Source organism: Lactuca serriola, chromosome 2 (genome assembly GCF_051521515.1).
Source record: "Lactuca serriola cultivar US96UC23 chromosome 2, Lser_US96UC23_V15, whole genome shotgun sequence".
Taxonomy (NCBI): domain Eukaryota; kingdom Viridiplantae; phylum Streptophyta; class Magnoliopsida; order Asterales; family Asteraceae; genus Lactuca; species Lactuca serriola.
Window position 1 is genome coordinate 31,583,470 of NC_136409.1, and position 72,089 is coordinate 31,655,558.

A 72,089-nucleotide genomic window follows, 5' to 3' on the forward strand; every position below is an offset into this window, starting at 1 on the left:
TTTGTATGGGGTGAAATTCATTGTGTATACCGATCATAAGAGCCTGAAGTATTTGATGGACCTGCAGAACCTGAATATGCGACAAAGGAGATGGTTGGACGTGCTAAAGGACTATGACTGCGAGATCCTATACCATCCAGGGAAGGCCAATGTGGTGGCCGATGCATTGAGTCGCAAGGCGACGGGGTCGCCGATCAGGGGTATTTGTATGAGGGTGACGGTAAGTCCACCCTTGATAGACATGATTCGAGAGGCTCAGGTCGAGGGGGTGAAGAAAGAGAACTGGAAATTGGAAAGAATTCGGGGGCAGTATCCTTTGTTTGTTAAGGATAGTCGTGGCTTGTTAACGAAGTGTGGCCGAGTATGGGTGCCGATGTCCGGGGGAGTGAGGCAGAGATTGTTAGAGGAGGCGCATAAGTCCAAATTTTCTATACACCCAGGTGCAACAAAAATGTATATGGATTTGAGGCTGAGCTATTGGTGGCCCTGCATGAAGCGGGAGATCGTCGGGTATGTGGAGCGATGCTTGAACTGCAGGAAGGTCAAGGCCGAGCACCAGCGACCTCATGGTAAGGTTCAGCCATTACCCATCCCCATGTGGAAGTGGGAAGAGATCACTATGGACTTCATCACGAAGCTACCACGGACAGCGAGGGGAGTAGATGCCATATGGGTGATCGTAGATAGATTGACGAAGAGTGCTCACTTCATTCCGATCCCCGAGAGTATATCTGCAGAGAAGTTGGAGGAAATTTATGTTCGAGAGGTGGTGGCTAGGCACGGAGTGCCAGTATCAGTGGTTTCAGATAGGGATGTTCGGTTTACATCCAGGTTTTGGAAGAAGTTCCACGAGGAACTGGGTACCCAGCTGCATTTTAGTACGGCATATCACCCCCAGACCGACAGACAAAGTGAGAGGACGACCTAGACACTGGAAGACATGTTTGCAAGCATGTGTGCTGGATTTCGGGGGGAGTTGGGATACGTACCTCCCACTGGCAGAGTTTTCGTACAATAACAGTTATCATGCCAGTATTGACCGAGCACCATTTGAGATGTTATATGGACGGAGGTGAAGGACCCAGTGTGCTGGGATGAGGTTGGGCATCGGGTTTTGGGGAGCACGGAGGTGGTACTCGAGACCACCAGACTGATTCAGCAGGTGCGTGACCGATTGCGAGTCGCGCAGAGTCGTCAAGAGAGTTATGCGGACCGACGGCGATCAAACCTCGAATTTCAGGAAGGAGACTTTGTCTTACTAAAGGTGTCACCCTGGAAAGGGATTATCCTGTTCCGCAAGAGGGGAAAATTGGGGCCTCGGTTCATAGGTCCGTTTAGGATCATAGCCCGGGTGGGCAAGGTGGCATATCATTTAGAGCTCCCGGAGGAGCTTAGTCGGATTCACAATACCTTCCATGTGTCTCAGCTCCGGAAGTGTGTTGCCAACGAGTCTTCAGTCATATCCTTGGACGACATTCAGTTGGATGGGAGCCTGAATTATGTTGAGAAACCAGTTGCGATCCTAGATAGGAAGACGAAGAAGCTCCGTAATAAAGAAGTGAAGTTTGTAAAGGTGCAATGGCAGCACTGAAAGGGTTCCGAATGGACCTGGGAATCGGAAGATGAAATGCGAGATTTCTATCCGGAGTTGTTTGGACCAACACGCTTTGAGGACGAAGCCTAATTCAAGTGGGGGAGAGTTGTAACACCCTGATCCTCAGGTATTAATAATGATATTTTGGTTTGGATTTTTAAGAACCTACTCAGCGAGTTGGCCTCCCTACTCGTCGAGTAGTAGCGGGTTTGTCCGCGAAGTTTAATGACCTACTCGCCGAGTTCAATATGGGACTCGACTAGTAGATGCTGGCAGATGAAACCCTAGATTTCAAGGCCTTGCACCCTATTTAAAGGGTCATTAGCCTCCCCTAGCCTCCCATTTATAGCTCTTTACCTCCCAAAAACCTTGATTCGAGTGTGAGTGTGTTTCTTGGTGATTTTAAGCTTGAAGGAGGGATTTGGTGAAGGAAACACTTGCGGAAACAAGCTAGAGGAAGCAAAGGACTCGTGGGGATTCAAGATCTACTTCTGTGGAGCATTCCCTGAAGGTATTAAGCTATTCCTAGGCTCATTTCCCCCCAAAACCCTCTTGTGCATGGATTCTAAGAAAGGGCTTTTGTGTTTAAGCCAATATCTGAAGTTGCAACTTCAGATTTGGACTCCTTTTGGCCTTTAGATGCATAAAGTTATTAGTTGAGCCTAGCATGTGCCTCCCCTCAAGTGTATGACTCCATTCCAAGCTTAAATTTGCTATTTTAGGGCCTTAAATCCTTGCATGCACGTAAAGTTTGCAATTTTACGTGGAAAGCATGCCTTAGAAGCTTAGATCTGTAATTTGGAAGCATTGCATGGCTCAAAAGAGTCTGTATGGCCTGAGATCTGTAAGGACTCGGCGAGTCGCAGGGGTGACTCGGCGATTCATATGAAGGCAGGCATGAACTCGACGAGTTGGATGAACAACTCGGCGAGCCCGATGAATATTGCCATAAACTCGACGAGTTGGATGAACAACTCGGTGAGCCGGATGAAGATTACCTAGAACTCGACGAGTTGAAGGCACAACTCGGCGAGTCGAGTAAGATTCCCCCAACTGTTGGATGTTCGTAGATGTATCGAGTGGCAAGCAAGGAAAATCGACGAATGACCTTAGATTATCAATCAACACCGTATGAACTCGACAAGTCACCTCGATGACTCGGCGAGTAGACGTTATCCCGGGAAACTCGGCGAGTCACTAGTTATACTCGGCGAGTTAGGGTCAACATGGACTGTTGACTTGATCTTGGCTGTAGTTGACTAGGATGGACTTTGGGGAAATGACTGGATATTGTATGACACTTTTTAGGCAGTTGAGTGGGCAGCTCGTGGGGTATATTTGGTCGCAAAGTGTCAGTTCAGCATTCGTGACAGGTGAGTCTTCTCACCATACCTATGGGTCTAAGGCACCAAGGCCGGACCATTATGTGAATATGATATATGTGTTAGACATTCTGTGTTTTGTTATGTGATTGCATGTTTTGTATGAAGACCCCAGGGGAAGCCCGTAGCATTGGATGTAAGACCATATGGGGTAGCCCATGGCAGTCCTAGGTGAAGACCATGTGGGATAACCCATGGCATTGGATGTAAGGCCATGTGGGGGAGCACATGGCAGTCCAAGGTGAAGACCATGTGGGGTAGCCCATGGCATTCTCACAGGCTTCATGTATGCATGGCTTATGCAATATGTGTGTAGCTTTTATAGATAATAGGATATGTGATATGTGGATTGTGTGTGTGGTATGCTCTGGGAAACTCACTAAGCATTTTGCTTACAGGTTGTTGATTGTTTCAGGTACTTCAGAGCCTAAGGGCAAAGGCAAGACTTGATGACGTGGCATACACTCTACCTCCCTTTTTGTGTGTTTGGGACTCTATGATGTTTTCAAAAAGTACAACGAAATTGTAATAATTGTGAATTGGAAAACAAATGGTTTGGAAATCTATGGATTATGGGATTTGTTTGATTAATTAAAAATGAAAAATTTCTTGGTAAAATTGGGTCGTTACAGGTTAGACACAAGAACCAGGATGGAGGAAATGATGGGCGTGGGTGTATGTACAAGGATTTCATGGCATCCAAGCCACCATGTCTATCCGGAAGCCCGACGCCGGTGCAAGTTATGGACTGGATCTCCGAAATGGAGACATTGTTTGAGAGTTGCGAATGCTACAACAGACAGAAGACCGCTCTTGCGATCCCTCTGCTAAAATCTGGCGTGTTGAGTTGGTGGAAGCTGTGAGCTGACTCGATGCCCAAGGGAGAAGTGAGCAAAATGTGATGGGAAGACTTTGTGGTGCAACTCAAATTGCAATAATGCTCCGAGTAGGACCTTCTGGAAATCAATAATGAGTTTCAGAATTTGAAGAAGGGAAAATTGAGCGTTACTGAATACACTGCAAGTTTCACAGAAAAAATGAAGCTTATCCCATACCTAGTACCAACAGAACTCTCTAAAGTCAATAAGTTTACCCTCGGACTACCAGCGGACTATGGTCCAATGGTTAAGCAAGCAACCACATTGAAAGCCACCATCTGGGCTGCTAGAAATGTTGAGACCCAGATCAGGGAGAAAGGTCTGGAGAGGTCAGAGGTTGGAGAGAAGAGGAAGTTCGACGGACCCTCGGGGTCCAAAAAAAAGGGTAAATTCTCGAAGTCTAGTTCGAGAGGAGGTGGAGGAGGCGAAGCGAAATGGTGCGACAAATGCAAGAAGAAGCATCTTGGGAAATGTGGCGGGGAAGCCACATGCTTCAAATGTGGAAAGCCAGGGCATTATGCCAACGAATTCACCCTCACCAAGAAAATTTGCTATGGGTGTGGTGAGGAGGGGCACATCTCGAGAGATTGTTCGAAGAAGAAGGAGGCAGCAAAACCTGAAGAGAATTGTTATCGAGATTATGAAAGCAATTAAGATTGAATCAATGAAAAGTAAGAACATGAAGAGTAAATATTAATCAAATCTTATATTGATGAAGATTGATTACAAAACTTTTAAGCAGAAAGAATTCTCGAGAGAAAGTTATTTCTACTTCTATCCTCAGTCCCTATTTATAGGACATCCGAGTGTACAAAAAATATACTAAGTCTAATACAATACGCTTCACATAAAACCAACTTAGTAAAATAACTAAAAATACGAAACTAAACAAACATACATTTCGACATTTACAATTTAACCTCTACAATCTCCCCCTTTGTAAACATTCGAAGCTATTCAGTCCATAAGCTTTTGAACAGCTGAATGAATTGTCTTTCGCACTTCTCCATACCAGGAAATCACCTTCTTTAGCTCCTTCTTGTCTCCTTCATTATTCTTCTTGCAGTTGTTCATACGAACAATAAAGTGCGTATATTGCGAAGAAGTATATCTTTCAACCTCTAAGACCTTGAACAAAAATTTCTTTAGCTTTCCCTTCGTATCTCTTCCCGAAAACACCATGCCGAAAGGTTTTAGGCATATTTCCCCAACAACATACTTTGATAATGCTGACTGGGTCAAGGTTTCTTCCCAAAGTACGTTCACTTCCCTTCCCAAAGTAGTTGCCAATTCTTCATCAGTTAGAGCCAAACAATCGAAGTAATTGTCGATATACGTCTTGACATGTGCGAACCCAATCTTAAACACTTCAGTCTCAGATCCTTTGAGCTTATTCTCTTCCATATGTTTCAAAATGAGAGCCACTTGAATCAAATAATTGCAATTCATCAGAGGGAAGTCAGCTATTGTAAAGTCATACTGCTTGTTATCAGCTCGAAAAACAGTCAAATATGCGAAACTTTATCCCATTTGCGAAATCGGGCATAAAGCGTAAATTCGCACAAACTGCAGGGACCAGAACTGAAAATTCTGCAATTTCTCAGCTTATATTTCCCATTTGCGAAGTTGGGTAAAAAGTGTCATTTCGTGAAAAGATCAGGGGTGCAAACTGAAACTCTTTGTGTTCTTCCCCAAATCACCATATGCAGTAAAAGACTTCACACGTTCCTTACTTCGCATCTTTAACTCTTCGCACGTTTGTGAATCATGAATGCGAACGATGTATAAGAAAATTTCATGAATGCGAATCATGGATGAGATGACTTCGCATTTTGACTCCAAAATTGAACAAAACACCAAATGCGAACTCCATTCACACAAATGCGAACCTGATTTTGATTCACACAAATGCGAACTTAGTTTTGATTCACACAAATGCGAATCCGGTTTGGCCATCAACCATAACACTGTATCACCAAATGCGAAATCCAAGTGAACAACATAATCGATCCACAGATGCGAACTCATGGTTTGATTCATCATATGCGAACCCAAAAAAAATCCAGATGCGAACTCAACTGATTTCAAATGCGATCCCAAAAAAAAATCAGCACACATCAAACACAATCCATGGATGCGAACACTCGATTGTTATATTTTCGCAAAATCACAGCGTTCAAAATTACATCCATCAGCCATTCATTCGCTTTTCATTCAACACAATCATCATTAAACCCTTCATACATCAACAATCATTCAGTTTGTTCATCCAAATCCATCCAAACCATCGACAATCAAAATCGAAATTTCAAATCAAGTTCGATTCCCAAATCAAGTTCGATTCCCAAATCAATTTCTAAACCGATCCTTTGCACATCAACAATCATTCTACTGTTAACCAAAGCTTCAACCATCAATTTCCAAAATCAAGATCGACAACCAATCATCAAAGTTGCAAATCAAGCTTGAATCCAAACTGAAATCAAATCAACCTTCGCTATTGCTACAAGGATTCTTGACTAATATGAACAAGCGACATTCAATTCTTGACCATTCGACCATCCTTGTAGATATGAAATCAATCGAATACAATTTGACTTCAAAAAGTCAACTCAAAAATCGAAATCAATATGAACGGCAAGTAAGATCATTCGACTCCATGACTAGTTCCAATCACCACAACGAACTTCAGACTGCTATTATTAACTCCGATCAAAGCTAATTTCTTTTAATTTCAATCAATGCAAACTCGATACTGTTCAAGATGAATCAGGCTTTCAATATCGATACCTAATTTCATATAAGCAATCTCCAAATTTGACTATAAATCAATTCATAAGATCCAAATGAACATCGATATAAACTGAATCAAAATCGATGTTGATGCACATCAAGAAGCAGTTTGACTCAAGCAAATGAGAGTCAACATTTCAGTTCAATCAGAGAATAAGAATGAACGAACCTTTATTCTGGACTCAATCAATGATAATGGATCGATACAATTTTGGGTTAAAAGTTGGATGAATAGTAAACGAATTAAATGTTTGGGCTTCCAATAATATGCGATGAACAGTGTATTTCAAAAAAAATTGAGAATCAGATTTTGAAATTTTGGAATTTTGATCTAAAAAAAATTAATTATTGGATCATCAATGGGGTTGAAACGGATTTGATCCAACGAGGCAAATCGATCAAAAATGAAAAACGAAAAACACAAATCGAAATCATGGACGTTTTGGAATTCATTTGAGAATTTGAGTTACCTTTTTGACGAATCGAGATCCACTTTCAACGAACGAATCAAATTTGGATGATCTTGGTTCGTTTGTTGGAATGAGAAAATCTCCGATTTGAACATTGTACCACCCACTATGTGAGATGTACAACTCGTTCTTCGTGTTCTTCAACGATCCAAGAACATCTTCAAAAGAACCACCAACACTTTTGGGTTTTGACTTCAAATTCAATGAAACACTTGGAGATTGTTGCTTTGGAACCCAAATTTGCTTCACGGATTTCGACTTCACAACATTTGACGATTTTTGTGAGTAAACCCGCTTGTTTTTGCGATTGATCTTCTTCTTCTTTTTCTTTCTCATCTTTTTGCCTCTTGAAGACTTGACTTCATGAACAAACCCACTTTTCACAACATCAACATTTTGAGTTTGAATCAAATCTTTTGGAGTTTGTTACTTGTGATTTTCTTGGATCACTGGCTTCCGATACTGAATCATTCCTTCAAACGAATCACAAGAACACAAAATATCATTGGTTTGAACTCCAATCGAGCAAAAAACTTTTTCATCATGAAATCAACTTGAACTCCTTTTTCTTGAACATCATCATCATCAAGAACACCATCCCGAGCTTCACGATAATCTGCATAAAATTCAAGTTTATTGCTTCCATATTTGTATTCAGCACGAGAAATTCCTTTTATGACTTCTCCATCTCTTCTATTTCTTTGTCTCTTTTGATATGTTGTAACCAAACGATCAAACAAATGTTTGGTTCGAAAAATTGGACAACTAATTAATTCTCCAACTTCATTCTTTTCTCCATTTACAACAATATCATATTCACTTTTCAATCCAACAGATAAGCTATAAAGAAGATATTCAAATGAGCATTCACTTTGAACATCTTCACTACGTATCATCCATTTCTCCATGATTACAAGAACTTGAAATTTTCTAGAGAGAGAAAGTGATTTTGAATGGGTTTTCTAGAAAGAGAAAGTGATACAAACAAGTATTCTAGAGAGAGAAAGTCGAATTATGGATCAAATCAAAGAAAAATTCGACTTCAAGAACACGAAAACACTTTCAAAATGCGAAGATCCATGATCAAAAAATGAATCACCAAATCAAAATAGCCATCAAGGATCAATTCTTGATGAAAATCAAGAACACCCGCTCAGATACTAATTGTAGTGATGTTGATTATGATGGCATGTGCAGAATATGAAAGATCTAGTGAATCATCATGTAAAATCAAGAACAAAAGGAGTAAATAAATCTTTGTAAGCTCTTATTAGATCTAGAAAGATTATACAAATGGGTTTGTATACAATTTCTCTCTCTAGTCTAACACTCCATAATGGACTCTTACATAATGGGAGTTACTCACTTCCTATTTATAGGAAAGACTCAACCCATTTACACATACAAAGAGGAAAGCCTAAAACACTACATCCAAGCATGACTTTGCACCCTAAAAAAACCCAACATTCCTCCAAAGCCAAAGTCGAGAGCCTTCCAGATGACACTGGAAGCTGCCAAAGATGAAGCTGATGTCGCTTCAGGTACCTTTCTTGTTAACGAATTGCCTGCCCAATTTTTTTTTGATTCTGGAGCCAACTACTCCTCTATTTCGCATGAATTTAGTAGAAAACTAGCTTTGCCTGTTGATAGACTAGATAATGCTTTATTAGTAGAAGTTGCTAGTAGTAAGTTTGTACTTGTTAGCCATTATATGAAAAACATCTTAATCGACATGAATGGGAATAAGTTCCACGAGGAATTATTGCCTATCGAACTTAACAGTTTCGACATCATGTTGGGAATGGATTAGCTTAGCGCCAACGATGCCGAGATTTTATGCAAGAAGAAGATAGTAAAAGTAAACCCGCCAGGGAAAGAGTCATTTATGGTGTATGGGGACAAACGCATAGTAAGTTCTAGAATAATTTCTCTAATGAAAGCCAGAAAGTGTTTGACCAAAGGATGTACATCATATTTGGCATTCGTGATCGATGCTAAGAAGGAGAAAACGGAGATGCGGAGCATTCCTGTTGTGTGTGATTATCTGGAAGTATTTCTCGAAGAACTTCCCGGATTACCGCCTGATAGACAAGTGGAGTTCAGAATAGACTTGTTACTAGGGACGACGCCAATAGCAAAGGCACCTTATCGATTAGCACCGACGGAAATGAAGGAGTTGATGATGCAACTTCGGGAGTTATTGGACAAAGGTTTCATTAGACCTAGTTCATCACCCTGGGGAGCTCCGTTGTGATTCGTGAAGAAGAAAGATGGAAGTATGAGAATGTGCATCGATTACAGAAATCTGAACAAGGAAACAATAAAGAATAGGTATCCGTTGCCAAGGATTGATGACCTGTTCGATCAACTACAAGGTTCGAGCTATTTCTAGAAGATCGATCTTAGGTCAGGAAATCATCAACTAAAAGTAACAGAGCAGGATATAGAGAAGATTGCATTCAGAACACGATATAGACACTACGAGTTTTTGGTGATGTCGTTTGGGCTAACCAATGCTCCAGCAGCATTCATGGATTTAATGAATCAGGTTTGTAATCTGTTCCTTGATAAATTTGTGATAGTGTTCATAGATGACATTCTGATTTACTCGAAAAGTGAAGAGTAGCATGGCAGACACTTGCGAGAAGTGTTAGAAGTCTTGAAGAAGGAGAAGTTGCATGCTAAGTTCTCCAAATGTGAATTTTGGATTCGAGAAGTCCAATTCTTGGGTCACGTGGTCAACCAAGAAGGGATAATGGTTGATCCAACAAAGATTGAGGTTGTGATGAAGTAGGAATAACCGAAAAGTCCCACGGAGATCCGAAGCTTTTTAGGATTAGTCGGATATTACCGAAGGTTTATCCAAGGCTTTTCTTCGAGCGCTAGTCCATTAACAACTTTGACCCACAAAGGAGCTAATTATGCTTGGATTCATAAGCATAAAGAAGCATTCGAGAAGCTAAAGAAGACGCTATGCGAGGCACTGATACTTTCTCTACCCGATGGAGTTGAAGACTTCGCTGTTTTGTAGCAATGCGTCAGGTGTTGTGTTGGGTTGTGTTTTGACCCAAAGGGAAAAGGTGATCACATATGCATCTCGACAGTTGAAGGAGCATGAAAAGAACAACCCGACTCATGATTTGGAGTTGGCAGCGGTAGTTTTTGGTCTAAAAATATGGAGGCATTACCTCTATGGCACGAAGCGCAAACTTTTCACTGATCTTAAGAGTCTCCAATTGTCACACCCCCGAACCAGACGGCGGAAACGTCCGAGGGCTGTTGTGACTCAATTGAATACCATCACAATGAATATACATGAAACATAACATCATACAATACCAAGCATTGGAATATTACAACTGGTAGCGCTTACATTCAGTACATTGTTTCAAAATATTACATTCTCAAAAGTAGATTGTTCAATACTAGTTTAACAAACAATAAGACATCACTCAGTACATTTTTCCCTTCGGTTTACCTGTTACCTGAGAATACAAGTATTTTGAAAAAACGTCAACATATGAAATGTTGGTGAGTTCATAAGTAATGTTTGAAATATAGTGGTTTGTATTGTTTTGAAATTCAGTAGGAAATCCGATATTTTCTGAAAAGAACTTGGTATAAAAAGTGTGAAGATCCGTAAGTATGCTTGTTTGTTTTCTATAAATGTAAAGGAACAATTTGTAAAACTCAGTATGTAACTTGTAGGTGTATTAATTGAAAACCCTAGGAAAACCCGACGTTTTCCTAATACTTTGCATCAAAAAAAATTTATATCTTGTTATTCGTTACGACAGGTGTATTCGTTGAGTCCCGACGACGTTGGATTAATTATGGGTTGTGAATTGTTATAAACACGCATTAGTGAAAATGACTAGTTTACAACCATACAAACGATCCCTTAGGCGTCGCTCACACTATTCACTTAATCCAAACACCCGGACTTCATGTAGCCCCACAACCGAGGAGGAAAAGAGGGTGCGAAGTCCCGATATTTTCCGTAAGTCGTTCAAGGCTATCGTGAATGCGAAGGGCCCTTAGCCCGACTCGCATTTGGTGAATTCTCGACTTTACTAGCAGCACCAGAAGGCCCTTGGGGTCCAATAGCACAAAGCCTGTAAAAGTCCTTTTACACGAAATTAGGTCATATAAGACCCAACTACGTGTAAGCGAGTTTCCTTCGGGCCTAAAGATCATGCCATTGGGCTAGCTAGGCCCAACTAACATGATTTGAAACTTTTGGACCGAAAGACGGTGTATCGACGTCTGGTGTATTCTCACGTGTGTATTGACTTCCCGAATTTTCCGCGTGTGTATTGAAGTTTCGTCGTGTTAGTAATTTCGGATTCATTATTGATTTGAGACCGAATCAATTCGTTTGATAACAAATTTTTGGTATTGAAAGTGTATTATAATTTGCCGATAGTCGAGATGCTAGTATTTCATCATAACGGATTTATTATTTAAAACTTTAGGATGTTTCATTATTTCAGCCCCTTTTCTTTTGGATAAATTTACATATTTAACCCTTCGTATAAAATAATTTCTATTTTAGTCCTCAAACTATTTTTCTTGACATTTTAGTATCAAAACTTGTAGAAAAATTATTTTTCAGCCCAAAGTTATTTGAAAAACAGTTTTAGTCCATCAAATGGAATTTTTCTCGGCTAAAACCCTCAATTTTGCAGTTTTTACACTTTTGGCCCAAAATAGAAATTTTTTGCATTTTTGGTCCCTTTTAAATATGAAAAGCATTTTTAACCCTTGAAATGGACTTGGAGCACTAGTAGTCCCCTGTTTTACAGAAATTCACAGTTTCAGCCCTTCAAATTTGAAAATCTCGCATATTGGGCTTTATTGGGCCGAAAATTTCATTTTTGGCCCATTATGCTTAAAAATTTCACATTTAATCCTTCCAAGAGAATATTTCCAGAAAAATACCTTAATGAAACTGTTTTGACTCATTTCATCCATCAGAATTTGTATTTTGACACTTTGGGCCCTTTAACTTCATATTTTTAGCATTTTGAGCCCAAAAATGGGATTTTTGGCCCAAAGAGTTCAATTTAACAAACTTGGTTATTTCTCTAGAAATGATTTGTGTATAATAATATGTTTAACACTTGTTTCATACATCCTAATGCAAATCTCGATTTTAAGGACTTTTGGACTAGTTTCAACACCATAATCACATGTAAACATGTAAATAAGCATAGAAATCATACAAAGCATACATACACTCATAGATCTACACATTTTCTTGTATTCCCCCCCCCCCCCCACAAAACTTATAAAACCGAAAAATAGGGGGTATGAAGCTCACCTTTGGGTGTGGTTTCGGTTTTGGAGAAAAGATGGAAGAAAATGAGGTGATTTTCGGCCCCTAGCACACTTTGATGAAGATCTCGGCCTTGAGGTGATTCTAGGATGCAAGATCATAATTTTTGCATGGATTAGGAAGAGATTTTTGATAGATCAAGGAACTTAGATCATAGATTTAAGTATAACCTTACCTTGGATGGTGATTCTTGTGAAAAATCTCCTTGAAATGCCCTTGAATCTTCGAAAATTTAGTGAAGAGAGGTGAACGTGTTTTTGAGAGTGTTTTATGTGTGAAAAGTGATGAAGTGTGTGTGTGTGTGTGGGTGCTTTCGGCCGAGATCAAGAAGAAGAGAAGAGAGAGAGTTGATTTGACAATCCTAGATGCATGTTGGTCCATGCATGGAGATATGTGGGATATAAGTGAGGTGGCAAGGATTAGGTCAACTCCTTTCTTCTTGGATTTGGGCTTTGGGCCAAGAATTTGGAAGGGAAGGAGATCATTGGGCTTTAATGCCCCTAAGCCCATATTATAGTTAGTTTGGATGATTTTTGGCCCAAACAAAAATATAATATGATTTTTACACTTTGTTGGGCTAGTTTAGGTTAATTATGATTCATAATAATTAATTTATTTCATTCTAGGCCCAATATGGCCCAAAATGTTGAAATAAATGAATGTGAATCCAATTGGAGCCCATTTAAAGGTTCTAATCCCATGATAGTCAAATTGGAAGCTTATTGGTCCATTGAGTCCAATAAGGAAGTCCTAGTCCAAAATGGACCTAAACAAGAACTTCTAGGGTTTCCAATTGCTTGTTGACTATTTGTAGTACTTGTACGGTGTATTGGATTGAAATTTTGTTGTCATAGAGTAAGCATCATACATGCTCTTAAGTTTTTGATTCTACATTTTACTTGAGTGTAGTGATTACAAGACACAGAACTTCTAGTTGTGACACCAATTTCTCTTTAATCAGAAAGAATTGAATATGAGGCAACGACGCTGGCTAGAGTTACTTAAGGACTACGACTGTGAGATACTTTACCATCTCGGTAAAGCAAATGTTATCGTTGATGTTCTTAGTCGGAAAGTCAATCTTGAGAGAGAGAGGCCAAGAGCATTGAGAATAGAAGTTGTCTCGACCATTGTGGAAAGTATAAAGAACGCTCAAGAGGAAGCTTCTGAAAAGAATAACCGAAAAGAGGAACGTTTGGGCAAAATGTTGGTGTTCGGTATAAACAGTCAAGGACTGAAGGTGTTCCAAGATCGTATTTGGATACCTAAAACAGGAGGAGTCAGAGATCTTCTGATGGAAGAAGCTCACAAGACCATGTACTTGATTCATCCTGGTAGCACTAAAATGTATAGGGGCCTGAAACCCTATTAATGGTGGCCGACGATGAAGCTTGATGTTGCAAGGTATGTGGCCGAGTGTGTGACTTGTGCGAGATTCAAGACACAACATCAGAAACCATACGGGAGTTTAGAACCTTTACCTGTGCCTATGGGTAAATGGGAAGACATTTCTATAGATTTTGTCACTAAACTACCCAGAACAAAGAATGGTCACGACATGATTTGGGTGATCGTTGATCGATTCACTAAGAGTGCGCATTTCATAGCAGCCAAGGAGAAATGGTCTATGGATAAGCTTGCGAATTCTTATGTGAAGGAAATTGTGAGGCTTCACGGTGTTCCATTAACAATTGTGTCAGATCGTGACAGCCGTTTCACCACACGATTTTGGAAAAGTCTACAAGAGGAATTGGGTACCAAGTTGTGTTTAAGTATAGCTTGCCATCCACAGACTAATGGTCAGAGCGAATGAACGATACAAACACTTGAAGATATGCTGAGAGCATGTACCATGGAATTCCAAGGTAATTGGGATGAACATTTACCTTTTGTAGAATTCTCCTACAATAATAGTTTCCACTCGAGCATTAAGATGGCACCTTATCAAGCTTTGTACGGACAGAAGTGTCGTACGCCGTCTTGTTGGCTTGAGGCTGGGGAAAATCAGTTTATGGGACCGGAGATAGTCCATCAAACTGCTGAAAAGTTGAAAATAATTAAGGAGAGAATGTTAGCAGCTCAGGATCGTCAAAAGAGCTATGCTGACAACAAACGAAGACCGATGACTTTTGAAGTTGGAGATTCGGTTTTGCTTAAAGTCTCGTCGTGGAAGGGACTTATAAGATTTGGTAAAAGGGGAAAATTAAGTCCAAGGTTTATTGGACTGTTTAAACTTCTTCAAAGGGTTGGGAACCAAGCTTACAAGCTTGAATTACCCAAAGAACTGAATGGAATTCATAACACTTTCCATGTGTGTTATTTGACGAAGTTCACGGGAGAAGTTCCCGACATAATTCCACTTTCGAAGTTGAGAATTGATGACAACAAAAGGTTAATTGAAGAACCAGAGACAATCGTTGACCGAAAGACTAAGAAGTTGCGACGCAAGATGGTCAAGTTAGTGCTTGTCTGATGGAAACACACGAATGGGCCAAATCTCACCTAGGAGACGGAGAGTGACATGATGAGTTGCTACTCGCATTTGTTTGTTGATGTGTGATTCCGGGGACAGAATCATTCTAAGGTGGAGAGAATTGTAACGCCTGTGTTTCTGGGCTTGTCATTAATGTTGATGTAATAGTCTAGGTTAACCTTTGTAACCCGTTTTGAAATAATATAAGTGTATTATTTGAGTATTATGTGTTTTGTGCTTAATTGTGTGTCTTAATTGAATTAAGAATGAAAATAAGCATCAAAATAAAATATTAGATAAAGCCAATATATGGATAATGTTGTAGTAGTTGAAACAAGGTTTCTGAATATATAAATAATGCCGAAATCCGAGTTAAAACGAAGGGGTTATGATCTGTCGAAGTTTCGCAACAGAACCGACACGATGCTGAATGATGTAAAAAGGGAATTTACGTTAGAGTGATATTTAGACCTAGTGATCTAAACAAATGTTGTAAAGTTCATTAAACCGAGAGCGTGCATAAAAAGAATGCCCAAATCTGACTTCATATGAGGAAGTTATGATTTTTCTAAGTTTTAGCTTAGCAGTATGCAGCCCGAAACTCGAATTCGAGATTGAGTGATTGTTGGTCGAAACAATATAAATGAGAATCGAAGATCTCGTCAATGGTAGTGCAACGGTAAAAAGACAGACGAAAACGGACGTCGGACGAAGAAGTTATGAATTTATAACGGAGTTTTCTTGTCTCGGCCTACTAAAAATAAATTCAAAATTAGTCGACAAAGTCTAAATGAAAGTTGTAGAGCGTAGTCTCACCTACGCGTGGATATAAAGAACGTCGAAAACGGAGTTCGTATGAAGAAGATATGAATTTCCGAATTTTTAAATGATTGATATTTATTAATTAATCTTTAATTCTGATGTATATCCGAAGGAGTCACCGATCTGATCCACACGACGCCCAGTGTAGTTGAGTATGCCCAGCATACACCAAAGCATGACCCGCCTCGCACTCAAGTGCTCCGATAACGTAAGCGATGATGAATCTGAAGCGTACGCCCTGCATACTGAGCATTACGCCCAACGTAATGCGAGACTTCAACCTCTATAAAAGGCATGCGAGGGCAGTCGATTCTTTTGCTCATTTTCTCTTCTCTTTCTCCTGTTTTGCATCATTTTTCATGCAAGAAATATCCTGAAGCCCCGATATTAATCCCGAGCCCCGAAGCAAGTCCCGAAGCCCCGAAGATCCCGAGAAGTGAAATTCCCGAGCCGAAGCTCTGCCCGCAAGAAGGCAATTTTTTATGAAGATCCTCCAGATCTACCGAAGGATACTACTTCTACAAGTCGTAGTGCTGTCCAATCATCTTCTGATCAAGTGAGTGTGTAGTTACTTTCTTCTAACGCATAATTATGAAGTATTTTATATGAAATACGTGTTATGTGTATATTTTGTTGTTATATGTGTGAATGTATATTCACTTTCTTCTATCTCATAGATATGATTTATTCTCTATGAAATACGTGTTATGTGTATGTGTCTCATCTGTTGTTTGGAATATGTATCGAATGAGAATGCTATATAGGTTTTAAACTATGTATAAAAATATATATTTTTATCTACTAATATGTTGGGTATAACATGGGTAGATAGTTGATGTGTGATAAACAGATGAGAGGTCTCGATGTTGTTGTTGTTGATCTAGTTATTCAGCGGAGTATGGATAATGACCACATTGTAACACCCATAAAATTCAAGCCAAATAAAATTTTTTTAATACATTTTAAAACCATAAAGTTATTATAGTTTTTTTTCAAAATAGTTTAGACATCAGAGTATCCCCAGAATCAATTCATAAAACCATAAAATATGAGGAGTTGTACGAGCACGCCTTTGCCTTCCTGCGATCATCTGATGTACCTGAAACAATAAACTGAAACTGTAAGCCCAAGAGCTTAGTGAGTTACCCCAAAATACCAACACCATACCAACATAACCATATCATATATCCAATACATAACTGCATGCAGCATGAGCCTTTAACATGACTATACCGCCTCGCAGGGCCTACAACCTATCTGGACCACTTTTGAACCTTAGGTATGACTGGACTGCCTCGTAGGGCCTACAGTCTATCCGGACCACTCGCCAGGTATGTTGGCCTACAGCACAAACCATGACCGCCTCAACTCAACCCCCAATCCGAAAAACATGTGAACATAAATAACATACACTAGCATACATATAACAATCAAACTAATCTAATAGATCATATAGCACATCAACACCCTATAACCAGGACACCAACCTAACCAGGTCACTAAGCATAAACATAACCTCATCCTAACTACCAGGATACAGATCTAACAGATCAACAATCATAGTGTCATCCTATCTACCAGGAGGCAGAACTAACATATCGCTATTCCTATCAAACAGTATGCATAATGAGCCTTCAGCCTGACTGGACTGCCTCGCAAGCCTTCAGCCTATCTGGACTGCCTTGGGTACATTGGCCTTCAGCATAAAGTAGGACCGCCTCAACCCAAATATACACATACACATGCCAACATACTCATAACACAATCAATCAATAACAAGCGCATATCATACAGATCATAACAACGTACTATAACCAGGATGTAATCAATAAACGTATCATGCCATAACCAAATACAATCCATAAGGGCCGGCCTTGGTGCGTTAGACCCTATTGATATAGTGAGGATGACTCACCTGGCACTGCTGAACTCCCGCGGATGAAACTCCAACTGCCGGTTGACAGATTCCCAAACTGCCAACATCAAACAACACCCAATTAATAATTGGGTTCCAAGCCCAAAGTCCAACTCACACTACAAAACCCAATAGTCAAGTAATGGGCCAAAGCCCAACACATGGCCTAATTTTCCAAATTGGGCCCAGACCTCTACATGGTCTTTCTTTAAGGCCCATCCCATTATTCCAATCCAATTCCCATGATCCAATATCACATAATCATGAAGGCCCAATTATGGCCCATCTATAGCCCAACTTTCCAAGTTGGGCCTAAGTCCTCACATGGGCCTTACCCTAAAGCCCATCTAATTACTTTGGTCCATTAACTTGCTCTTGGATGGCCCACCAAATGTCCAATCGTGAAAGCCTAACGGGAAGGACCAACTCAAAGCCCGAGTAAGATTAGGGCTTTCACATGAAATGATAATTAGGGTTAAGTGTTTCTTACTTAACCCATTAAGGACTTAATTTACTAAGGACTTAGTCCATTAAGTCCAATATTGCTTTTAGGTTAATTTTGTCAATGCTTATTATTTAATATTTCAGGTTATTAAATAATCTCGCGTGTGTCTCAATAAATTCTCAAAATTAGGGTCTTATGCCATTAGGGTTTTCCAAACCCTAATTAAGGTTTTCCAACCTCATACTAGCCCATTAGTCCATTGGTTGGGCTTTTAGGTCATATTGGGCCCATTAGGGTTTCATTGGTCACACATTGTCCAAACATCCCCCAAACGGGGTCCAAACGCAATCAAAGCACACCGCCACCCGACACGGCGGCCGGTGGTGGTTTGAGTTTTCTTTTCAGTATTCTTGTCTTTAATTACATGTTACAATGCTTTAATCAAGAAAATAACACACACACACAACCACCCTTGTGGTGGCCGGTGGTGGTATATAGTGGCAGCCACCACCTCACGGTGGTGGTGACATTTTCGGCCAAACAACACCCAAAGATTACATTAAACTGAAATACATACACTTAAACCCCATTTCACACACACACACAAAGCCACCTCACGGTGACTGGTGGTGACATAACTATGGCAGCAAGCGACTGATGGCGGTGGCGGGATGAAGACGGCCACAACAATGCTTTCTACGACAGCCACCATGGCCAGCAGCCATGGTGGTTTTTCTCGAGTCTTTTCTGGCCAAGCGGACCTACATCCGCCTCCCTTCTAACAACATTGGCTTCTTAACGGAAGAAGCATCCGATTCCAGCCACCCCTGCAGTGGCGTGAGGCAGTCGATTGGAGAGGAGAGCAGAGAAAAGAGGACACAGAAAAAGAACTTGCATCAGCAGCGGCGGCAGTGAAGAGCCAACAATTTGTTGTCCCCGTCGGCAGCTTCGTTAGCAACAATGATGACACAGCAGCGTCTGGTGGTTTCGACCTCCACAACGGGTTTGGCGACCCCGGTCATCTCTCTCTTGATCGTCCACGATGTCCGACAGCAAGATGGACACGATAAGGTCATCATCACCGACGAAATGGCAGTAGCGGAGATTTCTTGGGTTCCCGATCAAGCAGCCACGGTAGGAAATAGCGACAACGACACATCCCGATGGTCTTCTAGCCACACTCAACGTCCAACGATGTAGTGATGGCGGTGTCTCGATGCCAGAGTCAGCTGGTGACAAGGTGGCGACGAATGAGGCGTGTGATGGCGGCTGGAAGGAGGGAAGAAGAAGAGGGTGACGGCCGGGAATAGTGAAAATAGGGTTAGGGTTTACGGGTGCTAACGCTTTATACCAGCTCCCTTGAAACATTGAACCATAATGACAGAATTAGACCTTCCTTCTTTATTTTCTTTCAAACTTAATTGAAATATTACCATTTCTACCCTGGCTCCAAGAATCTTTTTCAAATCTAATCTGTAATTTACACAACAGCCCCAAACTCCATAAAATCCTTTCAATATAAGTCCAGAATTTACTCTTTAAACCCCTGTCATTCAAGATCCTTTCAAATTAAGTCCAACATCATTCTTTAACCCTCGAAACTGACATTCCAATAATATTAATTGATTTTGGACTATAAAAATATACAACAATAATAAAATTACTTCCTGGGACTCCTGCTTTATTTATTAATTACTCCATTAAAAATTAGGATGTTACACACATACTCTTTCTAGAGAGTCCTGTGGAACGCTAGCAGGCTCATAACCTGTAGGTGTTGTGAACGATGTGTTCACCGGTGTACTCTATCCCCCTCTTGGTTGCCTTTAGGACATCTACTGTTGAGGAAACCCCTTTGCAGTAATGTCCGCCCCGATGAAAATCCTAGATTAGGTCCCTTGAGATAGATGTTGTTTTAGGGACGTAAAGTGAGGATAACGGGAATGGGTAATCGGGTTATTGTTGGTTGGTGAAATTAAATATAATTATTTATTGTGGGTTGAAAGCCCTATATGCTCACCAGGCTCCAAAGCCTGACCCACTCAGTTTATTTGTATTACAGGTAGTGGCGCGAGGGCATAAGATGGATGAATCATCAAGTTATTTTGTTTATTAGACCAGTTGTTATATGTAACTGTTGTATGGTCTATCTTTTGTTGTTTATGCTTTTGTGTTTGTATCGGAACATGACATCCCGAGTTTTGATTATATAATGAAAATACATTTCTTTATGAAATGCTTTGGTAAATATTATTTTATCATATTTTGTTTATGGGAACAAATTCCGCAACTCTTTTAAATCAAAAGGATTTACTCTGAAATTATTTTCAAAAAAGTATAAATGAAACCGGTCTTTTCTAGCCGTGATTTTGGGGATGTCACAACTTAAGACCTTTTGTCTAGAGCTCTGATCTGGTCTCAAAACATCGACTTAAGTCATAAAGTTTCCACTTTTATGACTTTCCTTTGCTAGAAAATGTCCAATAGCCAAAACCCTAACTTATTAATCCATTAATACATCATAAATCTTGCATGGAAGGGATAGAAGGACCAAGATCATATTTTTTGTTCCTAATAGCTTCATAATGGAGAAGGTTTCCAACTTTATTTATTGGGATGGTGCCAAAAAAACAAGATCTAGTCTTTAAGTCTTAAATTAACCAAAAGTGCATCTTTTACAACTTAATCCATTAAGTCCAAATCTTAAACAAGATCTGAATCAACATGTTGTTTAGATGGATAAAGTTTCCAACTTTGTCCATAAAAAGGTCACAAACTTTCAAGATCTAAACTTTGTGTACTTAAAGTGACCGAAAGCTCATAACACCCAAAACTAGCTAGATCTAACAAATGTATTATCAAGATTCAAACTTTATACCTCTTGAAGAAAGATCAAGGTGAACAAGGTCTGCATCTAGGAGATCCAATGCAACCAACGCTTCTCTGGTGAGCTCCTTCTTCTCCAAGATGCACCAAGAAAACTCCAAACCACTTAAAAACACCTTCTTTTGCTCATAAGGCTCAAACTAGGGTTAGGGTTTCAAGGGAGGATGTTGAAGGGGTGGATGCTAAGAATGGAAAGGGTTTGGGGAAGTTAAGGAGCTTAAATAGGGCTCAAAACCCTCAAATTAGGTTTTTGCATTTGAGCGCGTACGCCCAACATACTAGGTTAGGCCTCTGCGATTGGCCATGTCTAGTATACCCAACGTACACCATGTACGCCCAACATACTAGACTAAACTCAAACCTCTCTGTCTTCGAACGATCATAACTTCTTCGTTCTAACTCTGATTTCGACGATCTTGATATCCACATAAATGTGTTGAAGAGCCCCACAATACTATGTAAATATCTTGGACTAAAAACTTCTCAAACAAAAACCATACTTCATGTAAGAACCCAACCTATGACTTTTATCGTTCTATGCTTCGGCCCAAAACACAATTCAAAGCTTAAATCTATTAACTATCTTTACCTCCTTCCACAAGGACTAAACTTTTCCTCCTTAATGCCCAAATCCTTAAGAAATCGACTTCTAGCCCACGAACCAAAAATGGAAAAAAATAGGATGCTATAATTCTCCCCCACTTAAATTATATTTCATCCTTGAAATCAGCTCTCGCTTCCACTTCATGATGAAACCCTTCACATCAAACAAAATAATCGAAAACCTATAGATTTGATAGTCTGTAAACCTCCTCGGCTAATCGCCGTCATGGTAATCTCGTACATTAGTGCATCATTGCGATGAGAACCAACTGATCACATACCAAACTAGCCCACGCTCCTACTCAGCTTTGAGAACCCTACTTAACTATCTACTGACAACACTCAGGCTTACCCCTGATCCACCAATCGACAACAACACTCGGACTTACCCCACCTGATCTAGTAACCGACAACAGCATTCAGGCTTACCCCCGATCCACTAACCAATAATAGCACTCGCGCTTACCCCCGATCCACTAACCGATGAAAACACTCGGGATTACCCTCAATCCGCAAACCGATGGCAACACTTAGGCTTACCTCCGATCCACTAACCGATGACAACACCCAATCCCAACAAGCTTTAACTAAATTTACTAGGCCTTCGGGTTGTGAATCAAACCTCTAAGCCCCAATCAAACGAGAATAGACAAGAAAACCCTCATCACATCCCACAACCTGGGCTCGTAACATCCTAGAGTCTAAAGCACAAGCACACCCTACAGATACTATCACAACTAAAACTAATACGACTCAAAGGGAAATCCAACAGCTGACGATGATCTTGATGCGAAACCAGAAGATTCAATAGTTGAGTGAAAGTCTTGAGCTTGGAGAAATTCAACTGAGAACCAAACCTTGGCACAAGGTCTTCTTGTTGTGAGATTCCACTCTCTCCTACATGAAATATGCTAGAATCTTACAACTTCGCAGTCCTTTGATACCCAGACCCATTTGAACTCTACTACTTGATCCCAACCACTGATATCCACATACACAAGAGAACCTGAACCCACACAACATTCACAAATTCCAACACACATACATTCGAGGACAAAGATAATTAACCCATTCATAATAAGAATTCAATTAGAATAGAGGTAATAAGGCAATTCCATTTAATTGATCATCTAAGGTTACAACTGAACTTTGAAACATAAACAGGAAATACAAATGAATACCAACATTGCAACAACCGACTAAATATAAGAACTAACAACTCAAAACTTGGCCCCTAAAACTCCCACTATCCTATGAAGACCATAGAGTAACTGCCAAGCTAGGGGTGTGGGGTCCAACACCTCACCAAAAACGAGAAAGGGACAATGAGTTCTAATATGGCCCTCCTGGATGTAATAGAAACAAACTCGCGCACTCCGCCTGCGATCTATACAAAAATGACCCTCCTCACCACACCTATGACATACAAAAGATCTGCACCTCCCTTCAGCTGATCCCCAACTCTGGCCGGTGGACTTGAACTGCTTTGCTACAGGCTGGGACTAAACCGGAGCCTAACGCCGCTCCGTCGTTTAGGTCTCAATCTCAATCTTTCGCCTCCTCGCGGCATCCTAAAGCTCAACAAGGGTACTGTATCGCTGGGTAAATACAACTGTCGAATATCCTTCTTGAGCATGCTCAAGTACCGAGTCATCTGAGCCTGCTTTGAAGCAACGGATTGATGACAGTGCAAAGCCCTCTTAGTGAACATCTTGGTGATCTTCATCACCGACTCAGTCATCTGTCTCGGATCCAGGTACTTCTGAGCCAATTGCTCTTGCTCCACGAGAGGAATATACTCTGCTCGGAATATGTCCAGAAACTACTCCCAAGTCACTGCAGCTCACTTGACCTGTGAAAAGACCTAGGTCACAAACTCCCACCAATCCTTCACACCCCTAATAAAGAAGATTCATGGTGCACTTGACCTTCTGGTCAGCAATGAAAGAACATCTGAAGAAACAACCATCCACATCAGACAATGACCTCATCACCAAAATTGGGTCCCTGACCCCATCAAACTCTAGGGACTTTGTATTGTCGAAGTACCGATACTGGAAAGCTCTCTCCGCTTGAACCCCGACGGTAGCAACAACCGCGATATCTATAACAACAACACTCTCAGAAAGTGCAACATAGCGATCATCGAATGGCTCAATCATGGCGGTCTTGATAGACCGAAACAACTCCCGAATAGATCCCCGGAAAGTAGTAGCCACCTCAACAACAATCATCTCTCGTATCTGATCATTAGTCAACCCTGACCTATCCTGACCACTTGCTCCAGATCTAGAACCGGATCCCCTCATTAATACCATATTGAAAATAAACCAGAGTATATCAGAAATGCCACAACTCATACAATCATAACCATCCTAGACATATGAAACCCTCGGGCTTTGTGACTTCCTTGCTACACATACGGATCCTGTGCTTCCAGTAGTATGGACCCATATTACCTTCCATACCTACCCATATTTGTCTCAAAGGATAGTCACAAACCGCCCAAAATAAAACCCACCACCAGGATATGCATACATTATATCCTCAATCTCTCTCGAGTGACTAATCATGCCTCACCTGACCGGCATCTCACACACCTACTCACCCATGAAACTTCCACCAACCCTGCAGCAACCTCTGCATGCTAATCATACATAGCGCTGGATCCTATGGACAGTCGAATACTTGATTCTACCCTAAGCTCGCAACCAAACAAGGAACAGGAAATAAGAATAAACCAAACATTATCAGGATATGAAATCATAGTTATGTACAACTATGATGCATACACTAAGCAACTACAGTAATGATGTCAATTTCATACAAGAAGTCCTCCTAGGCTATCATGCATCATACATCAGTCAATTCTATCATGCAAATCCTAAAGATCCCTAGGCTATCACTAGCATGTAGTGCTATCATATCATAACAAATAACAATATGGTAACTTGGGGTATACCTTCTTGCTTCGGCTGATCGAACACATCACATCCTTCCTTGGTTACTTTTGAAAATAAATTTTTTATTTTTTTGAAAGCCATTTTGGAAACCTTTTGCACTTCCTTAGTTTGAGTCTGGATTTACACGAATGTTCATCCAATTCTCTCAAACGAAGGCTCTGATACCAACTTGTAACCTCCCAAAAATCATAGTAAATTTTTTGTTTTTCAAAAACAACCCCATGACCATTATTGTTTACAAAACATTGTTTCAAAAGTGATAGTCAATAATCAGAGTATCCCAAAATCCAAATAACATAAAATCCGAAGGATGTGCATGATCACGCCTTCGCCTTGCCACGATAATGTTGTTGGATTAGGTGTCTAAGCCCATAACTATAATTGGTATGTACTTGAATTGATAGTAGCTCAGTCCTTTTGGGTTGCCCTCAAACCTAGCAACTGGACAAGGAAATTATGAAAGGAGAGATGTTGATTTATTATAAGATTAATAAATTAATCAGAAATCATAATGTTTAATTAATAGTTAGCCAAAAATTAATTAGAATTGATTTTGGGGTTAATTGTATTAATTATAAAGTGTAGGGACTAGTTTGCAATTATCAAATAGTTGAGTGGAAGGTTCCGGAACCTCCTTGGAAGGGGGTGGACGAAATATATAGGGGAAACCCTAATGATTTCGTCCAAGGGGCTTAAATAAGGCATTTAGATAAGCCTAGGCCCTAAGCAAAGGAACATTAGGGTTTTCCTTAAACCCTGGATACCTTAGCTATATAAGGAGCCTCTTGGCTCCCCAAATTGGCACTCCTTCTCTTGAAGAAACCCTAGGCCGAAATTGCATACACTAACCTCTCTCCTCACAAGTTTCCTTCTTGCTAGATCTTGGGTGTGATTCCATTAGAGGCATTACAATTGTGGTGCTAGGCTTCCAAGAAGATCAAGATCAAAAGGATTACCAATTGTTTGCTATAACAATTGAAAGGTATGTAACTCTAAACCCTAATTTGTTGTTTTTTTTTTAAAATAGCCTCTCTCCTTAGGGTTCTTGTTTTGCAATTCAAAGTTATATGTTCAATAGTTAAAACATAGATCCAAAGTAGGTTGCATGTGAACTTAGGAATTATTTTTCTAGTTTATTTGTTTTACCTAAAACTCATCAGTGGTATCAGAGCGGGTTTTGTTTTCAATTGAATAGCTATAATAGTTGAATTGCAAATTAGGGTTTATAGCTATTAAACCCTAAAAGGCCATGTTTTTCATTTTTAGGGTTTTTGGTTCAAAGGGTTTTTCGAAAAACCCTAGCCTCCATGAACCCTAATCGAAATTAGGGTTAGGGTTTTGAAAAAACCTAGGCTCCTCCCTTGAATTTCGAAATTTGCTAATAATATTTTGGTTTTATTTTATTTTGGATAATTATTGCTTAATTGGATAATTAAGAAAAATAAGGAAATTATCCTATACCCTAATTTTCGAAATCTAGAGGGATACAGATTAGGATTAAATTAATTGGTTAATTTGATTAGATAATCCTTACAAGATTTAATAAATTAATTAAAAGTTAATTAATAGATAGTTGTTAAATGTAGTTTCTTGGTTTATTTTAAATTTAAAAATTAATGGTTTAATTTTCGAAAATTTTATATAAACCCTAAAGTTTTAAAAAGTTTAAAACACACCTTATATATATATATATATATATATATATATATATATATATATATATATATATATTATAATTAAAAGTTAAATATTATATATGTATAAGAATTGGTCAGTTAAATCGCTAGTATGCCTCATTCACGAAGCTTCTCTATAAGGGGGTATAAGGAAACTGCCTATAAAATGGTAGTTGAATGGGTGTCCACTCTCATCCACCGCTTCCTTGATTAGTGGAGGGTCGTTAGCAAATCGGATTTGATAGGACAACTAAATCTCATTAAAAGTATAATGTTATTAATGAAGTACTAGAACATTATTTTACAAATTCCCAACTTTAGCTACTTTAGGAAAAATGTGAAAAGTATGCTAACCCATGAAATTGTACATTATGCTTTATTGGTCGTTAGTGCAGTGTGTGTGGTTAACCAACACACTAATAGGCACTAATAAAGAGTAGTAATGGGTATCTCATAATTATCATTTTTATGGAGCGTGTGTGGTTTGCCAACACATCAATAGATAATGATAAAGACAATGAGGTTACCAAGCACATTTGCATGGTTATTCACATGTTTGTGATCCTCAGTATCCCAGTCACAAATAAAAGAGCATGATCCGTGATTAAAACATGTCATTGAATATTTTCAATCTATCTCAAAAGAAGTAGGAATTTCACTTCATCCTATGGTGGAATTGGTGAATCGTCATTCACCTACCTTTATGAAATTTACACTTGGATCTCGGCATCCCATTTCTAAGTTGTGAATCATCATAGTTGGATCCTAACCTTAATATTATATCTTTGGGTTATTATATTGAGGTATCTTGAAATCTAACTAAAACTATCTTTCTTTTCAGATGTCTACTCCTAGAAACACTTATGCTTCATCTTCCTCCAGCCACAACTTCTCTTTGCTCAACATTTGCTCCAAATTCGTTATGGATGGATCAAACTATAACGATTGGATGCACAAAATCAAAATGGCACTTCATTTTGAGGACAAAGAGTATGTCCTTGAAAAGGAGCTCAAAGAAATTGATGAATCCAAAGCCACTCTCGAAGAATATGTTGCCTACAAGAAGCACTATGACGATGCCACCAAAGTGCAATGCATTATGGTCGCAACCATGTCCCCAGAACTGCAGAGGTACTATGAGGACTAATGGCCTTTTGAGATGAACAAGGACCTTATGGACAAGTACCATAAGCGAGCTCGTCAAGAAAAGTTCGTGGCTTGCAAGATGAAGGATGGAGATTCAGTTGTTAGTCATGTGCAAAAAATGCAATGCTACATAGAGCGTTTGGTCAAGCTCAACATACACTTTGATGAGGAATTGGCCATTGACATGGTCTTGAACTCATTAACCGATTGTTATGGTTAGTTCATCCTAACTTACCACTTGAACAAGACCGAGCAGACATTGGTGATGGGTTTTGAGCATTCTAACACTCCTATGGTGTACATGCAACCCTATAAACCTTAGATCTATGTTTTCTCTAATATACATGCAAATTTGATTTTTCCAAGGTTTACTTCCTAACTAGCATGGCATGAGGAACATGTAATATAAAAATTAGTAGAAGTACATACCTTTGTTGTTTCTTGAATTCCTTGATGACTTTATGAGCCTAGCACTCCAAATGTTGTGCCTCAAATGCTTCACACAACACCACAAGACTTGGAATAACTTGAGAGAATGTCACTAACACTCAAAATCGGTTATGCCCTCTTAGAATCAACTAGTATCCGATTTTGCTAGCCATATGGTCCCTTTTATAGTGTTGTCACAATTAGGTTTTACACATGAATGCCCTTAATTGTCATGACTCTTCATTTCTAATAATCCATGGGTTTGTAACTCCCATGGACTATCCATGGAGCTCCTAATGGGTTATTAACCCACTATAAAAGAATAGATGATTAACATAATCAACCCTATGTATTTAATTAGTCTCATATTGATCACCAAATTAACTCTAAATTAATTCTTAATCAACAATAATTAAATAATACGATTATTAATATATTAGAACTTATAACATATTAATAACCATAAGTGTCCTTTCTCTTATTTTGTCTATCCAAGTATTGTAATGCCATGCAACCCAAATGGACCATGCCAGGTCGGGTCAACTACATACCAAATACAGTTATGGACTTAGACACCATATCCAACAATTGGCCCAATTGCACAACTTGTTGCAGACAGCAGAGGCAGGAATGAAGGGTAAAAGTATAGCCTCCACTCCTACTAGTGCCCCTGTCTTGGCTATTAGATAGGGAAAAGGGAAAAAGAGGAAAGGTCCTCCTAAGCAAAACTGGAAGGGCAAGGTCCAAGCCGGGTCATCTAGTAGTGGCCCAAAGGCCAAGCCCAATGTTGTCATTCCCCATGTTTCCGACCCAAAAGAAGCTGATTGTTTTTACTACAATGACAAAGGGCACTGGAAGCGAAATTGCCCAAATATCTACAAGATATCAAAGATGGCAAAGTGAAGACATATTCAGCAGGTATTTACAATATTTCTTCTAATAAGTCATTATCTTCTCGTTCGTGGGTCCTTGACACAGGATGTGGTTTTCACATCAGTTCTGATTTGCAGGGGCTAAAAGAAAGTGAGGAGGTGGAGCGAGGGAGGATAAACTTGATCATGGGGAACAGAAAGTCTTCACTAGTGACCAAGATCGGACTTTATCAACTTTTGCTTAATAATGATGTTAGATTAGATTTATTAAATTGTTGTTATTCGTCTGAGATGACGAGAAACATTATTTCATTTCATGCATTGTTCAGACAAGGTTTTAAGTATTCTTTTAATGATTTGAATGGTTCAATTTATGTTTATAAGAATGGTGTTTTTGTGTTTGAAGCTTTACCTTGTGATGGTGTGTACGAAACAGTGACTTGTGTTGATAGATTAGGTAATAGTGTATTTAATATTGACTTGTCTAATAGTGTATACAAGGCATGTTTGTGGCATTGTCCTCTTGGAGACATTAACAAGAAACGCATAGCCCAACTCCAAAAAGATGGAGTGTTGGAATCATTTGACCTAAAATCAGATGATATGTGTGAATCTTGTCTTTTTGGAGAGATGACAAAATCACAAGGAGAGTTTATATGCTTGTATAGCTTCTCAACACCTTTCCATAGATAGAAAGATCGTTGAAATTGGAGTTGAAATGAAGAAGTTATGACCATTTAAAGTTAGGGCAGTTTTAGGTTGAGTCGTGTACGTTGGGCATACTCAACATGTCCGCTGGATGTATTAGGGCATCCCTAGTACGTTGAGTAAGTAGTGCATATGTAATTAGTGTCCAAACCCTATTTTCATGGTTTGAGCCCTATTTAAGCTCCTTAACTTCCCCAAACCCATTCCGTTCTCATCCTCCGCCTCTCTAACACCCTCCTTTGAAACCCTAACCCTAGTTTGAGCCCTGTGAGCAAAAAGAAGGTATTTTTAAGTGCTTTGGATTGTTATTGGTGCACCTTGGAGAATAAGGAACTCAATTAAGAAGCATTGGTAGCATTGGAGCTTGTAGATCCAAACCTTGTTCACCTTGATCTTTCTTCTGGAGGTATAAAGTTTGAATCTTGATGATAAAATTGTTAGATCTAGCTAGTTTTGGGTGTTATGAACTTTTGGTCACTTTAGTGCCAAAAAATTTAGATCTTGAAAGTTTGTGACCTTGTTATGGATAAAGTTGGAAACTTTATCCATCTAAACATCATATCGAATTAGATCTAAAAGATGGAGACTTAGACTTAATGGATTAAGTTGGAAAAGATGCATTTTTGGTCCCTTTGAGACTTAAAGACTAGATCTTGATTGGTTGGACCATTCTAATGGATAAAGTTGGAAACTTTATCCATTATGGAGTTATTAGGAAACATATAAATGTCATCTTGATGGGCTTGGGTGAGTCATGATTAAGTTGGTGTTCATATTATGGGTTTAGAAGAATAAAAACGGTTTTCGGGTCCCATTAAGGCATAAAAGGGAGTAAAGTTGACAACATTATGGTTTAAGACCTTATCTAGGGGTCAAATGTGTGTTTGGACGACTTGACTTAACCCAATAAGAGCTTAATATGGATCTTTAGGCCTCTAATGAGTACATTAGGCGTACGTAGGAGTACGCTCAGCATAACACTTTTTTCATGCATCATCAGCTTGTACGTTGTGCTTCGAGGGTGAGTACGTGGGGAGTATGTTTCTAGTACGCATGGCGTACTCCCCAGGGTGTCCATTTTGGACTTTTAGGGTTTAGGTCTTGTTGGTCCATTTGACTTCTGACTTTGGGCCATTGCTAGGCTATGTTCTTTCTTGGGTTTAGGCCCATGATGGATTTTGGGATGCCATTTAGGAAATTGGGCTTTTTGAGCAAATGGGTTGGGCCTTGGTTTGGGCCAAGTAAGAAAAAGGTAAAATAGTCTTTTACACTGGATATTCGACAAGTAATTTAGATTATTCATTGTGGGTCGAGATCCAAATATTAATTGGATATTATTTGATGGTGTTAGCATGCGGGGATTTCCCGGCTCAGTAGACCGAGATCTTATCTGAGAGATTCAGCAGCTTTAGGTGAGTTTCCTTCACTGTATCTATGAGTTGAATGCACCAATGTCGGCCCAATAGTTAATGCTTGTAGTATGATGATGGTCTTCATGATAATCGTATGTTATTCCTGTAATTGTTTGATGTCTCTGTGACTCTTTTTTATAATATTATGTGGTAGTGTTAGGGGTGAAATAGACCCTTTATCCAGTTGATTTAGAGCGAAGGGGATTGCAACCACCCAAATATGCTTCATAGTACCCGGTTGAAATAGACCGAAGGGGATTGCAAGCACTCAGATATGCTTAGGTATATGTTTGTATGCTATGTGGTATTTTGGGGAACTCACTAAGCTTTGTGCTTATAGTTTTCAATTTATGTTTCATGTACTTCCGGAAAAAGGGGAAGGGCCCGGCTTGATTGCAGCGCATCCACCCATGTTTCCGCAATATGATGATTTTGGGAATGTACTCTGATGACTATTTTAATATGTTACACCTTGAATGTTAGATTAAAAGATACTTGGCGTTGTGGTTGAATTAAAAAAAAATGAAATTTTACCTTATAGTTTTTGGGACGTTATATATTCAATAGTTGAACAATAGGTATTCCATAGCCTTCCCAAGAATGGACGGTTTTCAAAGAGCCTTAAGGGTTCTAGAATTGTCCCTTAAAGATAATTAAGAAGTTGGATAATTGTTTAATTCGAAATAATAGTATCATATTCAAATTAGGGTTTCCAAGGCTCCTTGTATCAGCTATAAATAGGACCCTTGGGATCCTATTTTTCGTCCACTCCTTTCAAAAAAAACTAGAGCCGAAAATTCCATCCTCTCTCCTCATTTCTCCTCAAGTGTTTTAATTTCTAGGGTTTGGTTACAAACTATTAGATGCATCAAGTTTTTGTTTCTTGCTTTCCATTGCATTTGAAGAAAGGAATTGATTAGGTTATTTACTATAATAATCAAAATGTATATAAACCCTAATCCCTTGTTATTTTTTTTATAATAGTAGGGCCTCCCTAGGGTTCTTTATATTCATAGATTATTGCTATCAATAGATAAAACTTAGATCTAAAATAGGTTGCATGTGAACTTGTAAGCATGCCAACTAGGAAAACATGCCAATCTTCTTTTTTACTCATCTAATAAAGTCATGAACTCCGCATTTGATTTAATCCATTACAATACATGGAGATCACAATTACCAAGCTTGAGTGATCTTAAATAATATGTCATTTTCTTTGATAACTACTCCTACTACCTATGGGTATACCTACTCAAACGGAAATTTGACCCCGCTTCTAAATTTCTATATTTTAAAAAACTTGTCAAAACTCAATTCTACAAAGACATCAAAGCCTTCCAATGTGATCGCATGAGCGAATTTGACAACACCGCCCTTCGTATCATCTTTGGCACAAATGGCATCCACTTACGTTTCTCATGTCCAAAAACACCCCAAGAAAATGGAAATCCGAATGTATGATTCAGACTATAAATAACCCTATCCGCTCCATACTATTGATATCCCATCTCACACCAACATATTAGGTTAGGGTCTCCACATGGCCACACATACTGTTAATCTCCTCCCATCCAAATCCATTGTAAATCACACCCGTTACTTTAAACTCTATCGAAAACATCGTATATATGACCATCTTCATGTTTTCGGGTGCTTATGTTATCCAAATTGTCACCATCCCCACAAACTAGTACCACGCTTCTCTTCGTGTATTTTTCTTGGATACCCAAATAACCATCAATGTTTTAGATGTCATAATATTCACACTAAAAAGATTATCATCTCCGGACATATCATTTTTTAGGAATGTGCTTTCGCTTATGAATCCATAACACCCAATTCACCACCATCATATGTGTTTCTTAATAATTTCGACCCAACTATATAGCCTCTCAGCTTCTTCTGTATAACCTTTCAGCCACAACCTCTCACACACTATCTGTTATAACCCTTCAACTGTCACACCCTATCAACATCTATCTTGCACACTGTCTCCTATAACCCTTCAACCATCAGCCACTTTGTCGCTTGATCCATCCCCTGCTCTAGCGACTCATGTTGCTCTGGCAACCACTATGCCAACCCCTATCGCCACAGTTTCTCCTACCATTTCCACCAATCATCCTCCTCCCAAACCTCAGTTCACCCTATGCGCACTCGAGCTAGAAGTGGTATTTCCAAACCGGTTAACCGATTAAACCATCAAACTTATGCTATATCTTCGATTCTAAAATTTATATTCAAGCCCTTCTAGACCCAAATTGGAAATCCGTTATACTTGAAGAATATAGGGCTCTTATTGAAAATGGGACTTGAGTTCTTGGACCATGTACTACAGGGGGAAATGTGGTTCACTTTGTGTGTCTTTACAAACACAAATTTATTGTGATGGTTCCATTAATAGGTATAAAGCACGACTTGTTGCTAATGGTAAAAGTCAACAATAAGGCATTGGTTGCGATGAAACTTTTAGCCCAGTTGTCAAATTAGAAACTATTCGGAAAGTGCTCAGCCTGGGTGTCTCTAGACATTGACCCGTGCACCAACTTGATCTCAAATATGATTTTTTTCACGGTCAACTTGCGGAAACAAAATATATGTACCGCCTCCCGGTTTCATAGACACGAGTCCTGACTTTCAAAATAGCATATGCTATTCATCACTGTTCACTCACTCTCGGATACGGAAATGGCATGGTGTATTTACTGGTTTATATCGACAATATTTTTTTTTTGACAACTTCCAACCCCACTTGCTCTAATACATCATCACCAACCTCAGTAAGGAATTCACCATGACCGATTTTGATGACGTAAAGTAATTTCAACGCATTTTTGTCACAAGATCAGTGTCAGGCATGCCCCTTTCTTAATGGAAATATGCCTCTAAGATTCTTCAGCGAGACAACATGATTGGCGCCAACTCTAGCGTATTCATATAGATGCGTCGCAACCTACCAACTTGTTTATTATACGGGTTGTGTTTTGGTTAGCAAATAATTTCATGGGTTGACCCGTGAACCAATTTATTATAGTAGATTAAAAAGAATAAAAAATAGATATGTATATTAAATAAATAAGAGAATAATGATTAATAAGTAAATGTTGGATCGGTAAGACATTTTTTTCTTTTTTCTTTTTTTTTTCCTGTGACCGACAAACATCATTGTGACCCACAAAAATGAATATGAACCACAAACTTGCAAACTAGTATAATTAAACAAGTTACGTAGGTTGACATGTTTATAGCTAATCTGGGTTACAGTTGAGCAAGATTATTGGAATACAAATACTTATATGAGTCGTGTTAGGGTTGAACTTTTATACACCACCAACCTGCTAACCCACGACCCACCAATTCGAACACAACACGATAACCAGTTTGCTAGCCTAACAAACCTATGCCGTCTAGAGGATCTATTTTTTTTACATACATTAGTATTAGTGATGGATTACTGACAAATTAGTGACAAATAATTGACTTATTTTTGTTTTGATTATTTTTATAGCAATCATGGATTTATTATAGTATTAATGATATTTTCTTATTAAAAATTTATACTTAGGGTCTATTTTTATCTTTTATATATGCCTTTTAAAATCAAAGGACCGACCATATCAATTCATTTGTTTTTAGTAGGGGTGTGCGCGGTGCGGTTTGTGCAGTTTATACCCAAAACCACAAACCGCACCGCATATGCGATTTGAATTTATCTGAAACCGCAAACCGCACCGTGAAAGCTGTAAACCGCGTAGTGCGGTGCGGTTTAATGCGGGCGGTCTTGTGCGGTTTTGTGGTTTTTTGCGGTTTGACAAACTCTGCTACAGCCTAATATATTTACAAATCAAATTTGAGACAACAATATATAACTTGTGCATAACACATGTAACATATTATTAATCTTAAATTCATAATTACAAAATAACATTCTCTTATTTCATTATGATTTACATATGGAAAATTAAGTTTCATCCAACATTTTGTATAAAGTTTATATCCATGTTTATTGATCTAATGATGCAATATCCAGGTATGGAACTTATATCACTAATAATGTCACTTTTAACAAGATCTATTTATAGGTGGTTTTCAAAAACAATATTATTAAGAATTAATTAATACCATAATAACAGTAATTAATATCCATAGATATATAAGGATAAACTATAATAACCATTGGTTATCTAGTTTTATATATATATATATATATATATATATATATATATATATATATATATATATATATATATATATATATATATATATGCGGTGCAGTTTGGACTGCAATCTTATAATTATAAACTGCAAACCGCACCGTAAACTGCGGTTTAATAAAATTTCAAACCGCAAACCGCACCAGTATAGTTCTAAACCGCATTATACGGTGCGGTTTGATGCGGTGCGTGCGGTTTGTGCGGTTTTATGCACACCCCTAATTCTTAGATGCACGTTAATTTGCAATACATGGTAGGCAATCGGTATCTCGTAATACTAGTTATTTGATTCCCATTAAATTGTTTACTTTCTCACTCTTAGACCAATCATAGTTAGACCTAAAAATGCAGGACCCTATTTCAATCCAAACCATTAAAAGTTATATGGATTTTGATCTTAAATTTTGATTCCTTTACCTGTATACGAATTGTACCCGTTAATTGTTTTATTAAATGAGTTTTGTAAGAGCATATGGTATGAGCAATTTGAAGTGGTGTTATAACAAGAAGCAACAAGATGAGAGGATGGTGTTCATGGTGTTATAACACCATGTTAAGAGGAGAGAGATAATTTGACAGCCAATAGGTGATCACGTTTCTTTTTGTCATGGAGACAACAAGAAGCACCACAACAAGATGCAACAAGAAGGGGAAGTGGTGTTTTTGATGTTATAACGGCGTTATGGGCTGCCAACTCAGTCACAACAAGAAACAACACAACCCATACCGTATGCTCTAAGGAACATTATTGATTTGCCCCGTTTATAATCCACGTCATTGAATATTATGACTTTTTCATTTCCTCATGTTTTTAAGCCTTAGCTATATAAATTTTATTGCTAATGATTTTTCTAGTTACACAGTTTATGTTGCATAGTCATACGTTAATAACTTTTCCATGTTTACTTTTATATGTATTGGTTCAACGTATATATAATATTTTTATTTTTCCACGTTTCCTATTATATGTACTAGTTCATCGTATATGTAACATTTTTATTTTTCCACGTTTCCTATTATGTGTACTGGTTCATCGTACATGTCATATTTTTCATAGAAAGAATTCTAGATACAAGGCAGCAGTTGAGTATCCAGATCGATTATGGTTGCTTTCTGTAATACACCGATGTTCTAATATGGCTAACCTTCTATATTAGAGTAAATTACACGAATGGTCCCTATGGTTTAGGGTAATTTGCAGGTTTGGTCCCTAACTTATTTTTTTTAACTCGGAAGGTTCTTACTGTTTGTTTTTGTTACGCGTTTGGTCCCTGTTTTACCTAAAAAACTTATTTTGCCCTTGATTTTTTAATTTATTTAAATAAACACACCACCAATCTTATCTCCCTCACCTTACCTTACCTACCCCACCATTTTTCTCTATTTAAATAATAGTATTTTTAGGTAAGATAGGGACTAAGCGCGTAACAAAAACAAATAATAGGGACCAATGGCGTAACAAAAACAAACAGTAGAGACTTTCCGAGTTAAAAAAGTAAGTTAGGAACCAAACTCGCAAATTACCCCAAACCATAGGGACCATTCGTGTAATTTACTCTCTATATTATTGGTATCTACAATTTTAACATTGCCTTTTTCTAATAGAGTTCATATTTTCTAATTAATCCAAACTGGTATTGTAAAAGTCGGTTTGGTTTTTAGTCGTTTTATTTCTTTTTTATTTTTTTATATCAATTTCGTAACCACTTTTTGGTTATGGATTTACTTTCAAATTTTAAAACCTAACCAAAACCATTGGTTCCATCGTAGCAAAAACTGGCTATAAAATAAACCGGTCTGGTTATTTTCACTAGATAAAAAACCGGTTCATTTATGTACGTATTCCGATATAATCTGGGACCATTCGTGTAATTTACTCTCTATATTATTGGTATCTACAATTTTAACATTGCCTTTTTCTAATAGAGTTCATATTTTCTAATTAATCCAAACTGGTATTGTAAAAGTCGGTTTGGTTTTTAGTCGTTTTATTTCTTTTTTATTTTTTTATATCAATTTCGTAACCACTTTTTGGTTATGGATTTACTTTCAAATTTTAAAACCTAACCAAAACCATTGGTTCCATCGTAGCAAAAACTGGCTATAAAATAAACCGGTCTGGTTATTTTCACTAGATAAAAAACCGGTTCATTTATGTACGTATTCCTATATAATCTGGGCCAAATCTTAACCATTTGGGCTCATACTACGATGAAAACTATACAACCTTAATTTATGGGCTTTTGGGTAACATGAAGGTCCGATGCCATAAAACTGGTCGGATGCAATAACCTATGGATACATAAAATCTTTTGTTTGGATGTGCACATCTTAAAAGAAAACATATAAACTTGGAAAAACATAAAGATATAAAGATATAAACTTGTATTTCTCCCTACCTTTGTGGTTGGGACGTAAACTTGTATTTCATTTGTCTTATTGATGTCCGATTTTAATAAACATACAAACTTGGAAAACTTTACGATATGAAATTATATATTATCAAGCAGATATTTTATGCAAATAAATACTAGAAATCAAAAAAATCATACATCCATTAATCAACATAGCTTTCTCAACCTTGATGTCGATATATAATTCATTTTGTATTTTATGCCTATTAGTCTTACCTTTGGCTTTAACGAGAAGTAACAAAATATCATTTTCTCATATTTTCAATTTTGTAATCAATCATTTGTGTATTTCAATTTTGTAATCAATCATTTGAGTAGTGCAAGACTATTCCAAAGGCACCAGACAAAAAGTTAGATCGCTTTTATATATCTTAAATTCGAATAAGATGACGACATAATTACAAAAGTCAAAAAGTTATGGGCCATTGCTAAGGCCAAACGGTATACATGCAACGAGCATGTTCGTGGTTGAGCTGGCCACGAACAACGGGCGTGCACACTACCCCGTTGTTTCGTGGTTGGCCGTTGTCGTTCTCACTCGTGTTCGGGACAACGAAAGCCCACGTCCAATGGGATTGAAGGGGAGAGATTCGAACGTTAGACTAGCCGTTGAACGGCTAGTTTGTTAAAAAAAAATTATACACAATTTATTTACCTATAAATACAACACCTTAACTTCTTAATTTTTACACAATTTTTTTCTATCTCTATACATAATTTACATACTATATCTTCACAACCAAAAACCATGGATCCCAACCAAAACACTCATCCAAACTACAGAAATCGCAAACCCGATAACGCTTTTACGTTAGATACAAATCATTGCCAATTCCCAATTATGGAGTCATCTCAAGGCGGTTTTATCAATCTACTTCAAAACGGTTCCCCTATCCAACAAACACCACTTTTCCAACAACAATATCAACTTTTTCCGTCTTTCCAATAACAACAAATGCAACAACAATACCAACAATTTCAACAATCCCAACAACTATAACAACTCCAACAACAATCGTCACAACAACAACAACCACCAATTTCACAACGACCAAGCTCACAACCACCACTTTCACCGGATTTTGTTCCGGAAACGCAACCTTCACCACCACCTCAACCAAAAAAGAAAAAAGGAAAAAAAAACCCGGCCCGACCCACTACCACCCAAGAAAAGGGTCCCATGGACAAAAGAAGAAGAAAAGTTAGCGGATGTATGGGTGGCGGTTTCCGAAGATCCAATTGTAGGAGATAGTCAGCCTTATGGAAGTTTTTGGGAAAAAGTCCGAGCCATTTTTTATGAGTTAATGGAAAGTGAAACTCGAAATGCCGATCAAATTACGTCGAAATGGTGAGATATTCGACTAAAATGCACCGAGTTTGGAGGAATCTACAACAACCTCCTAAACATACGCAAAAGCGGCTCAAACGATTTTGATGTTTTCAAGGCAGCCATGGACCAATTTGAAAAAACAACGCCAACACGCAAAACTTTTCCGTATATGAAACCGTGGCTAAAATTGAAAGACGCCCCAAAATGGAAAGAGCAAACAGAAGGAACTTCGCAATCTTCCGGTTCAAAGCGTTCGAGAAACCTCGATGCAACTTCTCAACAATCGGACGGCCGAACACACATCGACATCAACGACGATCCGATAGATCTTGAAAACGAACAACCTCTTCGTCAGCCCATTGGAAGAAATAAAGCAAAAAAAAGCTGCGTCAACATCTTTGAATTCTAGTGTTATGGATATGTTTGACGATAAATTTGATTGATATGTGCAACTTCAAGAAACGAAGGCCGACGTGATGACTCGGATGGAACAAAAAATGATCGAAGCACAATCATCATTTCAAGAGACACAAGAGACACTCCAAATAAAAACCGATATAGAAATCTTGAAAATGAAAGCGGACGACCTCGAGGGCGAAGACTTGGAACTTTTCCAAGCGATGAAATAGTCGGTTCGAGCCCGACGTAGGCGTAGGGGGTAGCTTATTTTATTTATGGTTGGAATTTTTAGTTTTTTTTAATGTTTTTTTTTTAATTTTTTTATTTTAACTAATTTAATTTTTATTTTTATTGTTAGTTTTATTTTTTATTTTTTTAAATTTCAATTAATGTAGTTTTTATTTAATGTAATTTGGTATTTTAATTTAATGGAAAAACTAATATTAAAAAAATGATTTTAATGTATTTTTGAATTAAATTTAAATAAAAAAAAAATGAGGTGGAATGATGTGTTAGTATAGGTATCCCATGTTAGTGGTAGGAGAATGTGGTGCCGATGTAGCACCCACCACATATGTGGTATATAGTAAGTATAACGGATGGTCTTAGACAAAGAGATATCTTCGAAGTAGCTATATATGTTTATTAACTGGGATATATGAACGTTTGTATTTTTGTTGGTTTTTTGTACTTGACATGGGGTACATTTTTTATTTGCCTTCCACGTGTGTGAAAACTTGGTTAAATGTCATGAATACATTGTGAGCTAGGCTTCTTCGGAAGAATGTATACGCATGCTTATGTTTGTATTCTTAGTTGTATTTATGTTGGGATTGTCTTTATTTCACAAGCGAAGATGATATTGAAAAGGTTACGTGTATAGTCTGTTAGGCCAAACTCCAAGGACCGATCTAGCTGATAAATAGGGTTCACATGTGTATGTGCTGATATTTCTTGGCAGTGTTTCGCCGTGTAAAAATTACAAAATTTAAATTGTTATGGTAATGTATAAAAGATGAATGTTCGCGATTTATTTGTTGGTTAATCTATTAAAATATATTTAAGAACTAGCAAATACAACTACAAACTTAACGGTGGCCTATGATTTGTTTCTAAACCAAGCTTAATTATAGGTAGTTTGATTCCACAAGTCAGTGTTAAATGTGATTTGAGAATTGGCAAACCGTATGTATATCGAACCCTCTCTTCCAGATAATAATAATAATAATTAGAAAAGTGTCCCCCGCTTTGCGGGGGTCGGAAGCCTTCAATGTCGTTTTTCCAGAATCCTTCAATGTTGGTTTTTTGTTATAGTTAAATGGTATTGCGTTTAATATTCATTAACTTGATTACCACGTTTCTGTGAATCGCAGAGTAAAAACTCAATTTTTCAAAAGAAACCGGAAACCAAATTCAAAGTCTACCATATCATATCAAAGACATAGCATACACAAATAGTAATGAAAAACATAAAAAAAAAAAAAAAAAACTATAGTCCCTTAGCAGTTCATGAATGAGCAAATAAAACCGTTGATTCAATAATGTGTATGTAACCCTACAACCTCTCTATTCTCCAATCGATCCAACATCCATTTACCTTTGTGAGAAAATTCACGACCATTCTCTTTTGCAACCTTTCTTTAACCCTACACAAAAAGTATGTCATTAACTGAAAGAAAATAAGTACAATTACCGCATTAAACATCATTGTGAAGTGTTCTTTATATATGGTGCAAATTGGCGAATCAATTTTCTTTATTATTTTTATTTTAAAAAAATTGTCATTAAAAATTACAAAGTAAAAAATGTACTGTTTTGCAATTTTACATTCCATTCCGTAATGAAATGAACAATTTCATCCCCGATTCCTTTATACCAAACCATACAATTAAAAAAAACAATTGAATTTCAAACAAAGAAAGCTACCTTCTGGGACATGTTAATCAGTGGAAACAACCCATAAAATTATCAAGTTGCACATAACAAAAGGAGAGAGAAAATGTTGTCATATTGATACATAGGGACCTATCTTGCATTTATAATAAAGTTGAGAATTAGGATAATATATAATAAAGTTGAGGGATCATTTCTGCCAACACCTTAGGAAATTTACTTTTCTTAAGGTGAGACTTCTTTAATATATATATATATATATATATATATATATATATATATATATTAATTAACCGAAAAAAATAAGTACAATTACCGCATTAAACATTATTATGAAGTGTTCTTTATATATGGTACAAATTGGCGAATCAATTATTTTTATTACTTTTATTTTAACAAAATTATCATTAAAAATTACATAGCAAAAAATGTACTATTTTGCAATTTTACATTCCATTCTGTAATGAAATGAACAATTTCATCCCCGATTCCATTATACCAAACCATACAACTAAAAAAATAAAAAAAATAAAAAAGTTAATTAGAAACAAAGAAAGCTACCTTTCTGGGACATGTTAACCAGTGGAAATGACCCATAAATTTAGCAAGCTGCACATAACAAAAGGGGAGAGAAAATGTTGTCATATGGACATATCTTGCATATATAATAAAGTTGAAAATTAGTATAATATATAATAAAGTTGAGGGATCATTTCTGCCAACATCTTAGGAAATTTACTGTTCCTAAGGTGAGACTTCTTTGATATATATATATATATATATATATATATATATATATATATATATATATATATATATATATATATATATAATAAATAAGTAAATAAAAATAAAAAAAGCAAATTGAAAAAACCTAACACCGAATAGCTATGTGATAAGTGTTTTTAGAAGGTTGATGGTTGCTAGGCACGAAGTGGGGTGGATGGAGGCTCTAAGGTATTGACATGTGTTGATTTGTTTACCTATGCTCGACTCGGTTCTAGTTAGGGTTTACGTTTGCATTTTGCCTATATTAGGATTTTAATTATATTGTACCATCATTTTCAAGCTCATGAAAAAGAATATTCCCTCATGTCTTTTGTACGTAGGTCATATTGACCGAATCATGTAAAATATTGTCTTTATGTGTTATGTGTGTGTAGTTTTCCCGTCTATTCTTGAAAAATGGTATCAGAGCTATAGTTTGTTATGTTCGTTATAGAGATTACATCCCACGAATTTGAATGAGAGTACTTCAATGGCTTGAATGATTCCACTCTATAAAACGTGAAGATTAGGGCTCTTCCGGTTCAACAAGGTTGCATGACAACTTTGGAAGGAGATTGGAATTATAGAAAGACATAGCTGAAACGCAGAAGAAGGGTAGTATAGTAAAAGCGCAAAGTGTTATTCTGTTAATCTTTACTGATGAGATGTTACATGAGGTTGTCGAGCATGCGAGTACCATTAGGCATTGAAAGAAAATCTATGACACATCTTAAAATAATCATCTCATGAATCGGTTGTATCAGAACCAACATTTATATTCTCTGGATGATATAAATTACATTGGTAAAGGATCAGATGTATAAGTTGAATCATGTTATACTTGACTTACAAGGTGTTGACATTAAAATTTAAGATGAGGATCAAGCTCTTATTTTGTTGCGTTCTCTACCGAATTCATATGAGAATTTTGTTAATACATGTTCTATGGTACAAGAACTATGTACCGCCCTATTTTAAGAATTTGTAACAGTAAACTGGGGTGTAGTTGTCTTTTAAAAAGGTTTTTTTTTTTTAAGAATCTTTAACATGAAACTCTTGGATATGTTGGTAAAATATCACATGGAAAAAGGTTGTATAGTTTTGAAAAGATTTGTTAAACTCATATTAATTAAATTGTTAGAAAACAGAAGATGTTTAAAATTATGGAAGTAGGACTTAATATAGTTAAATGATTAAGTTTTAGTCTTGGAACGTATCCATGAAAATTTAGAGCATGTAAAAGAAAGAATAGGCTAAAAATGGAATCTGTATGCGGAAGTTATGGATGTTTGAAGTTTAATTTATAAATACCCTACCTAAATTTGCAGATGTATGTTCAGTATGATTTGTTTCTGGGATAAATGGTTTGTATCTCACTATCAAGGTGCTGAAAACATGTGAAAAAGGTTTTTAATTAAGTATATTTCCATTTTGAGCATTCTTAGGTGGAACACGGCCATGTCGTAGGGTTGTCCAACATAAATGATTTTAAAAGGGTGCTAAGTCGGTTCCCATGCTTCATTTCATACTTATACACCCTAGAGAGCTTATAGGGGATGATTTTAAGAGCGAAAACACTTGGAGTTGAAGCTAGATTCATGGAAGCTTCAAGGAGATCAAGAAACTAAACACTACTTGATAAATATGTATTATCTTCTTATTAGATTAACTATTTTCTCGTGATGGAATTAGAAAGGTTGATGAAACCCTAGATCGTATGTGTAACAACCCGAAATTTCCATTCGGTCAAACCCTAAAAGTCAACCACTTCGTATCATAAGTTAATGTCATTATTTCTTGTTTTTAAGAAATATAAAGTTCGTTTGATTATTTTAATATTATTTTTAAACGAACGGGTGAAAGAAAGTAGAGTCTCGGGTTTTGAATTTAAAAAAAACCGCAAACACTTTGCGTCCTAGAAATTCCCGACCAAACTTTTATGTTTGGGTTGAAAAATCACCCAAAATCCGTGAACTCATACCTATGTATGAGTTTACTCCCCAAAAGTCTAGCCATTTGTGTTTACTCCCCGAAAGTCTAGCCATTTGTGTTTACTCCCCAAGTTCACAAAAGAGTAAACTCCAAAAACTCTTTCAAGTATCATCCTAGATTTAATTCCAAATCTTCAAAGTTGTAAGTGTTCTAACCATTTCAAGTTAGTAAAACATTTAATCTAGTGTTTGTACATCTATTCATCCATTCATTTATGTATTTTGTCTAGATTTCCAAAACACCAAGAACACACACTAAGTGTTTTGGCCTTTTAGCTCAAATCAAGCCTCCTAATAGTAAGTAGTTCCATCCTTAAGACTTCTTAGGCTAGTATTACATCTTAGCATCAAGAAATTATGCCAAGAACACAAGGATTGAGGTGTTCACGGTCCAAGAAGATACTTGGGCCGTAAACACCATAAAGGGCACCAAAGTGTGCCTAAGTCCTTATCTAAGCCGTAGTTTGATGTTTAAGCCTTCCTTGATATGTTTAAACCCTCCTTTGATGTGTTTAAGCCTTGAAAAACACCAAAATCCAACATCTATAGGTGTTTACGGTTTGGGGATCTCCCAAAACCGTAAACACCCTAAGGTGTGTATAAATGGGTCATTTTCCTTCCTTAGGCCTAAAAACTAGCTTAGATAATTACCTAGTTGTGTTAAGGACTTGAAAACATGGAAATACCCTTCTCCATAAGGGTTTCCGGTAGTAAACCCAAAGGGAAATGCCATGAGACCGTAAACTCCTCCAAGGAGTGTTTTTGTTGCCCTAGTCCATTCCAAAGGCCAAAACACTTAGTAGAAATGCTTCAAAGGGCTTGTTAAACCACAAAACAAAACTTGGTCATTAGGACTAGAGTTTACGACCGTAAACTCTAGAGTTTACTGCCGTAAAATCCTTGAGTTATGACCATCAAAACCGTAAACTCCAAGGGAGTTTACCCTTGAACCCTAAACACCCTAGCTTTTCCCTACCAACACTTGGATACAATCCTTGTGATCTTTAACACTTGAAACAAAGTGTTTTCATGTTCTAGAGTGTCCCAACTTATTTTATTAGTTATAATTTGGCTAATTAGTTATATATATATATATATATATATATATATATATATATATATATATATATATGTGTGTTCATTATATGATAACAAGGCTTGTGCGTGTGTACAAGTCTTCATTTGTCACCTAGCACCGTACCCGACACTTCAATCCAATCCACTCACTGCAAGTGAGTTCATACCCCTTAACTAACCTTTGAAATACTTTTAAATGTTTTAAATGCTTTAATGGAGGGGGGGGGGGGAGAATACAAGTTGAATACTTATAGTTATTACATCAATCACATGTGATTAATAACTAACCTTTGAAATACTTTTAAATGTTTCAAACTGTTCTACTTCAAACTGCTTTACAAACTCTTTTACTTATCAAATACTTTTACTTAAACTTTGTTACACTTATTAAAAGGCTTAGGAAGGCCATCCGCCCTATTTCCTTTTCGCGCTTGAGATGTGGTCTGGTGGGATATCGGGTAGCCGTCCGAAAGTCGTTTCAATATTAATGATATATCATGTGTACATATATAGACATAAAAGTGCTTCCATATTCATGCATACTAGTTACTTCATTAGTAAGGTACCATCGGGGTAGCACAGGATCATACTTATACTATTGCTAGATCAATGAGTCAGTTCATTCATGAGTCAGTACTTATTACTATGAGAACATATACAACTATACTAGAAGAAGAACATATACAACTATACTAGAAGAAGAACATATACAACTATACTAGAGGAAGAACATATACAACTATACTAGAAGAAGAACATATACAACTATACTAGAAGAAGAACATATACAACTATACTAGAGGAAGAACATATACAACTATACTAGAAGAAGAACATATACAACTATACTAGAGGAAGAACATATACAACTATACTAGAGAAAGAGCATATACAACAATACTAGAACGAGTAACAATACATTACATATACATAAATATGTTGACAAAAATGTGATCCACTGTATCGGAGCATGCCTTAAATGTCATGGCCCGAGTTATAGCCAGAGTCTCTTGGAGGGAGAACATGAGTTTGCATATCGATCTATACTGGATTGACTATCCTACACCTTGCTACTAGCTACAACCGGACCTGTAGGTCTGCGGGTGCCAAACGTCATACCTTTTTACGACCTACATTTTTCGTTGTTACCTAGTCGATAGTATGGTACAATTAATCACATGATACCTTAATATAAATCCGGTTTAAGGTAGTTAGTACAGCAGTAGTTCCTATAATACAACACTACAGTACTACAATAATTTACCCTTTATATACATTTAGTGATCATTTCACTTAAACATTAATGTACAAACTATATTTTGTTAATGATAGTTACACCTGGGAAAATTACACACTTTTACGATAAACGAACATACAAAACAGTTACGCCTTGGTAGAAGGCTAATTTTAATAGAAAATATAGGTTTTTTTGAGAGATTCAAACTTTTACAAACACTTACAAACATTCACATACTTTTATCACCAATGTTTACAAACTCATGTTTAAAACCACGTTCAAACATTTTGATAGAAACACCGACACTAAATTACTTATGAACTCACCAGCTTAATGCTGATAAACTCTTTCAAAATAACTTGTATTCTCAGGTCGTCAGTAGATAGGTACCAGGGCCAGATTTTGAGAAGATGGAGCGCATCCAAGACTCATCTTATTATTTTGATTTACTTTTTGGTGTTTATAACTGTACAGAACACACTTGTATTAAAATTATATATTTAATGCAATGGATGATGTTGTTTGCTTATTTACTGTTATACTGTGTTGTGATACTTTACATGACGTCCTCCACCCCAGAATGTTTCCGCCGTTCTTGGTTTTGGGGTGTGACAGATTGGTATCAGAGCATTGTTTATAGTGAATTGAGTATATCAACCCATAAAAGATATACTAACTATAAACCCATTTGGGATTAAAACACTCTGACCAAGAGTCTATACTTTAAATATTAAAATATTTAATTAAGTATACTAGTCTGCATTCATACTAAAATCAGTGTCACAATGACAAGAACAAAAGTATTACGATTGTTAAATATCACAAGTGAGCTCGGGGATGTATGGTCAGTCCTGGGAATGGCATAGCCTGATCAACTATGATAATCCGAGGAGTGATTAGCATATGCCCTAGAATGGTTGTGATATGTTAACAAGTCTAAAAACTTACCAACAATACCACAAGAAGATCAGTAGAACCTAAACTTAAAATACTATAGGGGTATTTTGTGCTACTACAAGCTACTTATATACTATATTCTTATACCTCTCTTCTCGCGTAGATTTAAAATGGTTGGATTCCATCATGGCGACCCGTACTTCCCAAATGAAGGCAATGCTGGGTAGATCAAAGAAGAGCCCGAAGATGAGCATGCAATGCCTTTGGATGATCACCTCGTAGAAGGCTTTTCCGATGGATCTGACTCTGAGCCTGAAGTCAACAACCTACCTCCAGTAGGACAAGCCCCGAACAACAACCCTCGGCCAGCTTTCCCAGGTCCCACTCCCTTGTGGGCAACCAACTTGAATCGCTGGAGTGACGAACAGGGTCAACCCTTACCTTACTTTAGGGAGCAAAGCTTTTACAACGTCAGCGAAGGTGGCTCTGCGGACCGAGCTATGCCCGTCATTGTTCGTAGAATAGCTCGTAATGTTGAGCAAGGTCGAGCAGCCATCGACCGGGTCATGGAGATTGATGCCAACTCTGGTGTCAACATAGTCTGCATCCGCCGTCTTGAGGAAGAAATGGAACGGACCAGGAGAACCAATGAAACCCTGCAGCAATAGCTGGCTGCCTCCCGAGCCGAAGTTATGGAACTTCGAGCCCATCAGAGGGCTCATGAGCGACACCTTCAAGAAGTGGTTCGTCAAGTGGCAGACCTCAGGGTTCGCCCGAGGAATTCCCATCGCCGTTAGAAGATGCCGAGTACATCTTTGTATTTTGGTTAAGGAATAGCCTTTAATATATGTGCTCTAAGTAGCACTTTTCTGTAAAATATTCCTAACTTTCAGTACTCTAACTAGGAATCTAGGAACTGTCAAAATTTCCGTATGGTATGATGTAAGACCTACTGTTAGGTCGATTTTCCCTGAACTTATTACATCAGTAATACCAGTATTATTGAAAACTACCTAATCTGTGGGAAAAATCTGTACACTTGTGTTTTCCTACTAATCTTCTTTGTTGTGATCTCAAACACTCATTCAACTGTTGGGCTATGGTTAGTTAGTCCATGTGTCACTCTCACCCCACTTACAGTTGATTCTTACCATTTTATTTATCTTTATTAACTTATAGCTGAAAGATGCCTCCTCGCAAATCTCCCAAGAATAACCCTGCACCTCCACCACCACCACCTCCTCCTCCGGTCATCGATACTGCAACCCTGAATGATGCCGTAGCTGTAGCAGTGGCAACTACCATGGCTCAGTATCACTCTACTGATGCCAGCAGAGGTGGAACCCCCGTTGACTCAATTCCTGTTGAAATCCCTGTGCGCTCGAGAGAGTGCTCCTACAAGGATTTCACCAACTGCAAGCCAAAGTCCTTTCATGGAACCAGCGGAGTCATTGCCCTCTCGCAATGGTTCGAGAAGACTGAAACAGTCTTCGAAATTTGTTCGTGCCCTGCGTCGAGCAAAGTCAAATATGCCGCATGCACCTTTGAAGGAAAAGCCCTGACGTGGTTGAACGACCATGTTAAAGCGCTAACTCTCGTAGTGGCGAATGACATGGGTTGGGAAACCATGAAGTACCTCATGATTGAGGAATACTGCCAGAGGGGCGAAATCCAGTAATTGGAGCAGGAGCTGTGGAGCCTAACCATGAAGGGCTCCGATGTAGTCTCATATACCACCAGGTTGAGCGAACTGGTGGCCCTCTGCCCCAATATGGTTCCCACTGAAGGGAAAAAGATCGAGAGGTACATATGAGGGCTAGTGCCTCTAAATCGGGGGAATGTCCTATGATCAAACCCTGCTACCTTCGACAGTGCCAAGAGACTGGCACAACGACTCATCGACCATGGAGTCAAAGCCCCAGCAACTGATGTGTTTTATGCATAAGAACAGTCCTATGTGCTCATACAAACCCTAATGCTTGGATCTAGGTTTCTCTATTGTACATGCTTTGAATCCAAGACTAATAACCTTAGATCTAACATATTATAAACTGAATTAGGGTTTATAGACTTACCTTTAATTGTTATATAGTAATAACAATTAATTCCTTGCTTGAATTGGCCTTAGAAAGCTTAGTGCCTCAAGTGCTGCACCTCTAATGGAGTCACAAACACCACTAAGCAACTTGGATGAAGAGGGAAGAGAGGGGAGGCACCAAAAACGGCTGGAAACCCTAATGGAAGACTTGTCCACGTTTTTGGAGCCTAAGGGGTCCTTTATATACTTGTGTGGGCTGCTAGGGTTTCAGTCAAAACCCTAATGGACAGCTTAAACTCTAAGCAGCCCATGGAATCTTTTGGATAAGGCCATGGACGAAAATATGATGGGCTTCCATCATAATTTCGTTCACCCCTTGATCCTTTAGCATTCCTTAGCCCAATAACTCAATTATCCAATAATTGCAGTCCAGTCCCCTAAGTTTAATTAATCTCTTTTAGCCACAAAATTAATTAACAATTAATTCTTGACTAATATTAATTAAACAATATGATTTCTCATTTAATATATTATTCTCATAATATATTAATAAATCATATTTAAACCTTTCTCTCCTTAAATCATCCTACATATTGCTATGGTGAAGGCAACCCAAAAGGACCATGCTCATAATCGGGTCAAGTACATACCAAAATAGTTATGGACTTAGACACTAATCCAACAGTCTCCCACTTGGATAAGTCTAATAACTATTTTCCGTATGACTTCAGAACCTGATCAGCAATCGTAGCTTTCAAAAGCCGCTGTCAACTCTGATCTTATCAGATAGCGTGTCCTCTAGATAAGGGATTATATATTCCTCCATTCTCAAGATATCGTATAGACAAAAGACATGAATTTCAATCATTCTCTCTATACTGTTTCCCGACTTCCGATTTATGACGACTGACAACAGACTACAATTGAACACATCAACTTAGTCCCGGCTTGGCCAAGCGCTTAGGTGTCATCACTAAATCATCGAGAGGCCCACATATATCGCTTTTATCCCACTTTGGATAAAAGGAATGGATAAACTTCGACTCAAATGCTCGCTTGCATTTACTAATCGAATCACACACAACAATAAGTTTTATAACACCAAGTTACTGGTGCGTTTACTTATTATCAATGTGTAACCGACCAACAAATAACAACTCACACGTCTCGGTTTCAAGAATATACAATATTATCGTCTCACTAATCACTCGTGATAAAACCATGAAGTGATCCAAGTGAGCATGGGTTTAATCCAATACTCTAATCTTATCAAAGCACTCATGAACTCTGCAGCAAACTTGTGCCATGTCTAAACACTTCAGACAATCTACAGACAGATTCATGACAATCTTTATTCATACCTACTCCCAACGTATGACCGACTGTGGATGTTTGAATAACCTAGTTATTCTGGAAGTCAAAACATGCAAACTGAAACATGACAATAATACTTAATCCTATATGGCCCCAAACTTGTGAGAGTAAATAAAACACTTCTATTTATCCACCATATTGATCACTCATTATTTATCATTTAATGTTTCGGACAATCAACTCATTACTTGAATTACAACAACAATTGTCCCATGCTCTAAGCATGCACACTTTGTTTCCTATGGTCCATGCTTTGTGAAATAGAACAATTGAAAACTTTTCCAATGATTCTCATTTCATAATTCCTCAATCCCCATTATTAGTGTAAGAACACAAGGTTCTTCCACTACTAGAATATGCTAGATTCTAACATTTTACGCAACGATCCTTTCGTAAAGTCATAGCACAACAGTCACCAAGACTTGGCTAATGAAATTACAAAGTACTTTCTTAGAAATTGTTACAAGACAATTCCATAGACGTGAAGTTTCACATTCAAAGTACATTCCTTTGAACATCCTTCTTGCATAAAGTTTTCTAATATAGACACAGAATCTCAATATCCAACTCCCAATATGGAAACATTTCCATATTTGCCATATGACAACTCATTCTTAATAGAATCTTATCTATTCATAACAATGTCGATATGGTCCTTCCAACTACTCACAAGCGACCAATCCTCAGCGAACTTTGGATCATCCTTTGATAGTTGTTTAATTATTTTAGTCAAAACCAATTCTAGTCCTTTTTCCCTCTTAATGCGCTAGACATTTAGAAAATTTTAAAATGGTCAAATATTATAACATATGCAATCGATCCTATACCCGAAGCGTATGGGACATGATGCAGAATGTCTTACATAAAGATATGATACTTTACCAATCTTTTGCCATAATATTTTATGTGTCATGTTCTCACAATTCGAACTATGAAGAGGGATGCCGTAATCATAATCGAATTTTAAGAACACACAATGTATCCTTTGACTGAAAATATTAAAATTTCTCAATCTAAACTTTAGATTTTGAAACGAAGTATAATATTCTCTCCCTTAATTATATTAAAACAACTTTTCAACCCATGCAACTTTGCAAATTGAATCTTTGTTTTTTCTATAATTAATATTGCTAACTTGCAATACTCGCCATAATAATCATACAAGCATAACACTTATGCTCCCACTAGCTTTGACATGTATTCAGAAAACAAATGAACTTTCAGAAAACAATGCCTATTGAATTTCTGAAATTCATATTTCTAATACCAGATGCTTCGATAAGCCTTTATCTAGGCTTCTTAACCTTATACACCTTTGTCTTAGATAGCTCATATGTGTGTTTAAACAATTCAGAACTTATGTTACTAAGTTCCAAATGTTGAAACTAATTGCCAAATATCATAATTCGAACTATGGAAAGGGATGCCGTAACCATAATCGAATTTTGAGAATACAATTTTCACAATCGCTATCTTCTTAAAATCTCTTTTAGTGAAAGCATTTCCTCACAGTCATTTTCATGAAGGAGGGAATCTTATGACACTTAGATTTTATGGTGTATGAGTTCCTATCCATGTGAATTTGCCAAAACCAAGGTTTGCGACAAATCCAAACTCATATGGACTGAACTTTCTTAATCTTGATTTCTTGCCTTATGGTAACACGAGTGCCCACCATGTCTTCCAAGTAGTTTAGTAACTTGTCCTTACATATCAATATACTTTCCATCGACTAAGGCTCTAGTATGCATTCAAATGAGAACTCATAGAACTCACATACGCAATTAACTCAATTGGAATGGCACAAAAACAAAATAATGTCAGCACGACAGGTTGTAAACCTCAAGTCGTGTGCTAGTGATGATCTATAAGGTTTATTCTTGATTTGTTCTTGAAACCTTTCAAGACCATTAAGACTCCCACTGACTCCTTGACATATAAGATTCTCTTGTCAAGAAACATTTCTTGACAAAGCAAATATTCATGAGTTAGTGTAGTTCTTATCAAGACAAAACACTTTACAAATTGTTCCTAGTTGGTCTTTTGTCTTATCCAAGACATCACAACTTATCAATTTCTAATGTGCAAGAATAAGAAAACTTTTCCAAATTCCACATTTGATGAGTGTTATAAACCTACTTAAGACTTTTCACTCAATGTCACAATCTTGACTTTAAGACTTGATATTGGAATGAAGCATGATTGACTTATTGATTTTAACCATTTCTACAATTCTCGATTCCTCTTCTTAGACATGCAATTGCACTAAGACTCACTTAGAGGATCAATTGAGACATGGTTCTTAATCATTAAGACTTATCATAAAACACAATAAAAGGTACTCTCCCTTCTTCTTAGAAAAGAGAAACTTTTATCTTTCTGCCTACTTGATTCTTCTTTATTCGTTCTGCTATTCATTGAAACTTTTTTTTCAATCAACTCAGAATTACACTTAATCTTATAAATATAATCATATTTACTAAACTTTTAGTAAATCATGACGAATATCTTTATCACTCTTGTGGTGGACTTGATCAACGCACAACCTTGTGTACTTGATCTCATTGTCCTTCAATAGACACTTTGCCAAAGAATTAGTTTAAGTTTCCCAAATGTGAAAGTTTTTCATTCATCATACAATACATATTGCATGATTCCAAGTTTCTGTCCAATTGAAACTTGGGCGATGATAAACTCTCCCTATTTGGTAAACTTTTGACATTTCCACAAATCACATAATTAAGAATCAAATCCATTTTGCTAATAATAGAAGTACACAAACAACAATTTTTCATATATTTCATTGCAAGGATAAACAAATAAGATAAAAACCAAAATTTATTTTATTCATAAAACAGCGGAAAACATGTCCTTACAATGCAAAATCCAAATGAAAAAACTATGTAATCATATACTCCTAACAAATCTATCATAACTTCCTAAGCTCAAAATCTGATCTTCGAATTCATGCGATCGAAATCCATTTCTTCGTGATCAGACTCATCTTGCTCTTCCATCAAACTTCCTCTCTTTTCTCTAATCCTGCAAAACATGCAAATGTAATCTTATCACATTATGAATAAAGAATAGGAATTTAAATGGAGTTAGATAGTGGATTTTATACCTGAAGTAGAGCCATACTTATCGACTCTCCCATCTCTTAGATTCTTCAGGTCCTTCGGGCAGCTTCGTATCCATTTCCCCTTTCCTTGGCAGCAGGAACAGGTGGATTCTCCTAGATTGTCCACGGAGGCATGGTTGGTTGACTTATTGGACAAATATGCTCCATTACTTTGCCAAATCATCTCTGATTCAGCAGCAATAAGCATATAAGTCAAGTCAATGAGGGTTGCGTCAAGTTTCATCATATGATACTCTCTAATGAACTTATCATATGATTCAGGGAGTGACTGAAGAACCCAGTCCACAGCCAACTTATCTGAGATAGACGCACCCAACATGATCAACCTATCAATGTGTGATTTCATCCCTAGGATGTGAGCACACACGGGTTTGCCATCTTGATGTTCCATTTCCAATAGGGATTCGGTGATCTTGAACCTTTCAAGTCTTTGATCATTAGGGCTAGGGAGAACAACGGGAGGAAGAGGAGGAAGTGAAATTAAGCTAGTCCACATTGATCTTTCACTTTGAATCAAGCTTTCACTTTCATTAGGAACACTTTTTCCTTGGGATTCGGGAATACCACGGTTAGACATCTACAAAATGGGAGAAAATTCAAGTTAAGTTGATTAGAGTCCTTAATAAAACACCCAAATGAGTTATTAAGGCTAGGATCCAACACAATATTCTACAACCTAGAAAAGGGATGCCGTAATCTAGTTGCAAAATATTTGAAGGTAGGTAAATGACGATTTACCAATTTCCACCATGAAAAACGAAAAGAAGTTTAAGTTTTAAATGAATTGAAACTCCTAGATCTTTTGAGATTCATTGAACTTTTCAATGGCATGTTTAATCTCGATTATGCCCTACTATTTGTGACTGGGATGCCGAGGATCACAAACAAGGTGTGAATAACCATACGAATCACGTGGTGCACCCAATGCTACAATCACCTAATCAATGTGCCGGTTAGCCACACACGCTCCATTGATCTATGACAAACATCGAGTCACCCTTCGCCACCAATGTCATCCCCAAATTAGTGTGCCGGTTAACCACACACGCTCCACTAACGTTTGACAAGGGTACGAAGTGTAATTCCATGGGTTAGCATACAATTTCACATTTTTCCTAAGGTAACTATGATTTGGGAATTTGAAAAAGCATTTAGTTACTTTGTACTTCATTATACTTATAATGGAAGGTTTCTGTCCTATCCTACCCGTTCGGCTAACGACCCTCCACTAGTCAAGAGTGCGGTGGGTAAGAGTGGATACCCATTCAATCGCCATTTTATAGGCAATTTCCTTAAACACCCCTTATAGACCAGCTTCGTGAATGAGGCCTACTAACGGTAAGACTGACTGTTTACTCATACATATATAATATTAGACTTTTAATGTTATATATAGTATAGGGTGTATTTTACACTTTTTAAAATACTAGGTGGTTTAACTTAGTAAATTATACTTTTAATTTAATTAAATGTAAACCAAAACTTTATGGGTTTATTAAATCACTTTTAATTATACATTTTAATTAATTAATAAATCATAAGGGTATGATTTGAACTTTTCAAATTACTAGGGTTTTAGAATTTAACATTTCAAAATTAAACTTTTAGTCAGATTTTAAATTCCAAAACTTGAGGGCAAGTTTTGAAACATTTCAAAACATTAGGGATCAAACAACAAATAATTCAAATTAAACAATTAATTTCATAATTATCTATATTTGACCTAATCTTATTTTAGTCATTAGATAATTACCAAATAATTTGAAATAATCCATATTTATCATATAAACAACCAATATTTAAAAGATTTGAAATTATCTATTGTTTTGGCAAAGATAATCACTAATTTAAGATAAAAATCGGATTTTAACTTCAAAAAACGAATTAGGTATCAAATCCTAGTCAAAACAGCAGCAAAAACCCGGAATTCCCTCTATCTGACCCCTGGACTCGCCGAGTCAGGGACTGGACTCGCCGAGTCAGGAACAGACTCATTGAGTTCATCCACTGACTCGCCGAGTCAGGTCGGGCAGAGGCCAAAAATCGATTTTTCAGTAAATAAAACAGTTAAGCATCACATACAACTGAAACCAATCAAGGCTCTGATACCACTGATGTGTTTTATGCATAAGAACAGTCCTATGTGCTCATACAAACCCTAATGCTTGGATCTAGGTTTCTCTATTGTACATGCTTTGAATCCAAGACTAATAACCTTAGATCTAACATATTATAAACTGAATTAGGGTTTATAGAATTACCTTTAATTGTTATATAGTAATAACAATTAATTCCTTGCTTGAATTGGCCTTAGAAAGCTTAGTGCCTCAAGTGCTGCACCTCTAATGGAGTCACAAACACCACTAAGCAACTTGGATGAAGAGGGAAGAGAGGGGAGGCACCAAAAACGGCTGGAAACCCTAATGGAAGACTTGTCCACGTTTTTGGAGCCTAAGGGGTCCTTTATATACTTGTGTGGGCTGCTAGGGTTTCAGTCAAAACCCTAATGGACAGCTTAAACTCTAAGCAGCCCATGGAATCTTCTGGATAAGGCCATGGACGAAAATATGATGGGCTTCCATCATAATTTCGTTCACCCCTTGATCCTTTAGCATTCCTTAGCCCAATAACTCAATTATCCAATAATTGCAGTCCAGTCCCCTAAGTTTAATTAATCTCTTTTAGCCACAAAATTAATTAACAATTAATTCTTGACTAATATTAATTAAACAATATGATTTCTCATTTAATATATTATTCTCATAATATATTAATAAATCATATTTAAACCTTTCTCTCCTTAAATCATCCTACATATTGCTATGGTGAAGGCAACCCAAAAGGACCATGCTCATAATCGGGTCAAGTACATACCAAAATAGTTATGGACTTAGACACTAATCCAACAGCAACAACAAGAACCCTAGCCATCTCAGAACCCTCCAAACCTGATGACACTAAGCGGAAGTTTTGGGAGGAAAAGAAGAAGAAACAGCGAGCTGCCAAAAAGCAGCAAATTATGGCGGTGCATGCCGCAATAACCCCTGCTGCTGCTACTGCTCCGGTGGGACAGTATGCTGGAAGTTTGCCTAAGTGCAACAAATGCAACTACCACCACAACCGCCTCTGCCGTGAAATGCAGTGATCTAACTGCAATAGGAAAGGACACACAGTCCGTTTCTATAAATCTCCGGCGAGGCCGATCACCCAAGTCCCCGGCTCTGGCGTGAGCCAGACCTGCTATGGATGTGGCGAGGCAGGCCACTCTAAGAGGGACTGCCCCAAAGCAAAGAATGCTGGCGGAGCAGGGAGGGTACTAGTAATAGGCCATGGGGAAGCAGTTGCTGACCCGACGGTTGTGATTGGTACGTTCCTCCTCGATAACTCCTATGCGTGCATTCTGTTCGATAGTGGAGCGGAGCGAAGCTTCGTGAATCATAAATTTGCTCGCATGCTTAAACAACAACCACACACACTTAAAGAACAACTCACAGTAGAAATGGCTAATGGAAAAACAGAAAGCACGAATAGCATATACTTAGGTTGTACCCTAACCATAGATAACCATTCATTCCCAATCGACCTTATGCCGATCTCGATTAAAAGCTTCGATGTTATCATCGGCATGGATTGGTTAAGTTTTCATCGCGATGACATCATGTGCTACGAGAAAGCAGTCCGTCTAAACCTCCCGTCTAGCGAAACTCTTATCGTCTACGGCGACAAACCCGGTACGAGTGTTCGTATTATATCAAGTATTCAAACACAAAAGTATCTACGTAAAGAATACCATGAATTCCTTGCTCACGTCGTTGATACGAGCCTCGAAATGAAAGAACTAAAGAACATCCCAGTAGTGAGTGACTTTCCCAACATCTTCCCAGAAGAGCTACCAGGATTACCTCCGCAACGACAGGTCGAGTTTAGAATCGACTTAGTCCCAGGAGCTACCCCAGTAGCCATGTCTCCCTACCGATTAGCACCAGCAGAGATTCAGGAACTATCTGGTCAACTTAACGAACTGCTCAGCAAGGGCTTTATAAGACCAAGTTTCTCACCTTGGGGAGCACCGGTCTGGTTCGTTAAGAAGAAAGATGGATCATTTCGTATGTGCATCGACTACAGAGAACTCAACAAACTGACGGTCAAGAATCGTTACCCTCTGCCTCGCATAGACGATCTATTTGACCAACTGCAAGGGGCGAACTACTTTTCCAAAATTGATCTAAGATCCGGATATCACCAGTTACGAGTTCTAGAGGAGGATGTTCCGAAGACAGCCTTCCGAACTCGTTACGGACACTACGAGTTCGTGGTGATGTCATTCGGATTAACCAATGTGCCCGCAGTTTTCATGGATCTGATGAATCAAGTATGCCGACCTTACTTGGATCAGTTCGTTATTGTCTTCATCGATGACATCTTGATCTACTCCCGAAGTAAGGAAGAGCATGGCGATCACCTGCGACAAGTTCTAGGAACTTTACGAACGGAGAAGCTCTATGCGAAGTTCTCTAAATGTGAATTTTGGATCCGAAGAGTCAAATTCTTAGGACACGTGGTAAGCAAAGAGGGAATCCATGTGGACCCATCCAAAATTAAGGCCATTGAGAACTGGTCAGCACCGAAGACGCCTACATAAATTCGTCAATTTCTAGGTCTTGCTGGCTACTACCGCAGGTTCATACAGAACTTCTCCTGAATTGCGAAACCTCTTACAACACTGACCCAGAAAGGCGTAGCCTTTGACTGGGAAGAGAAACAGGAGAGAGCGTTCCAAACGCTCAAGCGAGCCTTGTGCACCGCACCAATACTATCCCTCCCCGAAGGGATAGAAGACTTCGTAGTCTATTGCGATGCATCGAATCAAGGGCTCGGGTGTGTTCTGATGCAGCGAGGTAAGGTCATCGCCTACGCCTTGAGACAATTGAAGACACACGAAGTTAACTACACGACCCACGATCTTGAACTAGGAGCAGTTGTGTTTGCTCTGAAGATCTGGAGACATTACTTGTACGGAACGAAAAGTACTATCTTTACCGACGACAAGAGTTTACAACACATATTCGATCAGAAGGAGCTCAACATGAGACAACGACGGTGGGTCAAGCTACTCAGTGACTACGAATGCGAAAATCGTTATCATCGGGTAAAGCCAACGTAGTAGCAGACACCCTAAGTCGGAAGGAATATTCTGGTCGAAGAGTTAAGTCGTTGACAATGACTATCCATTCACACTTGTCTAAGCAAATTCAGGCGGCCTAGCTTGAAGCCATGAAACCTGAAAACGTGACGAGTGAATCCCTTAGAGGAATGGATAAAAATTTAGAAGCCAAGGGTGGCGGAGCCTTATATTTCATGAACCGGATCTGGACACCGAAACACAATGGTTTCCGAGACTTGGTCATGACCGAGGCACACAACACTCAGTATTCCGTCCACCCAGGTTCAGATAAGATGTATATGGATCTCAAAAAGCTATACTGGTGGCCTAATATGAAAGCAGAGATTGCTACCTTCGTAAGTAAATGCCTTACTTGCGCAAAGGTTAAGGTCGAGTACCAGAAGCCCTCCGGTTTATTACAACAACCAGAGATTCCAGAATGGAAGTGGGAGCGGATCACTATGGATTTCATAACCAAGTTGCCCAAGACAACGGGTGGACTTGATACCATATGGGTCATTGTCGATAGATTGACCAAGTCTGCACACTTCCTGCCTATCAAAGAAACTGACAAGATGGAGAAGCTTACGAGAACATACATTAGGGAAATCGTACGACTGCATGGTGTTCCTATATCCATTATCTTCGATAGAGATAGTAGGTTCACCTCAAGATTCTGGCAATCGCTACAACATTCCTTGGGAACAAGGCTGGACATGAGCACAACCTACCATCCACAGACAAACGGACAAAGCGAGAGGACCATCCAAACACTGGAAGATATGTTGAGAGCCTGTGTGATTGACTTTGGAAAGGCATGGGATACTCATTTACCCCTTGTCGAGTTTTCCTACAATAACAGTTATCACACGAGCATCAAGGCTGCTCCATTTGAAGCCCTCTATGGCCGAAAGTGCAGATCCCCTCTGTGTTGGGCCGAAGTGGGTGATACCTAATTAGCTAGGGGCAAGTTTCTGAAAGTACTCTCACAGGTCCGGAAATCATTCGCGAAACGACAGAGAAGATCGTTCAGATCCGTGAACGATTGAAAGCCTCTAGAGATCTACAGAAGAGCTATGCGGATAAGCGAAGGAAACCTTTGGAATTCCAGGTGGGAGACCGGGTCCTTCTTAAAGTCTCACCCTGGAATGGATTGATATGCTTTGGTAAGCATGGGAAGCTTAATCCGAGATACATAGGGCCCTTCGAGATTCTCGCAAGAATCGTCCCTGTAGCTTACAAACTCAATCTACCAGACGAACTTCGTAACATACATTCTACATTCCACGTATTTAACTTGAAAAAGTGTTTGTCCGACGAGACTCTTGTAATCCCACTCGACGAGATCAAGATCAACGAGAGCCTCAACTTCGTGGAAGAACCAGTAGAGGTCATGGACCGAGAAGTCAAGCAGACGAAACAAAGCCGTATCCCGATTGTGAAGGTAGGCTGGAACGCCAAGCGAGGACCGGAATTCACTTGGGAGCGTGACGATCAGATGAAACTGAAATACCCTCATCTTTTTGCTTAGTTATTTGTAACTACTTTATTTGTATAGACTTTAATTTCGGGACGAAATTCCCTTTAACAGGCGGATGATGTGACAACCCGAAATTTCCATTCGGTCAAACCCTAAAAGTCAACCACTTCGTATCATAAGTTAATGTCATTATTTCTTGTTTTTAAGAAATATAAAGTTCATTTGATTATTTTAATATTATTTTAAACGAACGGGTGAAAGAAAGTAGAGTCTCGGGTTTTGAATTTAAAAAAAAACCGCAAACACTTCACGTCCTAGAAATTCCCGAACAAACTTTTATGTTTGGGTTGAAAAATCACCCAAAAACCGTGAACTCATACCTATGTATGAGTTTACCCCCCAAAAGTCTAGCCATTTGTGTTTACTCCCCAAAAGTATAGCCATTTGTGTTTACTCTCCAAGTTCACATAAGAGTAAACTCCAAAAACTCTTTCAAGTATCATCCTAGATTTAATTCCAAATCTTCAAAGTTGTAAGTGTTCTAACCATTTCAAGTTAGTAAAACACTTAATCTAGTGTTTGTACATCAATTCATCCATTCATTTATGTATTTTGTCTAGATTTCCAAAACACCAAGAACACACACTAAGTGTTCTTGGCCTTTTAGCTCAAATCAAGCCTCCTAATAGTAAGTAGTTCCATCCTTAAGACTTCTTAGGCTAGTATTACATGTTAGCATCAAGAAATTATGCCAAGAACACAAGGATTGAGGTGTTCATGGTCCAAGAAGATGCTTGGGCCGTAAACACCATAAAGGGCACCAAAGTGTGCCTAAGTCCTTATCTAAGCCGTAGTTTGATGTTTAAGCCTTCCTTGATATGTTTAAACCCTCCCTTGATGTGTTTAAGCCTTGAAAAACACCAAAATCCAACATCTATAGGTTTTTACGGTTTGGGGATCTCCCCAAACCGTAAACACCCTAAAGTGTGTATAAATGGGTCATTTTCCTTCCTTAGGCCTAAAAACTAGCTTAGATAATTACCTAGTTGTGTTAAGGACTTGAAAACATCGAAATACCCTTCTCCATAAGGTTTTACGGTAGTAAACCCAAAGGGAAATGACATGAGGCCGTAAACTCCTCCAAGGAGTGTTTTTGTTGCCCTAGTCCATTCCAAAGGCCAAACCACTTAGTAGAAATGCTTCAAAGGGCTTGTTAAACCACAAAACAACACTTGGTAGATTTTACGACCGTAAACTCTAGAGTTCACTGCCGTAAACTCCTTGAGTTATGACCATCAAAACCATAAACTCCAAGGGAGTTTACCCTTGAACCCTAAACACCTTAGCTTTGGCCTACCAACACTTTGATGCAATCCTTGTGATCTTTAACACTTGAAACAAATTGTTTTCATGTTCTAGATTGTCCCAACTTATTTTATTAGTTATAATTTGGCTAATTAGTTATGTATATGTTCATTATATGATAATTAGGCTCGTGCGTGTGTACAAGTCTTCATTTGTCACTTAGCACCGTACCCTACACTTCAATCCAATCCACTCACCGCAAGTGACTTCATACCCCTTAACTAACCTTTGATATACTTTTAAATATTTTAAATGCTTTAATGGGGGGGGGGGATACAAGTTGAATACTTATAGTTATTACATCAATCACATGTGATTAATAACTATAAAACCAATGATTTTCTTACTATTCAAAGAGTTTATCAAACAATTCTACTTCAAACTGCTTTACAAACTCTTTTACTTATCAAATAATTTTACTTAAACTTTGTTACACTTATTATAAATTACATGCCTGTATATGTATAGTTATATAAGCAATGTTTAATAGGGTTAGGAAGGCCATCCGCCCTATTTCCTTTTCGTGCTTGAGATGTGGTCTGGTGGGATATCGTGTATCCGTCCGAAAGTCGTTTCAATATTAATTATATATCATGTGTACATATATAGACATAAAAGTGCTTCCATATTCATGCATACTAGTTACATCATTAGTAAGTTACCATCGGGGTAGCACAGGATTATACTTATACTATTGCTAGATCAATGAGTCAGTTAATTCACGAGTCAGTACTTATTACTATGAGAACATATACAACTATACTAGAAGAAGAACATATACAACTATACTAGAAGAAGTACATATACAACTATACTAGAGGAAGAACATATACAACTATACTAGAGGAAGAACATATAGAACTATACTAGAGAGAGAACATATAGAACAATACTAGAACGAGTAACAATACATTACATATACATAAATACGTTGACAAAATTGTGATCCACTGTATCGAAGCATGCCTTAAATGTCATGGCCCGAGTTGTAGCCAGAGTCTCTTGGAGGGAGAGCATGAGTTTGTGTATCGATCTATACTGGATTGACTATCCTACACCTTGCTGCTAACTACAGCCGGACCTGTAGGTCTGTGGGTACCAAACGTCATACCTTTTTACGACCTACATTTTTCGTTGTTACCTATTCGATAGTATGGTACAATTAATCACATGATACCTTAATATAAATCCGGTTTCAGGTAGTTAGTACAACAGTAGTTCCTATAATACAACACTACAGTACTACAATAACTTACCCTTTATATACATTTAGTGATCATTTCACTTAAACATTAATGTACAAACTATATTTTGTTAATGATAGTTACACTTGGGAAAATTACACAGTTTTACGATAAACGAACATACAAAACAGTTACGCCTTGGTAGAATGTTACTTTTAATAGAAAATATAGGTTTTTCTGAGAGATTCAAACTTTTACAAACACTTACAAACATTCACATACTTTTATCACCAATGTTTACAAACTCATGTTTAAAACCACGTTCAAACATTTTGATACAAACACCAACACTAAATTACTTATGAACTCACTAGCTTAATGTTGATAAACTCTTTCAAAATAACTTGTATTCTTAGGTCGTCAGTAGACAGGTACCGGGGCCAGCCTTTGAGAAGATGGAGCGCATCCAAGACTCATCTTATTATTTTGATTTCTTTTTGGTGTCTATAACTGTACAGAACACACTTGTATTAAAATTATATATTTAATGCAATGGATGATGTTGTTTGCTTATTTATTGTTATACTGTGTTGTGATACTTTACATGACGTCCTCCACCCCAGAACGTTTCCGCCGTTCTTGGTTTTGGGGTGTGATAGTATGTGATGAAAATATTACTAATATTAATCTAGTGAATGTACTAATAATGAATTAATACATGTAGATACCTTATTTGTTGACTATAAATAGTTTTGATGAAGAGATTAAGCCATGTGGGTATGATGAAGATGTCGGAATTAACTTATACATAAATGAGTTGTACCTTGATCTATGATACTAAAGAAGTGTGTTAGTTTTGACAGTTTCTGAAACGAGAGCATATACAAGACTTCAAGAGCTAAGAATTTATACATATTAAACACCACAAAGTGAGTAACCATGTGTCCCTTCTAGATAATTGGTAATCTAGATATACGTTTGTTATTGTGTTATGTGAAAGATACAATTATTTTGGTTTTATTCATAATTTTGGTTTAAAAAATACAAAGATGGCAACAGAACGTTATAAAATTTGAACAACATAAAACTAGTTTATACCCACTAAGTGATCATTGTGCATTCAAAAGAAAAATGAACACAACCATAGATGAAATATTGGTAGAAAATGTAGAGCACAAATCAGAGCTCCTCTAAAGCTTGACACCAATAATAACCAAGTTTATATGAATGCTATTCCAAAACCCTTAATCTTTTAAGACACAAGTATGAATTTTCCTTAAAAGAGAGTAAGTATCTTTTCTTATTAACACTTTAAAAGAGAAACTATAGAGAATAGATAGAAACTTATGGCTAGAAGAGAAAAGCAGAGACACATGATGAAAACCTTTAATACTTTTCTATTACCCATTAGGTCTTAACACTTTAGGTCCTCCCATACCTCTACTACTCATACTTGATCATAATGTCAAGACATGCTTCTAAAGTACGTCCCTTTGATTAAAATAACAAAAGACCATCATTTATCAACTCTCATAAAATCCACGACAATATGGAAAATATATATATATATATATATATATATATATATATATATATAACACTTATAAAATTCTTATAAACTTTTATAAGATATAAACTCTTATCCTTTTAGCTAAAAGACAAAAGTCTTTCTAGTCCAAATGATGTACATGACTTAATAAATCATACTTTGTGATATATTTTGATATTTGACATTAAAAATTATTATTTTCATAAAATAAATAATTTCTAATTAATTGTAGAGTTATGAATATTCATCAATAGTCAAATTCTTATAAATAATGTATTTGCATCAAATTGTTATTAGTCTGATCTTTTATGATCATATGTTATTAGCAATATTATTCTAAAAAATTATTTAGCCTATAGAACTTTCAACAATATGTTGGTTACTGTTGATTAATGTTTTAAAAGTTAATAGACGCATATAATTGAGATTTTACACTATAGTATTGTTGTATGGTATAATAAACGGATATAACAAAGATTTACAGCATACTACTATTGTATGTAGTTATAAGATGCTAAAGTTAAGTTTTATAGCAAACTATTGTTGTATGTTGTAACTGTGGGAAATAGTATCCAATGTTATTAAGTATTGATACTATTTCTAAATGATATCAAGGTCCTATTTAGGTTGCCCTCAAGACACAAATAAGAAACTAAAAGAAATAGATATAATGAGAAAATAGGATTATTAATTTATTATGTTTAATAAATTAATCAGAAAACTATTTTAGAATTAGTTAATTCAAGGGGTTGAATAATAACTAGTTAAAAGATTATCTAATTGGAATATTTTGGAATCCTTAGGGAATAAAGGAAATTCAGAACTCTTAATCCCATATTGGATGGGAGAATATTTCGAAATTATCTCCATTCCACATGGGATGGGAGATGAAACTTGACAAAGGCTTTAAGGCTATAAATATGGTGCTAAGGATTTCATTCCTCCTTGCACCTTGTCTTGAAATTTTCGCCTACTTCTTCCTTCCTTTTCTTTTGGATGAATTTCTTAACCCTTTCTAGGGTTTTTATAAATTTGACCCTTCCTTTACTAGTTTTATTTTGGATCTCTCTTTGGAGTCATTGGGTGTGATTCCATTAGAGGGATTATACTTTTGGTCCTCTCTTCCGAGCAACATGGATGAATCAAGAAGGGATCAAGAAGCTTCAAGAAGGGGTCAAAAAGATCAAGATTGAGTTGTACAATAGGTTAGTAATTCTATATTTATTACTATATTTACAATATTATAAGTAGGTTGTTATAATTAGTAAAACCTAGATACTAGGATGCATGTACACATAGGAGTTATTTTGTTTGATTCTTCTGCTCTAATCGTGTGTATAGATGCATAGAAAACTCAACAATGGTATCATATCCAATAGGTTTTAATTATATGTACTACCTAAAAATCGAAATCTAGAAACCTTGATAGTCATAGTTTGTGGCCGCATTCCTCTTGATCGCGGCGTGACTGGACGTATTACAGATTTTCGGATTTTTATTGTTTTTCGAATTTTTAAGATAAAGCCTATTGTATTAACTATTATTTAAAAGGGTTTAAATCTCAATATTTAAATTGATAAATATAAATGTTGTTTAAATTATCTGAATTTGAATATTCAATCTAAGATTAGTTCTAAATATTATTTAAATAAGAATTTAAATCTGGACACTTAATTAATTAATTTTTGAATATTGCCTAAATTAGAATTAAAAATGATGAAGATGATGATGTGGTTGTGGTTGTGGTTTCTTAGTGGAGCGTTTGTGGGTAACCGCCATATACATTTGTGACCATAACATTATGAAGTGGTCCTATGGGTTTTTGGATGGTTGGTTCACCATCTTATTTTTGAGACCTTAGTATCCCATGCACAAATGGAAGATGTGCAATCCAAGATTAACATGCCACTAAATAGTATTAATTAATCTCAAAAGATCTAGGAGTTTCATGGATTGAAACTGACAAAGAGCTTTTCCTACTTAAATAACTTTGTAGTGTGTTTATGGAATCCCTTTACACTTCACAAAGTCAAATATGAATCCTAGACTTAATAAATAATTAAATAGGGTAATAAATAATTTAAAGGATTAATACAACATACAAGAAATGAGTTAATATTGAATGATGTTTATAAGATAACTCACTTAAATCTACTGTTATAAGGCCTCTTAAAAGGATTACATGGTAGGATGATCAATCTAGTTTGAATTTGTAGTTTGGGAATGGTTCTCATAGACAGATAAAAAGATCATGCCTAAGATAAAAGATTTTCCTAATGTTCCTCCAACCACTGAATTCCAAAACTGTTAGAAATAGTTATCAATCATACTATTAAAGTGAAATGGAATTTCATTAAGCTAGGAGTTGACTGTTATTATCATAGTCAACTAGTTGACATGTGCATATAATCAGTTCACTCTTATTTTGATATGAATAACTTGGAAATTTCCATAAAGGAGTTGCATGGTATGTTGAGCCTCTTTAGGACTAACATAGGCAATCATAGAAACTCCAATTTAAAATACTCTTATATTCACTATCATAAATAGAAGTGTTAAGAAGAAGAAAGTCAGTTTCCCATGCATAAAATGCAATTAATGGTGATATACCTAATCCGACCCGAAACTTAAAGAAGGCTTATTCAAAGGTTTACTTTGATAAACTATTCGTTTCCAAAATAAGAAAAGGACTTAGAAAGCATTCATGCCCAATATGTCTAATGGATAAGAATGAAACATAGAAAGGTTAAATTGTGTTGGATTTATATGCTCAAAATCATTTTAGAATAATGTTTCCAATAACATATGATCCTATAGGGTCACACATTTAGGAAGTTGTCACTTATTTAATATTTATTAGTAATTTGATTATTAATAAATAAATTCAAACCTTGTCAATACTTACAGAATAATTATTATTTATGGAAATAATATTTTCTAAGATAGTAAAACAACTAGTAAACTCATAATGTATTATTTATGTTGTGTACATATATTTTTGACCATTTGTAGTCCCTTTATATAAACCTAGTTTTTATAATTAAAACATGTACATACTTGTATATAATTGTTAGCGGAAGACCACCATGCTTTTACCATTTGAAACTTAAACTCATGTGTTTTGAGTGAAGAAGAGAGGTTACTAATAAACCAACCTCTTACACATTCAAGACATCTTCCTTTAGGCCATGTGTAACATCCGATTCGAGGTATCTTTCATTTTGACCCTTGGTGTGAATATAGTTTGCCAATTTGATCCCTAGGGGAATTATTGTAATTATTGGGAAGGAAGAGCATATGTTGGGCGTACCTCTTGTATGTGGGGCATACGTAATCATGGGTTAAACCCTAATTTTAGTATTTGGACCCTATTTAAACAACCTTATGCCTAATGTTTGCTCCTTACCAGCCTCCTTAGCATCTTTTGAGTCCCATTTCAAAACCCTACTCCATTTCAAGAGAGAGTTGACATTTGTGTGTGTTTTGGTGTGCATTTGGTGTAACTTCAAGGATAAGAAGTTTGGTTGAGGAGCATTGATCAAGAAGGAGCTTCTTGTAACAACGTAAATTTCCAAAATAATTTTTCATTTTTGAAACATACTTTTATTCATAAGATACTATCATAACATAACGTATCTAATGTTATCATAACAAAACATATCCCAGAATCTCAAGACATAAACTTCATGAGTGTGTACGGATCATGTCAGCGCCTTCCCGCGATCCTCGCTAGTACTTGAGACACATAACACAACAACTGTAAGCATAAATGCTTAGCGAGTTCCCCAAAATACCACATACGCACGTACGCCACTCAAGGCAATAAGACCTTCCGGTCACTGTGACTCAGAGGATTTCCATCCCACAACCCAGGTAGACCTTCCGGCCCTACCCGTAATGACCTTCCGGTCCATATCATCCTGACCTTCCGATCCACACATTGATGACCTTTCGTTCCTTATCATTCACAGCATACCTAACACATACATATCATATAACAGCATACAACACACACATCTCATAGCATATAAGACCTTCCAGTCACACATAGGTACCACTCTAGGTACTATATAATGAGAAGACTCACCTCGTACGAAGTCGGATAAACTCTCGTGCTTGACGTCCCGACCTAGCCTCCTCGACGTCCCGACCTAGCCTCCTCATATCATACTGATAACATTCCTGATCAATACCCTCTCACAACCTCATGTCTAAAGATTGGGTAGAAGGCCATCCTACCTCTCCCTGAACTCTCCTGAATCAGCTTGACGAAAACCCTAAGGTCAACTGAAGTCAACAGTCAAACTTTGACCCGACTTGTCGAGTGCACATGGGCGACTCGGTGTGTCCATGCGGGTCCTCATCATGCTTCTAGCCTCACTTGGCACATCGAGTCATCCCTTCACTCGACAGGTTACACCTGTCACGAATCGCGGGGCAACCCCGACTCGACTCGTCGAGTCCACTTATGAACTTGGCGAGTAGCGTCCATGGCAACACTCAAATGACCTTCTGACGTCAGATATTCTTCTCTAACCTATAGATCTGCCCTTCCCATTTACAATAATCGCGTAAAGGTCCGGCCTTTAGACTCATGCAACACATAAGGGGCTCTCTTTGGTGAAATCATCTCTAAAAAGGCAACTTAAGATCATTTCTTCGATGGAACAACATAAAGCAGGTTGGATAAGGCTCTTTGGACCTCTAAAGGTCCAGATCCAGAATCTAACACTCAAAGGAACAATATACTCATCATTTTAAGCCAATAAAAGGGTATAGAAAACCCTAAATTCAAGGATCTCATACTAAACAGAAGAAGGGATCGATTTACTACCTCAAAGTTGCAGATCCAAGCTGGAAACCCATAGAATACCAATCCCTTTGACCTCCTCTTGCTAGAAACACCTTCTTCTTTGCAAAATCACACTAATAAGGATCAAAAAGGCTCTCTCTCTTATACCACTCGTTTAAGCTCTCTAGGGTTTCTCTCTCTAGACTGGTGGTCGCAATTGAGGGCTATAAGGACCCTTAAATAGGGCACAGACCCAAAGATTTAGGGTTTCTGTCCACAGCGCGGACTCGTCGAGTCCACCCATCGACTCGTCGAGTCCCTTCATTAATCCAGTCAGCAAATCGCGATCCTACTCGACGAGTCTAGGCGTCAACTCGTCGAGTCACTCCTTATAGTTCAAAAAGAAATACTCAAATTGTCATGCCTGGAAATCCGGATGTTACAATTCTCCCCCACTTGAAATAGATTTCGCCCTCGAAAGCGCTCCTCAACCACATAGATAGAAACCAACAGTCGAAAAGCACCACTGAGAGGTTCTCACACCAAAAGGATACCTTCCTCCATGAATACTTGGATCCGACTAGGAAATCCAAATTTGGAACAAAACCGGCCCCTCTGTCGCTAAAATACCCCTTTCTGACCTTCCCAGAATCGGGAAACTCTAGTGGCCTGGCCCGCCGCCAGACCGCCCACTCTCGCTATCACCATGATATTCGCTCTTCGAACATCAAACCCTGGTAACTTACTGCTCCTCTGATTCTCACAAGACAAAATCCGACAATTGGCTACCGATCACTTATAACAACGTACCAAAACAGTCTGAATCACGCCCCAAAGAACGAATGGGTTTACATCCCACCAGGGCTCATCCACTAAACTACTATCAGAATCCATACGAACAATAAACTTTCAACATCCTGTTCTCTGACACAAGAGAATCATGCTCGCTTAGAAGTCCTCGGACATCTAAAATCATAAGCCTCAGCTGCATCCCTCATATCCCTTTTTAACACTGAGTACCAGGTCTGATCTCAACTCAACAGTTGAACCCTCAGGGTCATCCGTTGCATTATCCCAACCGTCTCCATGGTTTCCTTCTTATTATAACTACATTGTCCCAATGTGATACACAAGTACAAAGTTCGCTTAACCCTAAGCGATTGCTACCTTCCCAACTGGAGATCGACTCAACCCCGACCTCTGTCATTTGTTACTCATCGTTCCATGCAACTTGCGGTACCTCCCGTACCCGAGTACTGACCCACACAGGTCTAAGACGTCAGATGCAAACAATACTCCTCAACATGGAACCCACCTCAGAATCCAAAATCTCATCTCGCCTATTAATGCATCACCAGAGCCAAACTCAAACTCAAGAGTTTGGTTCGACCTAGAGTTGGAACCACTCGTCCCAACGAAGCACTCAACTCAAAACTCATTTCCCGCAACCCATGCGTACCTCACTTATCCCATTCTTTCGGATTGCAATGACCACACCTTACTCAAAATATTATAACTCCCTGTCATTGAGGAGACCCCAGTCTCCCCCCTGGTCCGACCACTAGGTTCCCAAAAACTCATAAATTAGGGCCACCCCATGCCTAAGACTCTTCTGCGCCATGCTCTGATCAAATAGTACTTTATCATGACAACTTCTCGCTGACTAGTGTGTACTACGTCTTCCCGTAGCATCACATCAACCTCTCACTGATTGGTGAGTACTACGGCTTCCCGTGGTATCACCACAACCTCTCACTGATTGGTGAGTACTACAACTTCCCGTAGCATCACAACAACCTCTGACTAGTGAGTACTACGGCATCACAACAACCTCTGACTAGTCAGTACTACGGCTTCCCGTAGTATCACAACAACCTCTTACTGACTCACAATCCACGGATCAATCATAGATAGGTGCATGCACTTACCCAAATTATCCATCACTATATTTGGCGGTAATAGTCATAACAGAACACCCTTCCATGCTACGATCCATATTCTTGGACAATCTCACTTGTTGTCATTAGCCGAAAGGGCTCCCACTAGAATCATCGATGTTTGACCTACCACTTTCCGTCTCCACTGAAGACTCAAAATTATCCGAAATCCAATGCATTAAATTTGGATACCTCGATACACCACATATGACCTCACGACGTCTCGTCTCATCCACTGATCTTCCTGTCCCACAACCTGAAATTGTTTGTCTAATCAACTTCTTCCCTTTCCAAGCTGAATAACAGCCCCATCATTGAACCAAAATTTCTCAACCGATGAACTCACCCTACGAGCCAACCATCTCAAATTCACCATCATGACCTTGAAGAATTCCCGTTCACCCCAAGGTCTCCGATCAATGACCACTTGCCGTGGAGGCACTCATCCTTTTCAAACATAACACATCCATTATCTCGCTTTCACCTCGTCTCAATCACCAACAACCTTGAGCTCAATGAATTCGCACCGCCGGTCTCTATATCCAGATCTCAAACCATTCTCGATCGAATCTCTGATCCCCTCAAGAAAATACCCAGTTCTCCCTCACTTAGGGTTCGAACCATCCCCAATCAGTGCACCAACAATCTATCACACCGACTGTTTCCACCAGTAATCATCGCACCTACTCTTGGAAGGTGCTACGCAACGCTCAATGATCTCCCGAAAGAGATCGAGCAACTCCAAATGCCCTGAAACTCAAATGAAATCCTTAGAACTTCCCACCATGACTGCCTCTAGTCATTAAGAATCTCACACCATTCCATCACCGGACGTCCAACTGTCCACTATTAACCTTGACTCTTGGTCTGGAAGAAATGATCTACCGTACTCCTCATCATCGACTCCTCAACCAACATTCCATCACGTCACTTATCATAAGAGCAGAAACCATTTTTCCACTCTTAATACCCATCAAAGACAATAAGGGCCACCGCCCTGATATACTCCTCTTGATCATCCGATGCTGCAGCTAACACA